Source organism: Phlebotomus papatasi, chromosome 3 (assembly GCF_024763615.1).
Source record: "Phlebotomus papatasi isolate M1 chromosome 3, Ppap_2.1, whole genome shotgun sequence".
Lineage (NCBI taxonomy): Eukaryota > Metazoa > Arthropoda > Insecta > Diptera > Psychodidae > Phlebotomus > Phlebotomus papatasi.
In genome coordinates, this window is record NC_077224.1 from 9,889,841 (window position 1) to 9,961,602 (window position 71,762).

The 71,762-nt window shown below is 34.7% G+C and overlaps 3 protein-coding genes across 10 annotated transcripts; all 3 read left to right on the forward strand.

Annotated features, from left to right (window-relative positions):
* The first annotated feature begins 977 nt into the window (after window positions 1-977).
* On the forward strand, window positions 978-15,044 carry LOC129806645 (proton channel OtopLc-like). Its single transcript, XM_055855378.1, has 6 exons — window positions 978-1,597; window positions 1,747-2,025; window positions 7,015-7,143; window positions 7,356-7,573; window positions 7,661-7,816; window positions 13,637-15,044. Exons 1-6 carry the CDS (start codon window positions 1,560-1,562, stop codon window positions 14,872-14,874), a joined length of 2,058 nt encoding a protein of 685 aa, XP_055711353.1. The 5' UTR covers window positions 978-1,559; the 3' UTR covers window positions 14,875-15,044.
* An 11,757-nt stretch (window positions 15,045-26,801) lies between these two features.
* On the forward strand, window positions 26,802-52,579 carry LOC129806646 (proton channel OtopLc). Of its 7 annotated transcripts, none has more exons than XM_055855383.1 (6): window positions 26,802-26,951; window positions 33,593-33,784; window positions 43,810-44,184; window positions 44,254-44,471; window positions 48,747-49,691; window positions 52,042-52,579. In XM_055855383.1, exons 2-6 carry the CDS (start codon window positions 33,747-33,749, stop codon window positions 52,521-52,523), a joined length of 2,058 nt encoding a protein of 685 aa, XP_055711358.1. In that variant the 5' UTR covers window positions 26,802-26,951; window positions 33,593-33,746; the 3' UTR covers window positions 52,524-52,579. The 7 variants fall into 7 exon arrangements, with proteins under 7 accessions (XP_055711358.1, XP_055711360.1, XP_055711359.1 ...); XM_055855385.1 differs by lacking the exon at window positions 26,802-26,951 and adding an exon at window positions 27,109-27,246; XM_055855384.1 differs by lacking the exon at window positions 26,802-26,951 and adding an exon at window positions 27,155-27,225.
* Window positions 52,580-58,235: 5,656 nt separating this feature from the next.
* LOC129806647 (RING-box protein 1A) lies at window positions 58,236-60,619 on the forward strand. Of its 2 annotated transcripts, XM_055855388.1 has the most exons (4): window positions 58,236-58,439; window positions 58,557-58,584; window positions 58,683-58,804; window positions 58,872-60,619. In XM_055855388.1, the coding sequence occupies exons 1-4, from the start codon at window positions 58,359-58,361 to the stop codon at window positions 58,968-58,970; spliced, it is 330 nt and encodes a 109-aa protein (XP_055711363.1). In that variant the 5' UTR covers window positions 58,236-58,358; the 3' UTR covers window positions 58,971-60,619. The 2 variants fall into 2 exon arrangements, with proteins under 2 accessions (XP_055711363.1, XP_055711362.1); XM_055855387.1 differs by having other exon boundaries at window positions 58,683-60,619.
* Window positions 60,620-71,762: the final 11,143 nt, after the last annotated feature.

A 71,762-nucleotide genomic window follows, 5' to 3' on the forward strand; every position in this document is an offset into this window, starting at 1 on the left:
AGATCTCTTTCACAATTTAGCTTAGCACATCTCTCTCCTCTCAAGGAAACTCTAATTTTCCTTGCAATTTTATTATTTTTTATTATTATTTTAAAATCACAAAGGTATTATGGGGTATTGTGGGACATCCCGAAATTGCTTGCGATATTACGAGAATGCCATCAAGGGCAATCCTACGTGATCAGGAAGAGGAGGATCTTCTTCTAAAAAAAAATTTAAAAATACATTAAAAATGCTCAACTTATGAAAATATACTTAAAAACCTAGTTTTAGAAGCATTAAAACGACTATCAGTATCCAAAACACAAGGGAAAGACGATTATGATCCATGTTTATTGAAGTTACAAGACAAAACTTGAGGAAAAATGAGTGAAAGTACTCTTTTATACATTGAATTTTAACGGAAAATTTACGGTTTTGCTTTTAAAGTTTGCAAAACCAAATGGCAACAACCTGTTATCTTAATTGATTAAGCAGCAAAGTGCATCGAAACGTATAATTAAAGTTGAAATTCACAATTTCTGTTTGTAAATCAAGTGTATTTAGTCGGAGTAAACAAATTAAAGTTTGGAATATGAAATAGAATGTCTACAAAATCTGCTGACTAATCCCAAAAAAACAGAATCGGGTTAAACTTGGTTCTAACTGGATCATTGAATATCACGCGCTTAATAAATAGAAAATGCTAATTAAACAGGCAAAATAAATAGCTTTCAAAGAGCACTAAATGGGAAATATATCGAAGAAAATTTAGCAAGTTTTATATAAAAAAAATTCTCTATATATTATATATTGTTTATCTCCATATAATACTGGGAAATTATTCTTCAATTGACACTCTATGAAAATGTTCTTTTTATAGAAATCATTTCCACTCTGCAAAAGAATATTTTATTTTTGGTTCTCTGTTAATTGATTGACATATTTGATGGTGATATTAGTGACTATACTGCGTTATTTTTTTTTTTTGATATTTTCTCTGCTAACACATAAATATATTTGCACAAGTTTTTTTTTTCCTCTGCAAATTGAAATCACTTGTATAATCTGTTAAAATTCACCATCACACCTTTATACTTTTGCTATATTGACAGAGAAAATATGTATTAAAATCACACATAACAGGGATGAATTGGATAAAATTTTGCGTAGGAGAGCAAAGCCAAAAGTATTTCAGGTGACCACCTTGTGAGTATATAACGCTTCATTCAAATATCCACGAGATATTTTGACCCATTCTGATCTTTGATCATCAAATAGACATTAAAATTGATCCAATTGACGCCAAGAATCACTAAAAAATTTGTGCTAATTCTCAGCAAATTAGCACATTACCACAGTCTCTTGGAGGATTCTGGTCTGTTACCCAAACTAGAATCTCATAAATTCACTTTAGTTACCTCAAAACAGCCGAGAGAACCTGACTGGAAAATTATTTCTAAGAATTTTTCGAAGATTTTGCACAAGTAAAAAATAATATTCACTTTCATTTTCAAGTGAATTTTAGTGGAGTTTCGTTTGTGAAGACAGAAAAAAAGCATTAGAAAAACATTTATTGAATGGATACAGTTGTTGAAGAAACGCACAGGTACAAGAAGTAAGAGAAAAAAAAAAGAAAACATCCCCAAGTTTTCAAAAAGAAAAATTGCAAAAGAGATAGAATTTCACTGGATTAATTGGCTTGTAGTTTTATTAATTTGGTATTGTATTGAAAATTTTGCGAAAAAAAAATCAAAACGAAATTAGTGAATCGCTTCCAATGAGAGCTGATCAGATGAGAACAGGGGAAGCTGCGGTGCTCTTAGCACCATCAGCAAACCCAGCAACAATTCAGCCTCCAGCTCCACCGCTACTTCCTGACCATCAGAGTCTCGTGTCCTATTCCCAGCCTGGAAGTCGCAGGATGACTGGAGAAAATGCCACTCTGCAGGAAATGGTGGCCTTCTCCAGACGACCATCAGCAGTTTTGGCTGCCCTGAGACGAAACTCAACGGCCATGGTCGCTCACAGAAGACTATTTCTGGAGTAAGTTGGAATAGTTAACCCTTATTTGATTTCTTGCGTATTTTTTACCCTCACACACTGAGAAAAAAGTTGAGTTAAGTTCGTCATACACACAGAAAAATTTTGACTCTAAATTTAAGAATATATAAGATCCTGGGAACTTAAATTGGACGTGAATCCCCGAGGCGCTTAAGTTTAGAAGCTCTGAGCGAAAGAAATGAGCTAGAATCCCTAGCTCTTTCAAATTAAGAGATCGGGAACTTAAGTTCTGCATTAGCTGGAAAATGAAAAATGTCTACGGAGTTCCAAATTGCAACTAAAACTAAATTTTCAAGGATTTAGAATTAGGGCATTGGCATTCATTCGATGGGATTTGAAATTAAATCCCTGGGTGTTTCTGTTTAAGAATTTTCCATTTTTCTGTGTGTAACTTTAACACTTTTTCGATGTAAAAATATATCAACATTTTTTAATGTTAATTTTACACCTTTTAAGAGTAAAATCAACGTGAAATAAGGGCAACTTTAACCCATAATACACCTAAAATGGGTAATATTTACACCGATTTCGGATCAATACTGCAGGGTAAAATTAACATTTCCGGAATGTTATTTTGACTTTTTCGGACTTCTCTCAAGTGCAGGTCAAGATGGGGTAATTTGGAACTATGTCTATTTTGGAAATTTGAGATTGTCTCACTGTTTCAAATTTCAAATGGTTAAAGAAAAAATAAAAACTACGCAGAAGTACAAGATTTTACATTACAGTGTACTTCAACTTTATATTTTCCTTTTGCTATCTAAAACTGTTATGAGCCCTCCAAGTTGCAAATTATACGTGACTCCAAATTACCCTGTCTTACCCTACTAAGCTCTTCAAGATGTGTAATTCTAACACCAAACCCTTTTTTAGTGAAAAAAAAAGTGCAAAATAAATTGAAGAAAGGCCGTTTAATGATAGAATAATTTTTTATGATAAAAAGTATTTTCACATTCACTGTGCCAATACAGTACCTACTCTCAATCGTAGGACATTTAGGGTAGAGTCAGCCCTTTTGGCCATGTAAGCACTTTTGGACACCTAAAGTAAAATCACATTATAAGGCAATTATGAGTTTATTTGGAACAGGAAAATGGGTCTTATTTCGTGACCTCTAATCTAACGAATCAGAAAATCATATTTGATTTTGTATCGACTTGATTGATTATAAGTTATTGAAAGAAATTCTCGTCAAGGTAAACAATAAACTAAAAAAAACATGGGATTCTTAAGAAACTTGTTAATGTTAAGAGAAATTGTTTTGCATTATTTAATATTTTTGATAAAAATATTTGATGTTATTCAATGAAAGTCCATTTCTTAATTAACTAAATTTTATTGTGATATCATCCTTAATAAGATTTTCTAACAAATGAAATGAAAATCGGATGTGGCTCAAAGAGCTCACTTTTTTCGGCTGTGTAAGTACTTCTGGCCATTCATTTTCCCATACATTTTACACGTGGAACACCTTGCGGATTTCAGTAAAAACAATCGTGACTTTTGACTGATTTTTACATCAAATAGAAAATGTGCAAAAAAGTCGTTTAAAATACTATAATAAAATCACATAAAATTGGTGTTAAATAAAAATAGGACTTATGCTGTGTATTTGTGAAAGTTTTCGAAAGCTATTTCTTCTGTTATTTTATTAAAATTCTATTAGAAGCTAGTGGCCAAAAGGGCTTACAAAGTGGCCAAAAGTACTGAAACATACATAGTTGCATAAAATACATTTTTTACTAAAATATCCAAAAAATTTTGGGAATCTCTTGGATTATTAGGAAGAAACGGCTTTAAAGTATCTTTGTACAAAATTTCATTTTATTTAAATAAAGATTACAAAAATTACAAGCACATGAATCCTTAAAGTGGTCAAAAGTACTTACTCCATCCTACAGTTAATTATGTTAATCCGGGTACTTCGCTATCTGTATCGTTTATAACTAATCCACTTAAAATAATATTTTTATTTTTATTTCCGTAATATAGTTGCTACAGTAACATAATATAACTATTCGAGTTTGAGGAGAAGCAAAAATAATATTTTTATCCATTAAATAAGTGAATGTAGTCGACTCATTTCAATCTTGTGCCAGCTGGGTTATTCACTAAAAATTTTCTATCAGTGATATTTTTGCTGATGACAGCTGGTTTATTGAAAACATTTATTGTTTTTTCCTTGTGAAAAAAAGGATTTTAAACCCAAAAGTTTAATTAAAAGTGAATTAGCGAAAAGGTGACCCAGTTAGTGCATGCTGACTTATTTCAGTATTATCATTATTTTATAAATTTTCTTTAATATTTTTGATAATTTTTTTTTATATTATGTTTCTGAATAAAACATTGAATAATTCTATGAATTTAGAAGAAGTAAAAAAGAATTTCTTCAGTCCAAAAACAAGCGTTTGAGTAGCACTCTTCGGAAAACGATCCAGTTACCCCACCTTACTATAGTATTTCTTCTAAGCAAAAAATCATCCCATTCATTACACGTAAACTGGATAAAACATGATAAAGGATAATTTTTCCATGATGTTATCCCAAAATCCTGAAATCGAAAAATGAGATAAATTGTTTCTTAAAGATCACATATCAGTTCTAAAAGATATATTGATCGCCAAATGAGTCCTTTAAAAGTACCAAACTTACAAACTGGCCAAGGTAAAATGTTAAAAAGATTCTAAAGAGGGTTTTTCTTAACTTAAAGTAGGGTATACACATTTTTTGGAACATAATACGAATTGTACTGTAAATATTTAGATAGCCCATACCCAAGAGAAACTAACAAGACATAATTTGAATATAGTTCGTATTTGTTTAGCTAATCACTTTAAAAAAAAAGTTTAGCTGCGTTAAATAATCGCAATATTTCGTTTGCGAAAATTACAATTATTTTGAGGCCTCTGTAATCCTAACACTAAGTCGTTAAGGCATCTACACATTGGAAACAATCCTGTCAAAAACTGAATTTTTGACAGAATTTTGAAGTTTTATCTACAGCATTGCAGGCAGTATCCTTCAGAAAAGCAATTTTTTAAGGAAAGTTGTACCCGATGTATTGAAGCCTTTAGTCGTTAGACGATTTGTTGCAATAATGTTGGTAAAAAAATATTGTGATTAATTCGGTTATAATTGCATAAAACTTTTTCCTTCAGCTAACCCTGAGGTCTATACACTGAGAAAAAAAGGGGGTGCGATTAACTTTTTTTCCTCATAACTTTAACACTTTTTAGATGTAAAAATATATCAACATTTTTTAATGTTAATTTTACACCTTTTTAAGGGTAAAATTAACATGAAAAAGGGTAACTTTAACCCCTAATCCACCTAAAATGCATAATATTTACACAGATTTTGGATCAATACTGTAGAGTAAAAATAACATTTCAGGAATGTTATTTTAACTTTTTCGGATTTCTCTCAGTGTAGAAACCCTACTGTATGAGCAGTAAAGTAAATCGAATAATTCAGTCCACGTAATTTTATCAAATCGCAAGCCTTCAACCAAAGCATAAGTTCTTAATTAACCCTGTATTAAAGTAGAATAATCCCAAAATTAAAACGATGCAAGTATTAAAATTCATGATGTAGGGGAGACTGGGCAAAATTTGTCGAAACGAAAATTTCAGTATTCACTATTGTCTAAAATAAAAGAGACTGAAGCTTACTTACAAAGTTTCAAAGGATTCGGGGAAGGATTATGTAAATAAAAAAATAATGAAATTTTGAGCCCTATTTTTGGAATATTTGGCTTACAGAAAATATCAATACTGATTAGCTCAATTTAAGCACATTTCTCGTTAAGATAAAGAAAAATTATCTTCGACAAAGTTGTAGAGGAATAAATTTCCTATAGAAATATGTCTATTTGATATTTTTAACATTTGCGAGAGTAAAACGTCACAAATTATCCGAAGACTGACAAAATTTGCCCCAGCTATTTTGAGAATCTCCACAAAATCGACTTTTATGGCTCCGGCACACCTTTTAGATCAGGAAAATTTCATGAAGTCGAAATTCGCATTCCTTTCTTTATCACATGTTTTGCACATGACTATCTCATTCTTTCGCATACCAAATTCGATTGAGCTAAATTAAATTTGATGTGATGTTTAAAAGAAGAAGAAGAGTACGAGATAATGAGATAGACATATGCAAAGCATGTGAGAAAGAAAGGGATTTGAATTTCGACTTCATGAAATTTTCCTGATCTAAAAGGTGTGCCGGAGCCATTAGAAAATGATTCAAAAATCACATTTCTTTCGAGATAGAGGAAAATAGTCTTCTGCAATGTCGTAGAGCAGTAAATTTCTTATAAGAATATGCTCATTATGAAACGTTTAAGTTTTCTCAGAGCTCGTGAAGGAATTAAATATGCGTTTTGACAAGTTTTGCCCCAGCCTCCCCTATATTCGTTAAATTTTGAATTTGAATATTTCAATCTTTCAACGGTATTTGTAGTCTTTAATCGAAAGTGTTCAAACCTGAATTATTAATAAATAAATTAATTTATCAGTTAATTAATTTGTTGCATAATTTATCAATTTAGTTATTTATCGCCAAATATTTTCCCATCTAATAGCCTTTAAAAAATTGTATTGATTTTATTTTAAATTTCAAACATGTATCAATAAGAATTATTAAGTTTGATCTATGTTTTGAGAAAATACATTATAGCATATATCCTATCCATATCTTTAAAATATTTATATTTAAAGGAATTAATGATAAACCGAAGAACAATATTTGATATTACATAAGCTTTACTTTAACCATGAAATTTTCAATATTCTTTTTTTTATTTTCTTAAGAAATATACAAATTTTCAATATTATTATACCCCTGTAATATAAAAGGAGCGATACGTTTATACCTAAACTTTTTTTTTTCAATGAGATCATTCAAACATAATGATATTCTCTACGTAACGTCAGTTTCTTACTCACTTGTTTTTTTGGACTTTTGCAGCCTCCTCCAGACATCACAGAACTCCCCAACTGCCACAGGGAGCAAGCAATCCCTCAACAATGGTGGAGTATCCATTCAGAATGGCGCAATGGCTCGCGAAGCTCGCATGAAAAATCGACGAATTGGAGAGTATGTGCTAATTATATCACTAAATATCGACGCATAAATGCTTTAGAAACAACCAACCACAATTTTCATTCAATTTAGCTTCATTATAGTATTGTGAACTCATATTCACGTGGCCAAGTGATAGGGGGAACAAAAAAGCCCAGCACGGGCCATCCATCATGCCACAGCACATTAAACCCAATCTAAAATGATGTGATAATTTATTTAAATAGGGACGCAATTAGCACAGCACTATCTGCCCTGTATGCCAAATTAATTGTCGTCCTCGGCATCGCACTGCCCGTCACGGATATTCTGAGTGTACGTGGACCAGCCTCATTCTACCAGGGCTTCTACCTCTACCTTTACCTAGTCAGTGTGGCATTTGTGGCCTACATGTATGTCGCTCACGTGAGATCACGCACCCTCTTCACCCTTCTCAACACATATCGTAAGTCCGGAGGGTTCTTAAAAAACTTTCCAAGTCTCACTTAGAGCAATTTCTTCTGGAAACTGATGCATTTCTTTGGGTTTGCAGATGAAAAGACTGGAGAAAGTCTCAATAGATTGGCGTTCAAGCAAGAAAAACTCATGAGATATGGGAGCTTTTATCTCAGAGTTGGAGCTGTGGCCTTTGGAATTGGGAGTATGGTGTACTCTGGTCTTGAATTTGGACAGTACTTTGAACTTAAGGGTAAAATGCCAAAATATTTCTCACCTGTTGATTTAAACTAGAATATTCAAGTTAATAAGCATTTGACAATAACTATCTTGGAAAACTACTAAAAGTCTCGTAACGCAATGAAGGTTAAAATATTAATAGAACTCAAGACATTAATCAGAAATGACCATAACTATTCAGTTCAGAGATAGCAAAATTCATAAAATTCACTATAATCCGTTTTATCAACAATAAATATCAGTTTAGTTTATTCATTTTTCCCAACTATAATTTCCTAGACAGTTTTTAAAGCTGAAGATCTTCATTTTCACATACGCACTCACAATACTTTCCTCCGCGTGAGGGCACTGTTGTTTACCACAAATGGCGCTGCGGTCTTCAATTTGCAATCCTCAAGCTCTTGACGAAAAGCCTTAGCCATATTAACCCTTTAACGACGAGACAGTTTTCGCTGACCGAAAATCAGCAATAAAAATGAAACCGATAAACAGAACTTGTAAAACGTCTTACTTCTAAACTTCGAAAAGCAAATACAGTTATATTTGGTATATTTTTTGTCTCTATGAACGATAGGGACAAAAATAGCCCAAAAATTTAAGTAATTTTTCTGACGATACCAATGACTGATAATTTTCACTCTGATGAAAAATTTTATGTTTGAGTATTATAGTTTCCTTTTCCAAAACGGTTTTGCTTAAAAAAAACTGGAAGTATAAAATATAATTAAAATTAATTTTCAATATGAGAATTTAAAAATTCGTCATATTTTAGCTTAAATATTTATCATATAGTAAATAGGTGGAGACTTGCAAAAAATATCCTAGATTCCTTCAACCTTCTACTTTGCAATTACATATAAATACAAGAAAAAAATAACTTTAGGTAGTCAGGAAAAATTATTTTCTTTATGGGACACCGGTGTTTCAATCGTCCTTAAAGGGTTAAACAACATTTTCGCTCAATTTCTTAAACAATTGCTTTAAATCTCAATGGGACGTAAAAACTACTTTACTTATTAACAAAATCGGGCGTAGAGTAAATTGAACAAAAATTTTTAATATACAAATTTATGATCAAAATACTACAATATTTTTGATAAAAATCATCTTAATTGATAAATTATAACTTATTATAGTAAGTACTTTAGTTTGCTAAAATGTCGAAAATTTTAAAATATTATACTGCTGTTATGGACATTTAATGCACCTAGTTAAAAAAAAAACAATTTTTTAATGAAAACAAAATATTTTAAGTATAAGTTTATTTTTTTTCCAAAATTGTAAAATCAACAATAACCCATAGTTTTCCCAGAAAGTGTCTAAAAACCTATTCAAAAAACACACTTTTGAAAGTTATAGTCTTTAAATTTATTATACAGATAAGAAAAAAACTTAAAATAAATTATATTAATAATAAATAAATAAATAAATAAATAATAAATAATAAATAATTAATAATATTTCTTTATTATTTTAAAAAGAAATCATTAGGGGAAAGTGTACTGTTTTTAAAATATATTGCGGAATCACATTTACAGTAGAGCCCCGCTATAGGCCATCGCTCTATAGTCCACAATTTACCGACCGTTGATTTCAAAACACTGATTTTAAGTTAGGTTATGTTTTTTAGTACCCGATATGCAATGTTATAATAATTATTTTATTAACAAACTTTATTATTTCGTTGTGATAATTGTGATCCATAATGAAGAGAGCGAGGACAAGTACCACAATCGCAAAGAAAGTGGAAGCCGTCGAGCAATTTCAATACTAAAAGTCGTTGATAATTTTAAAAAATGACATCGACTATAGTGCGACCCAAGTGTCAAATCTGGAAGCAAATATGGCCTATAGCGGGGCTCTACTGTATTCAGAAACATAGGAAAATTTAGTCGTTACGAAGCTTGGAATAGTACAAAGCATGGGCACTTTGCCCTATTTACTCTTAGCTCTAAATGGTAACCCTCTTTGTGTTAATCTTAAAACCTTCCCATGTTGAGAGAAATTGTAGATACTTCACTTTAAATAATAATATTTCTTGAAAAAAAAAGTTTATTAGTTTTTCAAAAGAATTACAATCAAGCACCAAAAATGTAAAACACATATTTCAGAAGATAACAATTATTATTGCTTTAAGCAATAAAAATTAGAGGTATTAAACATTATTTACAGAAAACGAAACAGAATATAAGGTGCTGTCTAGGGTAGAACATTTGAGTAGTGCTACAGAACCGACTGGATTTAATAATTCTTTCATTTATTTATACAAACCGTTTTGTGAACTTTTAAAGAGAGAAAATTATGCACACCTGAACTATTACATAGGGATAATTCGAAGTTCGAACTGGATATTTCCTACAAGATCATTTTTGTGTAATTCTGTTAAAATAAATAATAAAGACGATTCCTTTACCTTCCATATAAATCAGAATCTCAGAATTTAGAATAACCTAGTTTTAAGAACAATTAAAATTACGATAAAAGAACTTATGTACAGCCTAATATCACTTAAACAAGATTTAACCCTTTAAGGACGATTGGGTCACCGGTGACCCAAAAAATGAAATTTTTCCTATGGTCATCCAAAGTTGTGTTTTACCCTAAAAAGTCAGAAAAAGTGATTTATTCTTACGCTCGATTTTTGACCCTCTCGTCCTTAAAGGGTTGTTAAACCCAGAACAACTTTATATATCGAAATTCCTTTTTTTCCTTAATTGCCTTTTTTTTACTTTTTTTTGCAAATGAAAACAAAATTGATAAATGTACAGCCCGCTGTACATCTTCATCTACCGGATGCCCAATTGCCTTATCCTTGCACTTTCTTATAATCTTTGTAGATTTTTGTGGGTAATATAGTAATAGTCACACTAGAGTGACTTAAAATTAAGGGGTTATATCTACCTGAAATATTTTTAGTTAACTTTTTTTCATTTCAATAATGTAGCAATATTTTAAGAATATTGTAGGATATAAAATCTATTGCTGAAAATATTTTTAAGTGTCCAAAACTGACAAATTTTTGAAGCACGAAGTGGGATTGGCACTCCTTGTACATCTTTGCCAGGCAGTGCGATTCTGGGTCGTCTCATCATCGAGATCTTCCGACCTCATGTCCTTTTTCACGGTGGAAAGCCATATGGTAGGGTGGCGGCCAGGACCTCTCTTTTGATTTTTTCAAGCAGTGCGAACGAAAACACATTTGTTTTTACCGGAGACAGTCAAAATCACGAAAACCAAGATTCAAAAAAGCCCAAAATTCCAAAAAGACAAAATCTTAAAGTTAAAAACCCTAACGCAAAAATCCCGAATGAGTCGCAATCTCGAATAACCAATGTTCCGAAAAGGTCATAAACCTGAAAGGAACGAAATTATACGGAACATAATGTGTGGAAAATTTCCCAAAACACAGAAAATGTCCATTTGTCACCAGCAAGCGCAGGTGAAATCGTGCACGTAGCTATGACAGAGATGTGCAAGAAACCGTTGAAACCGAATTAACGTCAAATGAAGCATGTACGTCAATGGTCAAAACGCTACCGTCGTTGCGGGTGACTTTGCACTCGGGGGGTGACTTTGCACTCTGTTGTTCGTGAGAGTTTGAATAATTCTAGCACTTATTGATAGTCTTCGCCGATCCGGTCTACCATGTCAAAGTATATAGGGATATGTTAAGTACCAAGTAAGGTACAATGATCCTTAAAAGGATTCTTGTAGTTTCAGTAATAGTCAATGAAATCCTAGTATAGGTATTTTGTCAAAAAACGACTTCGCGAAAAAGTTATCTGAAGATGCAATTCCAAAATCGATTTCAGAGAAGTAAATTGCCCAAATCTATTCTAAATTTATCTGGCTAGAATAATCCACTTCGATTTTGTTCATTATTTTTAGTAAATTCCTTTTTTTCACTATAGTCTTCCTAAGAACGCATGATTTATATTATAATATTGCATATAATGGACTTTCTTAAGCTTTATTATAGAAGTATTTGGCCAAAAATTATCCAATTTTTTTATAACTTAATATAAAATGACCGAGATCTACAAGATGGTGTGGTCGCCATCTTGATTTGACGATTCTGTCCGCCATTTTGAATAACTGTCAAAACAAAAAACTTATCCGATTGAGCTGAAATTTTAGTATGTTCTGGCTGATGTCAAGACCTTTTCAGAACATATATAAAATCCGACCTAGGTCAAGCGATTGTCTGGGTACTGGGGCTCTAAGTTCAAAATTTTGACATTTTCATTAATACAGAACTACGGAGAGCTTCTTTTATGGAGACCATCACAAAAAAGGCAGTATTATCGTTAGGCGATGAGATCTAAATAACAAACAAAAAGAAAAGTCATGTATTTTTTATAACTGCATATTATTTAAAGATCTGAAAAACTTTTGCAAAGATGAAAAAATAAAAAAAAATAAGTAAATGCACTTTTCATTTATTTTTTTTAATTATGTAAGAGTAAATAAATATATAAAATAAAAGCCTCAACCATTTCTAATGGTTAATGAGACATTTCGTTTAGGTTTTAAAATTCAGGATTAGAAAATAAAGATTGCCAAAATATGAATATTTCAAATTTTTAAACTTTGAGCCTCTGTATCAAGGTAAATACTTGACGTAGACTAGAACATAGATACGTTTTGAAAAGGCCTTGACATCAGCTACAACATACTAAAATTTCAACCCAATCGGACCAGTTTTAGGGTTTGACAGTTATTCAAAATGGCGGACAGAAACGTCAAATAAAGATGGCGACCACGTCATCTTGTAGATCTCGTGCATCTTACCCTTAGATATGAAGATCTTCATTGTCGTTTATTATCAGAAATTGTTGATTTTTTAGTATTTATTAAAAAGTGCAAAGTCACCCGCACCTTATCCCAAGTGCAAGCCTTTTTTCTTGATTTTTTTAAACATAGTAAAATTTTATAAAATTAATGCTAGTGGCACAAAATCCATTCATTAATAACTGAATACAAATAATTTTACTCAAAAACCCCCCTCCCTTCACTTTATCTATCCACTTTTAGAGGGTAAAGTTGAAAAACAGCGAAAAAACGTGCAAAGTCACCCGCAACGACGGTACTATACAAACTTATTTTGACGTTAATTCGGTTTCAACTGGTTTCAACGGTTTCTTGCACACCTCTGAGCTATGAGATGGTTTTAAGAGTTCGAAATTTTAACTTTTCCGAATTTGGCCCTTTCAGGATTATGACCCATTCGGAATCACGACCTCTTCGGTATTTTGTCTTTGCGAACTTTGTCGTTTGCGATTTTGACCTTCCGCTATTTTGGCATTTGTGTTTTTGGCTTTTAGGATTTGGACCGGAACCCAAAATAATCTCCTGACAATGTCATATTGATTAGTTCAATAGCAGTATTACAAAAATTCGTAAAAAGATTTTGGGCGTTCAACTAGATACCCTTAAGAAACAATACTCTTTTATAAAAATATATTTTTATTAAAAAACTGTTTTCTAAATTTTTATTACTTTAGGTTGTGCAATTATTATCACAATAAAAATTTGAATTAAACTATAAGATCCAAAAACTGAATTAATTACTTAATTGATTAAGGTAATTGATTAGAGAACAGTGAGGCAGATCCATACAGCTTTTTTACAGCTCTTTATATCCTGTTCATTGCGCTTGCATTTTGACGGTGTAGAAATAAAAAGCCCATTTTTAAATATTACTGTATTAACCTAATAATGTTTTCTAAAGTCATCATTATATGAACTGCCCCAACCTCACCTACAATTATTTTTATCATATTTTGAGTTTATTTTAACAAAAATAATTTCTTTTCCTGCTCTTCTTCTGCAGGTGAATCAAAATGCCAGAATGTCTTGATAGCTTTAACACCGGCTACGAGGATGATCCTCTCAATTGTCCAGATGCAGTTCATCTTCCTTAATACGAAGGAATTCGAGATGGGACGTCACAAAGTAATTGCTCGCTTTGGGCTAATGCACATGGTGGCGACAAATCTGTGCGAGTGGCTGTATGTGCTCATTGAGGAGACAAAGCACGAAATTGTCCACATAGTTCACAAGCACCTTCACCAGGCATCCACGGACAACATTTTCCCGCAAAATGTCACGTTACCTCATCATCTGATGAAGCGTGCCACCTCATGGGAGATTGTGGTGGAGTGTCGCCGAACAAACATCATGGGGAGCCTGGTACAGAATGCCTCGCCATTCCTCTTTCCCTGCACCATTGAGTACTCCCTGATTTGTGCTGTGATTCTATTTGAGATGTGGAAGAAAATTAAATCCCAATCGGACATCAATCGAAGCCGACGAAATTCCCGAAAGCCCCAAACCCCAGAAAATGCCCATCACTTCTCTGTGGACTGTGCCAGGGCTCATCGGGGGATGTTTGGGGGAATTTTAATCATTGTGCTAACCATCATCTGCCTGATTATGTACTTTGTATTGACTGAACAGCAGCATCCCTACAAGGCAATGGCCATCCTCGAGGTGACCATCTCTGAAATTATTCTGTACGTAGTCACAGGGTCAGCTGTGGTCTTTGCTTTTCTTCGGATGCGAGATCTCAAGTACTCGAAGAAGCAGGAACACAGCGGAATTGGTCTGGATTGTACACTACTCCTCCTGGCACAGAGCGGAGTCTACATCTACGTAATCTTCAGCATCATTGGGAACTTCTTCGCCATGGCAGAGGAATCTGGTGAAGGAGGCCTCGAAGGACTCATTGCAGAAGCACTCTGTTTAGTTGAGACCAGCCTACAAACCATTTTTATCCTAAATGCTTGGTGGAGAAGATGCAAAGGTGCCCAGCAGAATAGAACAAAGCCCGGTCGGGAGATCGTTACCTTCCTCCTGGTAGCCAACATGGCCATGTGGTTCCTCAATACTTTAGTCAAAAATCGAGCTTCTTTTAGACCTACCCATCTGAGTTTCTTCGGAGTCTGGGCCTGGACAATCATCACACACGTCTCAATGCCCCTGGCCATTTTCTACCGATTCCACTCAACGATTTGCTTATTTGAAATCTGGAAGACGACATTTAAAATCAAAATAGAACATAATAATTAACCTCAAATATTTCTAGTACGAAATTATTTGAAGAACAATTAAAAATTATTGCTTAGGTTACGTTGTAGGCCTTCAATTTTAAGATTAGCTTTGTATAATTTTGTAAAAAAAAAGCCAATAAATAATTTGCTGCGATTATGAAATCAAGATCAAGATCAAAACCCATAAAATTTATATTCAATCAATATAAATTCAAAAGAGATGAGGTAAATTCGTAATATAAGTAAAACCCGTACGAAGACGAATTTATCTTATCAGCTGTTTCGGTTTAAACACTTGTTCAAGTTGGCAGTGTATTTCTAGTTTAAATAATTCAGAAGCCAAATTAACATGCCTAAACATGTAAAGTTTAATCTGGTTGAAATGAAAGAAAAGTATCTCGGCTAGGGCGAAAATGGTGCGTTGTACGAGGTAACTGACTTGACCAAAAATCGTTTCGGTTATGTACGTGAATTTCACTTCTGAATTACGTAAATTGGAAGTGCCATTAATAAGGGAAAAATAAAATATCTCATACAATACACTACTTCGATTTAAGTCGAGGCACTTTTCTTTTAATTAGTCAAAATTAGTTCGGATAATTTTGACTAATTTAAAGAAAAGTGTCTCGGCTAAAGCGAAAATAGTGCGTTGTACGAGGTAACTGGCTTGACTAAAAATTGTTATGATTATGTACGTAGATTTCACTTCTGAATTACGTAAATTGAAAATGCCATTAATAAGGGTAAAAACAATATCTCGTACAACACACCACTACGATTTAAGCCGAGGCACTTTTCTTTTAATTAGTCAAAATTAGTTCGGATAATTTTGACTATTTTAAATAAAAGTGTCTCGGCTAAAGCGAAAATGGTGCGTTGTGCGAGGTAACTGGCTTGACTAAAAATTGTTTTCGTTGTGTACGTAGATTTCATTTCTGAATTACGTAAATCGGAAATGCCATTAATAAGGGTAAAAAATATATCTCGTACAACACACCACTTAGATTTAAGCCGAGGCACTTATCTTTAAATCAGTCATAATTAGTTCGCGCTATGTACGTAAATTTCATTACTGAATTACTTAAAACAGAAATACCTTTAAAATAAGTTTAAAAAAAAAATAAGACAAACCTTATCTCGTAAAACACGCCATTTCAATTCAAGCCGAGACACTTTTCCTTAAATAAGTCATAATTAGTTCGGGCTATGTACGTAAATTTCATTTCTGAATTACTTTTGAAACAGAAATATCTTTAAAATAGATTAAAAAATAAGACAAACGTTATCTCGTACAACACGCCATTTCAATTCAAGCCGAGACACTTTTCCTTAAACCAACCAAGAACTTGTTTCGGTTATGTACGTAAATTTCACTTCTGAATTAGTTCAACGCGAAATATACCATTAAAAGAGGTTAGAAAGAATTATGAGAAAAACCTATCTCACACAACACATCACTTTAATTCAAGCCGAGACACTTTCCTCACTTTCCTTAAAACTAGCTAAAATTATTATTGGTTATGTACAAAACTTTCGCTTTTGAATTAGTTCAATCATAAATGACCTTAAAATATTGTTTAATAAATTAAATATTAGAAAAACATTAATTCTTGGTTTTGATCTTAATTTTGATTTTAAAGTTAAAGCTACGGAAGTTGTTAATTGAAATAATACGAATTAGAATCTTAGAAAAAGAAATATTGAAGCAACGTTAAAGTTATGAAAAAAAGAAAATATGAAAAATATTGTAAGTAATGTTTTATACTGAGCAACGCCCTCTAGTTATAAGTAGGTGCATTCCAAGAACTATCAGTCATAAGCTTCAGCGAGATTGCGTTTTAACCTCAGATCTGTAAATAGCTTAAGATAATTGTAGCATGATAAACCAGTTAATGTGAAAAATAATAGTTACGTAAATGACCGATTGCGAGATTAATACCCCGAGTTTATTGATATTTTATTGTAAGACTATCTTAAATATGCATCAACATTAAATTGAAAAGTCATTCAAAAAAGAAAATCATGGTCTTTTGGTCATTGTCACGACAATTTTTCACCCAGACTGGGGAGAGATACTCGTCACAAGAGTAACACGTTTCCATTTAAATTTTTTCTCTATAGTCAAACATTTTTGGTCGGACATAAATCATTTGATATCAATCGTCCAATAAACCTATTGTTGAGTTGTTTTCTTGTCTCAAAAATATTTTCCCGATATTGCCGGAATAGACCCAAGTCACTCAGCACTATCCTCCTGAAATCTCCTGGTAAAACAAAAATTACTTTCGGCAAATTTAAATCGCGAAATAAATCATCGAGAACAGAAAAATAAGTGCAAAGAAAATAGATCGATTGACCATTACACTCCCCCTAATGCATCGTTTTTTAATTACACTCCATCAATGGAAAGAAAAATGACATCCAGCAGATTCTTCGAGACGATAATTGTTGAACTCATTAGAGACCAATTACTGTAACTCTTATAATCTCCCACCATCGTCAGAATTGGGAGTCACATATCAAACATTTAACAAGAACAAAAAAAAACTGTAAGCTTTGCACGAGTGAATTAGTCAAGAAAAAAATCTTCCGTCACCGATTGAGAGGCAATTCATCAAGGTATCACCCATGAAAATACCATAAATCATTCCAACAACATGCTGTCCCCGTGTAAATGTTTTCTGCACGTGAAATTCAGACACACAGTTTCGAATTTCGTAGGTGTTGATGTTGGAGAGCAGAAATATGGGACTTACGAAGTTATATTTTGAGGCAAAAGACCTTTTGAAAAATTATCTTTTCAAGTACTCAAATTACCAATCTTGATAGATTTCAATGAATAATTAGTCTATAAAGCATGATTAGATGAGATATTTGAATTTTAGATTTTCTCTAGACCAAAATTTAGGGCACTTTATCAATGTACTCTTCAGTCTATGAGGGCCAGGTGATCTCTTAAACTAAGGGTTTTCAGCTTTGGAGATATGGACTTAAAGACTGTAGGGCAGTTTAGTGCAATTCAACTTTTAGCACAACTGTTTGGTCAAGTTAATATAAAAACTATTCTAACTATCTATTTCTGGTTTTTTCCCTTTGGATAAGGGAGAATGGGGAACTCTCACAAAGCTCAAGTTTTTTCTTAAAACTTACTTACTAAACGTTTATGAATATGAACTATACGTAAACTAACGCAACTCAGACAGTTTCACTTGGATATTCGCTACTTTGTGGTGGTCTGATACTTCAGCGTTGAAACAGAATCCAGAAGGTCGGAAATACTTCTGGTTCATTCAGGAATATAGTCCATTGTTGGTTGAACCATTGCAACTTAATGGCCCAGCAATTGTGAACTATGCCAAGTCCTACACTTGTGTGAGAGAAATCCGAAAAAGTTGAAATAACATTCCGGGAATGTTTATTTTACCCTGCAGTATTGATCCGAAATTGGTGTAAATATTATGCTTTTTAGGTATATTATGGATTAAAATTACACTTTTACCCTTAAAAGGGTGTAATATTAACATTAAAAAATGTTAATATATTTTTACACCAAAAAATTTTAAAGTTACTAGGAAAAAAGTTAATCGCACCTCCGTCTTTTTCTCAGTGTAGAAGCCAAGATAAAATAATGTTAAATTAAGTTAAACAGTTTTGAAAATGTACAGCATATGTTCCGTAAATTAATTTAGGATAAGTGTGTCAAATTTCGACCAGCTTTCAATTTCGGACGCTTTGAGTGTAACTTCGGCCAAGCAACTAATTTAATTTAAATTATGGTTTTTATTCTTCGAATAATCAATGATATTTTTCTTTTAAATATTTATTCTTTTTAGAATGTGACAACACTAAAACCGTAAAATTATGCGTATATTTTGGTTAAAAATTGTGTTAAAGATACTTCGATGAAAGAGTCTTACAAAAAATGTGGCAGATCGTTTGTGTTGCTGGCACTAGGAGAAAGCGTGCTACCTTCGGACGACTCAAGCTTCGGACAATTCATTTTTTCTCTATGTTCCTTATAGATTTTATCTATTGTTCTTTTCTGAAAATTTGAGGCATTGAACTAACTATTAAAATATAATATTATAATGGGCCAAATTCATTTATGAAACATTGAAAATATTTGTGTGAAGCATAAATCGTCCGAAGGTAGCGCGCTTTCCCCTAGTAGTTTGTGGTGAAGTGCAAATATGTTTCCTTGGAGGTTTTTTCATTAAAATTGATTAGTCTTCATTAAAGATTCTTTTAGTTGACGTTAATAATTTCCCAGCTGGACCACGTATTTCGTGTCAAAAAAGGGACATTTTGTAAGCATCTCTCCAGTGAGATGATGTTTACTATTTCGGCCACATCTTTTGCTTCCCCAAAATTCTTATTTTTTTAGTTCTTGTTCAATTTCTAGGATGTAAAAGGTCCAAAGAAAGAAGAAATCAACGCCTCTGCGAAAAAGATGCTGTGGAAAAGATTTTGGAAAAGTTCATATTGGACAAATAGCTTTGGGAATCTGTTCGTTAATTTCAGGTGCGAAAGTCAACTCCTCAGGTTTTCAGAATATATTGCAGCGAAGATCTGAAGGCTTGTGAGTCATATAAATGTATTAAATTTTTAAAAAAAATCCTTATTTTGTACAAGGGGGTCAATTTAATTAATTAATTAATTAATTTTTCAATATTTTACGAATTGCTTTAAAGAAAACAAAAATGATAAACCACTTTTCAAGGTTTCAAACAACGCTTAAAGAAATTTAAATATAATATATTAAAAATATTGCATTTCTAACTTGGGACTTTGGTGCTTATTTATAATTATGCCGAAATTTGGCACACTTACCCTATTATCTCGAAATTTTATATTTTCGAAAGTCGTATATTTTTTCCTATATGAAATTGTTTCACCCTCTTCTAATGACTATCTGATCATTCAGTTACTTTTTCATTTTTCTCTTACTCTCATTAAAGGAATATTTTAACCAACTCTTAAGGAGAAAATAAATTAAAATATTTGCACCTGAACAACTTTTCTTTTGTCTGGAATTGTAGATTTCACGCAAATCTACAATTTTTCACTGCTCTTTTCCCCAATTAATAGCAAAGCTAGTCATGGTAACATGATTTTGTAATTTTACTTGAGATTTGGTTATCTGCAAAGGTGTAGTACAATTTCCATACATTAATTTATTTATTAATTTACCTTAAAATATTCTTTAAAAGTAACGTATATGCATGAAACTGCCTCAACTACAGCTAAGAAAAATTCAATTTTAAAATCAAAATTAATACAAATATTCTGTTGTTGGCTTAATTATGAGTTTTTAGTCGATTATCTAAAGTTAGTTAAATTAAATCTTCTACTTATGGTGTAAACCTTGTTGCGTGTGCAACATTTTATCGGAGTGTATTGGTGGTGATTTTATGACGAGGCGACGAGGTCGCCTAAAGCGGAGAGAATTGGAGGGCTTGCGGAGTGCTAAGAGAAAAATTTGCCCAGCTCCATCTCTTCCACCACGGACCTTCGAGGAGAAAACATCTCCGTCCGTGGGCTACTCCACCGCCAGCACCACAGCCACCCATTTGAGCCACCCAGGGGTCTCCCGATACACCAGAGCTGCCTGGATCATCCTTCAAACTTGGAAGCCTCCCCCAATCCCATGCACCCAACCACCGATGGAGTGCCCTCACCGGAGGGCACAGGGGAGCGTGGGACATAGTCCCTGCCCCCGACGGAAGGACCATGGAAGGAAGGAAGGATTGGGAATAGGGAGAGGAAATGAGAGACAGGAACGTAAGGATGTAATTGGACTTGGAAGAAGGGAAAAATAAATGATTTTCGTATCATTTTGGCGCCCGAGCAAATGAAATATGTGAGTATTTCTGTTTATCCCATGGAATATTTGTTGGCTCTTAATAGTGCATTTTTGGGCAATTTGGTGCGCAACTTTTTGAGGGATTAACGGTGGTCATTGATAAGCCCGTCCGTGGTGAAGAGCGTTGTATTTATTACGCCTTCTGCGTAATTAATTAGCGTAAAATATTCATACAATTTTTTAGTTAGATTTTTTTCCGTAAAGTTTTCTATTACAAGTAGTTTTTCTGGATTTTCTCTAAATTTTCTTTTTTTTTCTTTCGAATATGAGTAATTTTTATTTTTTCTTCTTAATTTTTTTTTGAGATCTTTTTTCGTTTTCTTTTGCTCCATTGAGGGAGACTTAAAGTTGAAGGATAGCCTTTCCCTACCTATTTTAGTTGGAAAAACAATTTAGCAACCTAAGGGTCGAAAGAATTTCCTGTTTTTGAATTTTTATGTTCAATGCAGAGGAACAAATTCATCAAAAATTCATACCCAATTTTTCCGTTGGAATTTAATTATTAGTTTCAATAAGAAACTGATTCACCGTCTTAGGATTTTTTTTTTTTGCCCGATCGTAAGAATATTTTTGGCATTCCAAATATTGGATTTATAGTGCCTAGGCTGATGTAAGCCATTGTTCGTTACGGTTAAGCAGTTTGTAGTCCAAAGTCAGGTGAACTCAGAGTAGAATATGGGACATTTTAAGAAAACTTGGGTGTATTTAGGACTTGGGAAATCGGCTGAAACTTTCTTTTCCTCTTCTAATATGGCTTGGCCAATTTTTACCCCCAAGTTTTACAAAAAAAAAAGCTCTCGTTTTCCATTAATTTTTAACTAGGATCTATTACCTAGGCCTCAGAGTAAAATGGAGAAAGTGGGGGGACATCATCCTCTACTTAGATTGGTCCTGGCGTTTCGAGAGTGGGTGGGGGGAGAGACTCCTTACCTCGTCGGTATAAGTTGGGGGGTACACATGCTAATGCATTTTTGTTTGATTGGGGTATAGTAGTTCTTAATTTCTAATTTTTTTTCTTTTGATTAAAGTTCAATTTTTTTTGCATTACCTCTAAAAATGATTTTTATTAATTATATATCAAGAATAGTTTACGGTTGAGTGTTTAATTAAATAATCGTACAGTCCAGAGTGCCCAAAACAAAATTCTTTAGGAAAATCAAGGGTATATTTGGGACTCGGTGGAAGGGCTGAGATTTTCTCGTTTTCCGGTGAACTTGGTTCTGCTGTGGCTTAGCAAATTTTAACCCCCAAATGTAAGTATTCCTAGCTCATTTCCCCATTAATGCATTAACCATTGGCCAAGATCTGCTATCAAGATCAAGCAGGTTGGGAAATATGGGGGGATGTCGTCCTCTATCTAGCCTAGATCAATTCTGGTCGTTTCGTAGGCGGGAGGAGGGAGAGATTTCTCGTCTTGGTGGTATGAGCTGGGGGGGGGGGTGTGCATGTCTTATAATTCGTTCTTAATGCAAGGGCCTAGTCGTCGGAAACGGGGAGAAATTCGTCTTTGGTGTTAAATCGTGTATAGAGGGTACTTTTCAATTTTTTAAAATTCTATAAATATTATAATTCTAAATCCAGAAGAAATACTTGCACTTATTACATATAAAGTAATGGTCAATAATTTAATTTTTCAACTCTTTTTCCAAAAATAATTTTCATAGTATTTTGTAATTAACGTAGTTTACAATTTGTAAGAGAGCATGGGCGAGCAAAGAACAGAGAAAATTTAATTTTTGTTTTTTTTTTAATTCTTTGTCATCACTTTCTTGTTCGTGAACGGAGGATTAGTTAGGTAGGCCACCGATCAATTTGGAAAGACTTTAATTAAAATAAAGTCCTCCACCTTTAGGGTGTTCATTTTGATCGTCGATAATCGACCTAAATGGATTCAGTTTTAAGCTGAACCGAACTTAGTTCGTCCATTTCGATTATTAAATCCTTTTATCCCTCTTAGGACATCTTCGCGCGCTAGTGTCTCTTATGGGAAATTAATTTGTAGTGACATTTTTTTTGTTACATGCAGATTTGATTAGGTATTTGCCAATAGAGCCATACCTATCACTTTTTTTTTCTCTGGCCAACATCTTATTCTTTTTCCTCCTATGTCATCTGACGTCACGTATATTTTGGACACCTCGAAACGATTATCAATTTTTAATTTGTTTTTGACTAGAATGAATTTAATGGTCGCGAATTTTTACCCACGTCTCCGCAGTTGCAGGCAGCCACATTCCTTGGAGCAGGTTGAAATTCTCGAATAGAACGTTTTTATTTATTGTTCGAGGCAGTTAGGGCAGTGTCGGTGGAAATAGGGGTTTTTTTCTTTGCCCTTCAGGCTTTCTTTTTCCCCAACACTGTAATTCGGCTGAGATTCCCCTTTCCGCTTCGAAGTCGGTACGCGGTGTGTTTCTCAGCGGAATAGCTGAGTACCTGTTCTAATTATAATGGTGCCGAGACGGGATGACTGGGGAATTAGGCCGCGACTATTTGTTCTATTAATTTTCTTGTGGATCGTATTAGATCCTTGGTGATCGGATTTTGAGGTGATCCATCTTTAAATTAATTTCTTAATGAATTCTTTCACTTTAAAAATAATTGTTGAGATAATTAGGAAATTTCGATGGCGCTAAAATTTTAGGACGGCCTTTATGTTCGAAATCTTTATTATCTTAGCACACAAAATAGCATATTTATCTTCAAGTTCTTTAATTTTTCTCCTTTAAAATGGATTTTCTGTTTTGGGTGATGCGATTGGAACATGCAGGTTTTATCGCTGGCGCTAAATTATTAGGACGGCCACTTAAGGCGGAATCCTTGATGTCTTCTAGTCGCTTACTTGGAATCAGGAGTCTGTTTTCCCTTTCTTTCCCTTAATTAAATATTAAGTCTGGTTGAATGCGCCTTTTCTGTCTGAAATTGGACGATTGGAATAATGGAATTCTTTCGCGGGCGCTAAAGTTTTAGGTCGGCCATTAATCGCGAGATTCCTTATTGCCTAGTCGACTATTTAAGATTGAGATCGCTAAGTCGCTAGTTTATTTGTTTTTACTCATTTTCTCTGGAACAAATTGCTCACCAATGCTACTCCCTTTATTTTCTTTTCCTTGTTCTTTATCTATCAAGATCTTTAATTATATAACCTTTAAAATTGTTAACCAAGAAACTTGAGTTATTTGTATATGGACAAGGTCCCCTTAGGGGTTTGAAAATCTTTTTTTTTCTTTTTTTTTGGTAACTCCGGGGTGTGTGTTGCGTGTGCAACATTTTATCGGAGTGTATTGGTGGTGATTTTATGACGAGGCGACGAGGTCGCCTAAAGCGGAGAGAATTGGAGGGCTTGCGGAGTGCTAAGAGAAAAATTTGCCCAGCTCCATCTCTTCCACCACGGACCTTCGAGGAGAAAACATCTCCGTCCGTGGGCTACTCCACCGCCAGCACCACAGCCACCCATTTGAGCCACCCAGGGGTCTCCCGATACACCAGAGCTGCCTGGATCATCCTTCAAACTTGGAAGCCTCCCCCAATCCCATGCACCCAACCACCGATGGAGTGCCCTCACCGGAGGGCACAGGGGAGCGTGGGACATAGTCCCTGCCCCCGACGGAAGGACCATGGAAGGAAGGAAGGATTGGGAATAGGGAGAGGAAATGAGAGACAGGAACGTAAGGATGTAATTGGACTTGGAAGAAGGGAAAAATAAATGATTTTCGTATCAACCTGAGTCCTAAGTTTAAGCTTACGCCATGTTTATTAACCCTTTACGGACTATACCAGTACGTTCGTTCTCCGAAGAAAATTAAAATTCAATTAGAGATCTCCTACCTGTTTTCAAAAACCTGATGTACAAGATTAGGGGAAACTGGGGCACCTCCAAACACGGGGTAGCACCAAACAGTGCAATTTCTTAATCGAATATTCGACTTCAGAGACCAAGACTTATAGAAATTTATAGTCATGGGGATGCTTGTCCACTGTAGAAATGGTTAAGATAGTCCAAGTAGTTTAGAAACAAAAATTAGTGTTTGGTGCTACGCCGTGTTTGGTGGTGTCCCAGTTTCCCCTATAGACAAATTGGTAATAAAATCGTAAAGAAAAAGTAACCAAGTATCACTCAGGAAGATTCTATAAATGTCAAAAGTTATGTTGAAATTACGTTTGATTCATAGCATTTTATCAACAAATTTTGACGCTCACCGGAAGGACAATTCGCTCTAAAAAAAAAAGCAGTTTACGCACAATATAAAATCTAGAAAATCGTCAATTAGTAAAAAACACGCTTTATCTTTTTTAAAACAAAATAAATTATATCAATTTTCATATTTTTGGCGTTCTAAAATTTTATCAAACTAGCTATGTTTTACGATGAATATTTTACAATAAAAATAAGGTTTTCGAACTATTTATTTTTTTAATTCCTAATAAAACTTCTTACATTAAGTACTTACAAAGCATAATATCGATTTTCAACGATTTATTAAAATTTTTGATTTTAAAATTAAAACATTGAAAGCCTTTAAAAAATTGAATACCTAAATTTCTTTTAAAAAGGATTTGTGTACTACAACTCCTGTACTACAACTTTTTTAATTACAGATATTTACAAAACTGAAAAACTTTTCGATTTCTTCTTCATTGTTTGACAGAGAAAATTTTTGATTAGGACAGGGAGTGCACAAGTATAGCCAGCGAGTGAACCGTGAGTGGCAGATCGGCAGATCGTGCCGATTATTCTGCAGGAGGGGAATTCCGTAACGCTCTGACAATGCCATATGACATATTGGATTCGAATCTTAGGAGAACTTTTTCGGAAATGCGATTCTGTAGCCGTGACATTGCCATTTGAGCTCACGTGGCATTATCACAAGTCACATATTTGAGATTTCTGGCAATTCAAATGACAACGAATTTTGTTAAACAAATCAAACAAAACGTACTGTATTTTCATAAAATTATTAAGTAAAGGGATTTCATTAAAAGATCAATGAATTGCATTTTCGAACTCATATGATATGACAAAAAAAGCTCGATTGGCAGTGACACGTTTCGAACTCAGGCGTGACAATGCCACGAAAATTACAGAATTCCCCTACAGGATCACGCTGATGGCGCGATCAGTCTACAACAACAAGACTTGTTTCCCCCTGGATTAGGATTATTTTTTTCTATTATTTTCCTCAGGCATCAGAATGCTTATAGGGGAAAATGGGGCACCTCTGAATTGGAGCATTAAATTGGAACAGAAAATTTAAGAAACAAAACTCTTTTGGGTTAAAAAAGATACACTCGTCCTTAAAGGGTTAATGCAGACTTGTCTCACTTTACATGATCCCAAGATCAGTCTATTACAAATTAGCTAATGAGCAATTTGTCACGCGATTTATTCAACATCTTTCAAGTCAATCTATTGAGTCGTTAAGATAGAATGGAAATAAATACCTTTATCGAAGACAGTAAATTTTAAATGTGCTGTTGGAATTCAAGTGGAATACTTCTAAAATGCTGCTCAAATAAGCATTTAACATATTTGTGCACTATAGCTGTTGACTTGGTGAAGCTGATAGCTATAAATTATATCCTCCACTATGACCAAAACGTTCTCGTGCTATTCGCATACAAATTATCCAAAACATAATTAAATGCACATTTGCAGCTCATAAATCGACTTATTGAGAGTTGAGAGAATTTACATTCCCCTCCTTTTGATGTCAATTTGTTCTTTAGCCGTACGCTCGATTTTTTTCTTTCTCTCTCTCACGCACTTTGTGTCTTTGGTAGCAATTTTCTAAATAAATATGGCACGCGCCCCGCCATCGGCATTAAATCCATAAATGAATTCGAATAATAAATGGCTTTGCAGTTGGAAAATCCTACACTGACTTTAGTCTCAAACTTATAACTCTCTGACAACTCTGTGGAAATCAGTTAAAATACTCAAGAGTACTTCAACATTGTGCATCTGATACAATTGAGACAACAATATCGGCAGAATTTACACAATTGAGGCTTATTTATTGGGTGAAAAATAATTACCTTATCGAAGTGGACAAAGGTGTATTAGATCCGATGGTATCGGGGAGTTAACAACAATTATTTATCACTCCATTGGATTATCTCCGTCTGCAATGATTTCAGTTTGTAGAAACTTTGGGAAAAATCCAATAAATAGTGAGAAATAATATTTTTTTTAGTGATCCTACTTTGAAGTCAGCACTAATTGTTCAAATGATCAGGTAATTATACCACTTAGTATGCAATATTTGCTGTCGCCACATGAGAAAACAGAACTAATTTTTTATACATCGCAAATGCGATAATTGTTACTTTAAATAATACCTGTATACATTGCAAATTGACCTTCTTGTGTTCTTCCACAATCTTCTATTTTCCACAAACTCACAGCATCTCGAGACTAAAACGCGATTGTTGTCAATTGCCTTTAGAAATTCTTAGTGAAATGTCTTTACGTCAGTGATAAAAAATTCTTGGAAAAAAAATTATTATTAAGTGGGTAAAAAGTTAATCAAGGTGATTGGTGTAAATTTTGAAAATTACCACGAGCGTATCATGAATAAACACAATTTTGGTCACTATTTTTAGATCATCAGACTCTTAATATTAAATATTTAAATTTTGCGTAACCAGTTGTGTAATCAATAATGTTCTCTTTCATTGTGATAATATAATTCTTTATTGAAGTTCTATATTATTTTCCATTCAATATTGTTTAAAATACTGCGTTGAAATAAACGTTATCTTTGTGAAAGCGTATAGGGGAAAGCTTTCAGGCTTCGCACACACTTTGGTTTCGAACGCTTCATATTTTTTTTCAAGTTCCTTTAATTAATATGACCCATTTATGACAATATATTTTAAGAGCTAGTCTTAAGTCACACATTTCGAAGACAATGTGTTCAAAGCCTGATAGCTTTCCCCTACCAGACCTTAAGGTTTTCGCATAATTGTTTTTATTTTAAAAACATGTTTTTGAACCTGAACAACTAACTAAATAAAATAACCAATACGAATGAAATAGAACATTTTTTAATTTTTGAAAACACAAAAATTCAAACATTTATGTTCATCTATTCCCAAAAGCTTGTCAAAAGTTCACTTTATAATACTTCAATTAACTCACTGACATTTGAACATTTTGTTTTAGATTTGTGATAAATTTATTCTTTTTAATTTTTTTTCTTCATTTTACTATTTATACCTCGAAAGAGTTGATTTCTCTATTTTTACGGAAAATATTCTCCGCAAGAGGGCACAGTATTCTGCTATGAGTGGCGCTGGCAACTGTTCTTACATTTTACTTCTCATGTCTCTCGTGAGAAACAATTCAACCGAAGTGAAGAAAATTAAAGAAAATTTTAACGTTTTTAAATAACGAACCATTAGTTCTAACAAATGATTTGTGTTGTTACTGACGAATTTATTTTATGTGTCCAAAAGTGCATATATAACCAAAACGAATTACTAATAATCCAAATAATGGCCTCAATTCTGAGATCGAGATCAAGCTCAACAAAATTTCAAGATTTTGATGTTCTGAAATAAAAAAAAATCAAGATCAAGATGTAAAATTCTGTCAAAAGTCTTGGAATCTTGAAATCCAAGACACAAACCATTTTAATATCAAGATTTCCAATTCTGGAAGCAATATAGGGAGAGGTGGGGCTACTTTGAGCTGTGGGGCTACATTCTTATACGATTTCTTCGCCAATTTCTAAATAAAGCTAGGCCTTACAATTATTTTATTTAGATCCACAATTGTTTTGTCTATCCAAATTACATCATATTAAAATCCAGTGGGCCTATTCTGCTGTTGAAACGGAGCTTATCACGCCTAAAAATCACGATTTTGCGTGATGCAAATACACATCATACACAGAGCTTTGGCTCTGTGTGCGTGGAGATTTGGCGCTTTCAGCGACATAGCATGTGTAGTAGTGAGCAAAAATCGTGAAAATGTCTGTTATTTTAAAAATCACGCAAATTTTATCTCGCGAGCTCCTGGAGGTCCCGAGATGAAAAATTAAATGCATTTGAGGTAGAAAATTGCTGTTTAACGCAAAGAAATAGTTATTAATATTCTTTCTATTAATTTTAAGAAATATATAATTCCCAAGTTTTCCAATTTTCCATATAAGTTCCCTATTAGTAGTTATGTTTCGATTTCAACGTTAATGTATGTTCAAAGAAAAGTCCTAATTTGTGACAATATGTTTTGTAAACAACATTGTTGTTTTATAAATAAAGGAGAAGGAGTCAAAGGTCAAATCCGTGTTCATTTTTTATCTAAAATATAAACTATGAAAATCATGGTTAATTTCACCAAGTTGATAAATAATTTCAAAGAAAATAAGCCAAGCTTATTTTAACAGAACAATACCTTGTGGAAAGTGGCAAAAATTTATAATATTGTATTTTCATACAATGCAATGATCGGAACCATCTTAGAGTAAATTCTACAGAATTCAACAAAATTTGCCGGATGGGTGACTTTGTAATTAACTTTTGCGATGGTGGCGACGGTAGATGCTTCGATCTGACTACTTACTCCGGGAAAACAAATTTTCTTTCACAAAATTTACGAAATTTCAGACCAATCACTCATAAACAATACCCATCAAAACTTCGTTCTACAATTCCGTGTTTTTTCTTCTTTTTTTCCAGCGACATACTCAAGAGCATAAGTTTCATGCTGTGAAAAAATTACTGCTAAATTTATGAATACCAATTCTGACACATCCGTCTAAAATATTTGCGACAATTCATAATTTATATGAATTAATTTCAAAATTTTTACGCACCATTTCCAACTTAATATTTCCCCCTTGCCTGTGATTTCTCGAGGTTTTACAGAAACACATAGTGAAAACTATAGATTAAAAGAGAAAATCATTGAAAATTTTAATTTTCTTGCTTGGCACAGTAGTTGCAAGAAAACTTATTAAAATTGACTAAATTTATGAAATAGAATGTCCAACGGTAATTATTTTGAAATTTCATCACGCAGCCAAAGAGCGAATGAGAGAGTGCGAGCGAAAGCAAGAGTGTGCTCAAGATTGACAACTGCAGTGGAGTTAAATGTAGTTGACGGATTTTTCCAGAGTTTATCGCGAATTTTCTTAGTTGGTAAGTCAAAGGATAACAATTTTAGTCTCGTGAAAGGTGTTTGTGTGCTTTACAGTGATTATTTTGTTCACAATTTCATTTAATGTGGGCCGAAGCCAGCCTCACACACACAAGCACTATCACGAAATTAGTGATAAATCTGCGTTTCACAGCAGAATAAGGGCCCTGATTTTAGGCCTATTAGTCTGCTTTCTGTTCTTTCAAAAGCGTTTGAATTCCTCCTTCATGAACAAATCTCTCAACATTTGGATGACAATGGACTGCTATGTGACTTTCAGTCGGGGTTTCGTAAGGGTCACAGCACTACGACTGCCCTTCTTAGGGTAAATCAAGATATCTCTTCAGCTCTTAATCGAGGTCATTTTGTTATTCTGGTCCTTCTAGATTTCACTAAGGCCTTTGATAGCCTTCCCCACAACCTTCTTTGCTACAAGTTATGCACTCTTTTTAAATTCTCGTCTTCAGCAGTAGCCCTTGTTCGGTCTTACTTTACAGGTAGATCGCAATTTATCAGATTTGGTCAGGACGTCTCACCACCAACCTTCTTAAGTAAAGGCATTGGGCAGGGTTCAATTTGCTGTTTTCTCTCTTTATTATTGATTTACCCTCAGTTTTACGTAACTGCTTGTTTCATCTATATGTTGATGACCTCCAAATTTATGTGGAAGGAGATTCCTCTAATCCTCTTTAAGCTTTCGATCTTATGAATGCAAATCTCTCTTATATCGAGCAGTGGGCTTCATTAAATGGATTAGTTTTGAATCCTAAAAAGTCTGAAGCTATTGTTATCTCCAAAAAGACTGCTTTCCCTGATCTTTATCCTTTACACCTACTCCTACACGGTGAAATTATCCCTTTCGTTGATCAGGTCAAAAATCTAGGTGTAATCTTCAACACAACTCTCTCCTGGTCTGATCAGGCCACTTCTATTTGCCGTAAGGTCAATTATTCTCTTTATACCCTTCGACGCTTCCGGGACATCACACCCTATGATACTCGCTTGATCCTCGCGCGAGCGCTTCTTCTTCTTTTCTTCAACTATGGAGCAGAGCTCTTCTTTGCGGCGGATAGTGACACAATCCGTCGTCTTTCAGTTTCGTTTAATGATTGTGTTAGGTATATCTGCGTCTTAAGTCGTCGAGACCATATCTCCCCCTTCAGTCACATATTTGTTGGCTGCGATTTACCATCTCATCTGAGAATGAGAGCAGTGCTATTTCTGTTCCATTTGCTGATTTCTGGATGTCCTGGGTACCTGTCGTGTCTTCTGGTTAGGGGGAGTTCTGCCAGGGTTCGAGGACTCATAGTGCCTAAAGTTCAAGATGACTGCCTCTATCGGTCGCTTTTTGTAAAAGGCGTCATTTTGTTTAATTCTCTTCCGAGTGATTGCCGTATTTCTGCGGCAGCTATTCGTAATTTCTATCTTCAGGCTGGATCCTAGAAGCAATTAATTTGTTTCTTGAACACTCTTAATTCTGAATTCTTGTCATTCTATATTTTTTTATGTTCCTCTTTTTTCTGATTTTTTTAATTATCACAATCGTAAAAGGGATGACCCATGACCCTATTCTTGTGATTAAATAAAGTAATAATAATAATAATAATAATAATGTAGCCCCATAGCTCAAACTAGCCCCATCTTCCCCTAACATGAGATCAATACATCAAATTTCTTGTTTTCTTGAAATAATTCCAAGAACTTCTCGGTGGTGATTGGAATTCTCAAGATACTAACAATTTGAAGAGTTTGAGTCAGAAATCATTCTTGATGAGGAATATTTTTATAATATATGATACAAAAGAAAGAATTCCCTAGCACCTTTACCATCTTAGAATGAATTTACGTTGCCTTTAAAAATATTTAAAATTCAGCCGTTGAGACCTGGGGTGGAATGATAACTTTTCGACACTTTCGAAGCGATAGTATCGATAACTCTATATCTGTTAGATTAAGTGAATGTCGACTTCTTACGCATTGTTGGTCCATTCATTGTGACATTCTTAAAAGAATGTGACTGTTCATAAATATCTATATTATAGAAAGAGTAACTATCGTTTAAATTTTTCAGAATCGACAGTCGGCAGTATCGAAAATAAGTTATCAAAAAAATCATATTCTCTGAAATAGATAGAATAGATCGCATTCTCTAACAGTATGACAATGTCATATGACAAAGTCTAATTTTTATGGGATTAATTCGTATCGTTATATAATATATGGCAAAACCACTTCACATACCTTCAAAATAGTAATCATTTGATGCTCAATGGCCTGCGAGTTTATTCTGTTCATGAGTTTTCCATGAAAATCATCATATGACTTTGTCAGATTGATACAGAATTCACTTTCTGAGGGCATATTTACGAGTGTCTCACGTGAGTACAAAAATCGAGAAACGCACCATTATTTTAGTGTAATTGACTCGATTTTTCCTTAGAGCACCTAGTGACTTTCTCAATGAAAAACTCACGTGAGAAACTCGCAAATAGCAGAATATGTCCCCTGATCTACTCTACTTTTCATTTTAAAAGCTTTAAGCAAATGAAAAGCCGTTACATGAAAATTATCATAAATTTTTCAAAATGTCCTTAATTGAGTATACACTGAAAAAAAAGAGGCTACGATTAACTTTTTTTCGTTGTAACTTTAACACTTTTCGGGTGTAAAAATATATCAACAGTTTTTAATGTTAATTTTACTCCTTTTGAGGGTAAAATCAACATGAAAAAAGGGCAACTTTAACCCATAATACACCTACAAAGGGTAATATTTACACCGATTTCGGATAAATACTGCAGGGTAAAATTAACATTTCCGGAATGTTATTTTAACTTTTTCGGATTTCTCTCACAGTGTAGTCACTTTAAGCGATAGAGCGCTATCTACGAGGCAGGTATATCCCAGGTTCAAATCCCTTTTAGGTCATTAGGATTTTTCTAGCGTTGAGATCTCACTTGGGAGAGAACTTAGTTTCTCTCGCATTGATGATAAATTGTAATGATTCGCAATATCATTACAATTATTCTTTGTGGTCAATTTATTTCAATTTATCAATGAAATTTTTGTGCTACTTAAATTTCCTTGAGGTGTTATACTTGGAAAAAATCTCTTCAGAAAATTCCTGCCACTCATAGATAAAATGTTATAGACTTTCAATTGCATGTGTGACTATCTGACGTCTCAATGTTGTAAATTCTCTTGGACACTATCATAATCTTGTCACATCATCTCATCGTATCTAATTTTTTAGGGTGAATGTGTCTGAGTTATCAGGCCAAACATGAGAAGCAAAATTGAGAAGAATATGTGCTAGAGTGAGGTAGACAAAGTTGGGAAAAGGTGAGAAAATTTACATGAACACTCAATAGACTTTTATTGTATTGAGTAATACAAGTTTTTCACGGGACTTATTTCGCTATAGCGAAAAAGGTAATTCACTGTCATACTTCTCCTTTCAGTCTCGACAAGATCATCTATCGAATTGTGTGGCTTTTCACGCTTCTTCAAAGTCATTGTATTCTTGTAAAAGCTCTTTATTGAGACATTTTTCTCACCATCATCGATCTTTCTTAGCTCTGAGCCATTTTTTTTCTTGATACAAAAATTCTCAAGTATGTGCAATTGATATCTCCTGAGACTCCTTTATCTATCTTTCTTGATCCAAATGGTTTAAGCCGCTATTAATTCTAATCTGTTATCTTATAATGTCGTTTTTTTCTCCATACTCCTCAGCCCTCCCACTCCAAGCGAGATCTTCGCAAATCACCTGTTAGGCCTCCAACTTGAGAGATAAAAATAACACCTTAACACGCTACAACTTATACGAGCGGCAATCAGTGCTCCACGCAAATTTTCACATCAAGCACCAACGCTACTGATATCAAGTATGAGGTATCCACACAATAAGATGACTGTAACATTTCGGTGAGTAAGACAAATTTTAATTTTTCTACTTATTTTTGAAAGGAAAAAAAAGATCGCTGCCGTACTTAGCACAATCAGTACCCGGTAAAAATTGGCTGAGAAGGAGGAATAAAGAAGTCACCAGTTTGAAGAGTTTAAATAGTCGCACAGTTGAAAAGTCCATCGACGTGATAGAATAATTTAGCATTATTTATCCCAGTCATGCTAATCACACTCCCTCCCATTTTTTTTTTATCATCTCTCATCTTCGCGATCTCTGGACGTTTTCTCATCTCTTTATCGCCTAAACTTTGATCACCAAAAGATCAGCATCATCGTTGTGAGAATGAGCGAGAGATTAACAGACGTTTAGTGTGGATTGAAGAGTAAACAGGTGATAAAATTCCATCACATCCAGTATCATCCTCAGCTTAATCAACTGCACTTGATCCACAAATTTTCCTCACAAGTGATAAGTTTCACTCTCTTTTTTTTTTTGCTGTCAGTTCGTAAAAATTTCCCAAAAAGCGGTGAGTGCTGGATTATCAATTACCCCCCAATTAATTATATTGTTCTTGTGACGATGGAGTTGTGATAATTGCTGCTAAAAATACGTTCACGTGACTCCTTTCGATATCTGTAATCAGGCTTGTTCATTTACGTCGTTAAAAGCACTGACATGCGACTTTGCAATGAATAAATATTGACTATAGTTATCACTAATTACTTAAATTAATAACAAAATCAGACATTTGAATTTACAAAAGACAATATTCATTGAAAGTTAATGGAAATTATTTTTAGTGAACTCTTCAAGTCAACAGAAGTCTGTTTCATAGAATAGATAGCATCACTTAGCTCGAAGATTTTGAGTTATACACATTTGTATAATAATGACCCCACACCATACACTGAAGGTATTATGTTGATTATTTTGTGCGGATATGAACTTTTGATCATTATAATGAATCCGGCACACGTTTTAGATCAGGAAAATTTCATGAAGTCGAAATTCGAATCCCTTTCTATCTCTCACGCTTTGCATATGTCTATCTCATTCTTTCGTATTCTTCTTCTTCTTCTTTTAACACTAAACCTACCGACCGTTTTTGGTCGTTTTTCGGTTAGGGCCACTGAGAAAAAAAACGGGGGTGCGATTAACTTTTTTTCCTCGTAACTTTAACACTTTTTAAGTGTAAAAAATATATCAACATTTTTCAAAGTTAATTTTACACCTTTTTTAAGGGTAAAATTAACATGAAAAAGGGTAACTTTAACCCCTAATACACCTTTAAAGCATAATATTTACACCGATTTCCTATCAATACTGCAGGGTAAAATTAACATTTCCGGAATGTTATTTTAACTTTTTCGGATTTCAGTGGTAGGATATTCAACCAATTTGCCTTGAAAAAGAGCAAAAAAATAAAATGTATGCATATATTAAAAAATTCATAAAATTTGATAGTGACATTGTACCGTTTAAATATGTGTTAATTTTACACCGGTCAATTTGACCGGATTTTGGTAGGTTTTGTGTTAAACATCACAACTAATTCATTTTAGCTCAATCGAATTTAGAGTGCGAAAAAATGAGATAGACATATGCAAATCGTGTCAGAAAGAATGGGATATAAATTTTAATTTCATAAAATTTTTCTGATCTAAAAGGTGTGCCGGAGCCATGAAAATCAAATTTGATCAGAACTAAATCGAAATTCACATCACATCCTTACTTGAAAGTTTTCCACTTTCTCGCATTTAATATTGAATTGAAATTCAGTTTATCGTGATGTTAAAAAAAGGAAGAAGAGTGCGAAAGAATGGGGTAGAAATACAGTGCTGTCTCGCTGTATGCACAGTTTGGGTACTTTTTTTGACAGTTCTCTCTCTGAATATGCACAACTTTTTTTGAAATTCCCAACGGTTTTTTTTTCTTTCTTTTAAAACATTATTATTTTTTTATTGTTCTAGAATTCCCCGTGTTATTTTAACTATAATATGAGACAGAAAAAATAAAATTAAGATAATTAAAAACGAGAAAAATTAGTTACCAAGAAAATAATTTTCTTTATTACTTTGTCAAAATGTAAACAAATTGATTTTGAATGCAACCGACACAAAAGCTGTGCATATAGAGAGTGTGCATATAAAGAGACAGAACTGTACGCGGAACGTTTGGAAAAAAACAGATGTGAATTTTGGTTTCAATAAATTTCTAAAGAATGCGATAGGGAATACGTTTGACAAGTTTTCTCTGTCTCTATTTTTGTCTATCCAACTCTTTCGCACTCTTCTTCTTCTTTTGAACGTCACAACAAATTTTATTTAACTCAATCGGAATTTGAGTGCCAAAAATTAGAGCCGATTTTGTGAAAAACATTTGACAAAGAAAAAGATATGAATTTTGATTTCATGAATTGCCTGACCTAATTGCTTAATGTATAAAAGAAGACACATTTCTGTAAAAGTTATTAAGTTAGGGAGAGCCAAAAAGTCATTTCTACAAACAGTTAGATATTTCACTAATCAAATTTTAATATTCTCAAAACAAATTTTAGTTATCTGGATCAAATTTTATGTTTAATGGATTTGATGTTTAACAAACTAAATTCATTCTTTAATCGGGAAAAATTGACTTTTATTTCTCAAACACGCTCCAACTTTTAGATCAGGAGAATTTCATGAAATCAAAATTCACATCTCATTCTTTCTCAAACGATTTGAATATGTCTCTTCCACGTTTTTTGCATTCAAAATTGAATTTGAACTAAATTAAATTTGTTGTGATGTTCAGAGGATGAAGAAGAAGAAGAGGGCAAACGAATTGAATAGACATATATGAAATGTTTAAGAAAAAAACTATGTGAATTTTAATTTCATGAATATTCCCTGATTTAAAATCGTTGACGAAATTAAACTTTCCTGCTAATCAAATTTAATGTTCAACTGTCCGAGTTTAATGTTTAAATTCTCTGGAACATTCTTTCGTGTAATCAAAATTCATAAGGTTCATACCGAACTTTTCGATATTTGAGTGACAGCTGACAGCTGTCAAACACACAGTAAAGTCAAAAAAACAAACCCCTCCTTGCACCGGTTTTTATCTGTCGTTTTCGGTCAGAATTAACCAAATATCGTAGACCACAGTGTATATCCCATTCTGACCAAATTTAATTTTCCTACTAATCAAATTTATTATTCAACTGTCAGAATTTAATGTTTAAGTTCTCTGGTACAATTTTTTGGTTAAAAAAAATCATGTAATCAAAATTCATAACTCTTCTCAAACATTTTGCATATTATGCATATTTAATTCTTACGCACACAAAATTGGATTAAACTAAATTGAATTAGTTGTGACGTTTAAAGGAAGAAGAATTTGAAGAGTGAGATAGACATATGCAAAACGCCTGAGAAAGAAAGGCGAGTGAATTTTGATTTTATGAAATTTTACTGATCAAAAGAATGAGCCAACCAAATTGACTAAGTTATTTATATTTAACCAATGAAACTTAATGGTCAATTGATGTAATTTAAAGTATTATGGCTCTGGCACACCTTTTCATTTGAGTGAAATTCAATCGCTTGAAATTATACCTCTTACTCTTTCAAACTGAAATCAGATATAGCTGTCGATTTCTGTCAAATGAAAGTTGAAATTGAAATTGAAAATGAAATTCAAATGTCAATTTTCTTTTGACAGAAGAAGACGAAAATATCTTAGTTCAGTTTGAAAGAGTAAGAGGTAAAATTTCAATCGATTGAATTTCACTCAATTGAAAAGGTCTGCCAGCGCCATTACTGTCCAAATTCGATATTTTCCGAATAAATTTAGATTTTGTTTATCAATTTCTATAACCAAAATTAATTCTTTTGACACAATGGAAATATTTCTTTAACCGATTTTAATTGTATCAACCGACGATTCACTGATCCAATTTGATTTTTTATTGATCAAGTTAGTAAAAGAGTAAGTTTGATTTCAATTACAAAATTTTATTGACCTAATTTCAGTTTCTTCTGACCATTTTTTATGTTTTAGTGATCACATTTAATTTTTCTAACCAAATTTTAGATTTCATTGACTAGCTACAGGAACAAAATTTAATTTTTCTGCTTTATTGACAAAAAAGAATACCCTTTAATATTTTTAATATAGGTAATTTTTGACTTTTTAATTAGAGAAACCCCCTTAATGTGAAATTTACTTTAGATCAACCGTACTTTACATTTTATTCTTATATTCTTCTCATATTTCACTCTTAATGGTGCTATTCCATTAATAAACAATTTTTAGCACCTTACTGTTCTGAAGTGTTTCTACATAATCAACTTTTCTTTGTGTTGGTTGCTACCACGACTGTTTGGCGATCTTGGAACACGACGAGAACTAGAGAAAACAGTCAAGACAGGAATCAAAACAGAAAAAAAGTCGATAATGCAGAGGCATTTGAAAACAGTGGCGTACCAAAAATTATTCAAGAGAAGGTTTCACCTTTTCATGTTTCTTTTTTAAGATATTTTTTTTATCAGTTATGACAGGAGCCAACAAAAAGAAAAGTCGATAATGTAGAAACACTTGAGAACAGTAAAGCGCTAAAAAATGTACAGAAATATTGCCCATTTTTCATTTTTCATTGGAATAGCACTATTATTCATCTACTCGTCTGACGTCTTCAGATGTATCACTAACGAAATTGATCAAATTAATCAATAAAATTAATTATTCCAATTGGTATTTTTCGTCGGTAAAAAAACAGCACTAACACTAAAAGTTCTCCTTTTACGTATATAATTATATGACATAAAATCTGACAGTGACGTCAAAGATAAATATTTATGTTTTAAAACCAATAAACAATTGTCTCCACCCATTTTGCACATTGCCCCACTTTAGTGTGCAATTTTTTGGCAATACTTTTAGCAAACTCCAATATTAATCATCTTATCGATCATACGTGTATTGGTGATTGAAGCCACTATCGCATTTCGCGATTCAATTCATCAAATTCGCTTTTTCATCAGATGCAATCGCGATTTTTTTTTTCAAGAAAGAATTGTGGTAAACAATTGCTATTGTAAACTGATTTTTTTCGATCAATTTATATTTATATAGCACTTCATTTAACTTTTGCTAAATTTATACACAAACCTCGTGCTTCTAATGAGAGTCTGTAAATTCTCATCATTTGTGAATAGGATTGTAAAGATATCCCTAATCAACTGATTCAAGATTTTTTTCTTTTTCGTCATCTGACCAATTGGCATAAAAAAAATCATTGAGAAGATTGTAATGCGAAGTATCAATGTGTTATTCACACTCTCTACAACATGTTTCATTGTGAAGAAATAATAACAATGATTGAGATAAATATTTGCATAAGAAATTCCTTCACTTTAATTGATATGACGTCATCAAAAAAGATTAGATGTTGAGCATTGTAGAGCACTTTGTGGTATTTCTTTTCTAGAAAAGGGGACACCTCATTTCAGGTATTTAAATATCTATAAATAGAAAACACAAAATTTAATGTCCCAAATTTTATTTATTTATTTGTAAATATACCTCGTTCAGTGAACCGACGTTAATTTAGAGCTTTGGATTCTTGAGCTACATTGTTATCTGCAAAAACTAATCTGAAAAATAGAGACGCCTTAAAAAAAGTTTTTGATAATGCTCTTAACAATCAGTAAAAAAAACTTTATTTTAGTGCTTCTGGCAGATCTTTTAGATCAGTAAAATTTCATAAAATCAAAATTCGCGTCGTTTTTTTTCTCAAAAGTTTTGCATAAGTCTATCCCACTCTTTAGCACTCCAAATTCGATTGAGCTAAATGGAATTTGGAGTCACTGTGTTCAGAATAATTTACAACTCGTATCGCCTTGTAAAATGAGTTGTAATAAAAAAAAATCATTCGTCTAATAAGTACCAGTTTCCCTATGTGAATCGTGAGTAATACAAAGTCAGTTTTTTTGTAAATATTTAGGCTTTTTAACTGTTCTAAAAATATTTGTCACTGACTGTTTCAAATTTTTTCTTAAGAATTTTAACAATTTACACTTATTATTTAAAATAATAATAACAATATTTTTAAATACGAATGGATGATAAATTTATCTTTCAATTACTTTTTTTTATACTCTGTATTTTTCTTTTCTCTTTTTATTCATTTTCCGTATTTTAATTGAACTATGTAAGAGGGATGGACACTTTAAAATTTTGGTTTTTAACAGATTAATATCTAATTGTTCAAAGTTTGAGGTATCCAAATTTTATTTCCTATTAGTCACAACCAAATAATAAATAAAGTGTTATCCAGTTTTCTTTTAACATTAAACCTTTCTGTTAACACTAAACCTACCGACCGTTTTTGGTCGTTTTTCGGTCAAAGGACAAACCGCAGTAGGGTATAATACTCAACAAATTTGTCTTGGAAAAGAGCAAAAAATTAAAATTTAAACACTAAAATATAAGTATATTACATGCATATTTTAAGAAATTCATAAAGTTTGATAATGACATTGTACCGTTTAAATACGTGTTAATTTTAAACCGGCCAATTTGACCGGGTCGTGGTAGATTTAGTGTTAAATCCCTTTTAAATTTACAAGTAAAATAAATAAATCAAAGATAAGCAGGACTTATTATAGAGTCAATCTATCTCAATCGAACCTTCATGGTTTTAGATGTTTTTGAATTGAACAAATCTTAAAATACAATTAAATAGTGTATATGTTTTTCTTTTTGCCAAGAAAGAGATGACAAAGCGTCTCAGCTTTGCGGTGTGCTCGAATTCACGAGAAAGAGCTATCCGTGTATTATCTTTCCGAATGCTTTTTGGGTACATACCGCTACCGGTTAAGTAGATTAATAAATTTAAAAACCATTTCAAAATAAGAAAGGTTATAAAAAATCAAATTTTTAAAATTTTAAATTTTTTTTAATTTTTTTATAATTAAAGAAAGGTTTTAGAATATTTTAGCATAAGTATCAAAAAGTAAATTTGAGAAAGGTGACTCATTTACGGGTACTAAACCGACTCATGACCGATTAAGTTCGATGTAGTCGGGTTGGAAATATTGAAATCTTTCAAAAAGATCTAAATTTGATATCCGAAAATTCAATATCGAAATGATTTTTGAACATAGGTGTCTAAGGACGAAATATTCTCCCTACTTTTAAAACATATTCGACAATGAAAGGAATCGTAGGAGACGTTTTTGAAATAAGCTAAAAAACTTAGTTTTGGAGGGGCAGGAGGGGGTGAGGGAAAAGAAAAACAGGCTGTCCTAGATGATGTTGACTTATGGGAGGGTCGTCGAAGACCGGAAGTCGAAAACTACTCCCAATGTGTACAGAGCTTTATTTGAAAGATATTTTTACTCATCTCAAAACTCAAAACTTATTTTGGTCGCACGGGGATGGGTTAAAAGAAGGATAAGAAAAAAATCTAATTCTAATTCTAATTATGCTCAATTAGGTGTAATTTTTTTTTGTATCAGCCTCATGATTTTTAAGAAAAATATGAAAAAAAACTCAAAGACGTACAATTTTCAACAATTTTAATATTTTTTACTATTGATCATTGAGGTTGAGTACTATATTCCTTGAAAAGGACAGCTTTCACTTATGCGTTTATTTTTTATAATTATTAAAATTTTACAATATTTTTAAAATTAAATATAACTAGTTATAAACTCTGTGAAGCTAGAATCCACTTTGAAAATTGAAAGTTCAGCTTATCAGAAAATATAATACACCATGGTGCTTAGAAACAAATAAAATATAAAATTTATTATCGCGTTTTAAAAAAAATCTTTTAATTAAAAAAAAATGTTTTTATTTATTGACAAAAATAAAACTTTAAAAAATATTTAGCACGTGTTAAATGTAATAGTTTTTTTCTTGTTTTTCAAAAGAATAGAAATTAACAGTTTAAAAGGATTTAAGAAGTTCAAAAAACCTGTCCAGTATGAAGGATACCCCCTTCTTTAGAGACGGATTGTACCTATAACATTTTTTACTATTTTCAAAATTATCCCAAATTTAATTTTTTTGTATATCGCAATGTCTATCCTTTCCTTTATTTAAAAAAAATTATGATTTGTATCTCCGCCTCAGAAAATTGTGCGCATTTAAAGTGAGACTAATACTTTTAAAAATCTTATCGTTTATGCAAACATCTTTACGCAAATTACTGCATAAATAGAGAATTTTATTTCGGAATATTAAACTATTTTTAGACTTGTGAAACATAATAATCTGACATAAAAATTTATCAAATAGAGCATCTTCTGAGACTCTTTGTGAACGTGTTACTAAAAGATTGCCCAACTCATTTGCAGTTTTGGTCAATAGAGAAAAGCGGGGTTGTAGGGTAGAGTCTACACTTATGGATGTTCTACACACTTATGGACAACGCAAAAATCTTAAGTTATTACATTAAACAGATTTCGAAAAATCAAAAAAATGGTTAATTACATCATAAACTAATAATGTTACAACTTTCTGGAATCTGTTTTTTGTAAGACCTTAAGATTTTTGCAAGCTGTCCATAAGTGTATAACATCCATAAGTGTAGACTCCACCCTAATGTATGTATTCAGGTTAAGATTGGACCGACTTTGATGCTAAGTATTATAGTATGCATGACTCAAAAATCCCTATTGTCCCCTATATCATGTACAGACGCCAATCTTTTTGGAATCCCGGTGAAAATCACGAGAGCAAATATTTAGAGAATGATTCAAAGAGTTATTCATCTTTTGTGGTACAATTGTAATCAAAATTTTTGCTTTTTCGAAATACTGCGCAACTTGAAAGGTATCTCGAATTTATCCAGAAAAAAACATTTTCCGCCTAAAACTAACGTGTTATCTCTGAATGAATTGAGATTGAGTGTTAAGACTGTCGGCCATTCAACAGTTCCAATCATCAATCCAAATGAGAGCCCTATAAAGAAATAAATTCATTAATTGTTAATTAATCCCGGTGAATTTTCTTAACGATGGCAATTTAATTCCACCCACAAAAATGATTGCCTATGTGATTCTTCTCGCTCCTCCATCCACTCAGTCATTTCTTTCCGTCAAATACATTATCATTGGAATATGTCATATGGTAACGTAATTCATTAATCACCTCTAGAGCATTATGAGGGCGAAAAGAGCAAGTCTATTAAGGTGGGTGTATGCTAGGTCTCCCCAGCTGAGAGTTATAGGTTTTTTCTGGGTGAGGGAATGAGAAGAAAAATTTGCCCGAATAAGACGATTGGCATCTTATCGAAATCCCTTGAGAGAGTGAATGTAATTCACACAAATAGAAAAAAAACTTGGGAAGATAAGACGTTGGTGGATGGCAAAAAGGTCTCACAGTGTTCAGTTGGGTTCAGTTCATATAAAAGGTATGTGCACATCTCTGGTAACTTCTTAGTTTCATCCAGACACGCTCAGGTGGATGGAAATTCAGTTAATTTCTTGTGTTCCTCAACCTTGTACAATTTCCTTTTTCCCAATATTTCGATTTTCTTTCAATTCGAATGCACGTGTAGTGGATAAACAAGCTTTTTTTCTCAGTTTTTTCCACGGAAGAACAAATAACGTCTCGAAAGCTCGTCATACAATTATTTAGCACCTCTTGTGTTTTTTTTTCCTGGCCCAACTTCCACCTTATCCGTCCTCCCACACTCATCAGCAAAAAAACAAAGTATCATCTCGAGTGATCAACAATTGTGTGCTAATTCTCGTTAAATATGATTGGCGCTCAAATGTGATAAAAAAGAATTTATTGAAATTCCCTCAACCCTCCTTCCAATTTAATATAACACGATAGTCCGTCGACTAAATCGTTCACATTTAATAACATGTGTGAAGCAGACAGACTGATCGTCAATCAAAATGTCGAGAGAGGGTAAAATTATTTTTTGAAAAAAATTGTCCAGTGTATGTCCAACAGCGACAGAGTTCTTATAGTGAATCACCTGTGTTCCCCGCAAGTGCTCAGAAAAGTTACTCAAAACCCTCCTTTCTGTGTGAATCCACAGTGAATCGTCGGAAGTGGAGAACGATCAACGATCTCTGGCTCAGTCCCAAGAAGCTATGACAGCTCTCGTGCCATCAGGATCAGCCTTGGCACTAAACCACCCAAGCACACAGAACCAGGAGCTTTCTCTATCCCGCAGACCGTCGGTCTTGCTCCAAGAGATCCTCTCCACAAGACGACCATCCGCAATTATGGCCGCCCTAACGCGTCCTCAGCGGCAGCGTCTCAATCAACTCGATGCCCTTCAAGAAAATCCAGACATGAGGAGAGGCAGTGTGCGAACCCTCAATGGATTCCTGCCAACACATCATGCTCCTGGAGGAGCTCATTCAGAATTAGCACAAGAATTCAAGAGGAAGAACCGACGGATCGGAGAGTGAGTGTTTTAAATTCAAAACAACTGCAGTTTTCCGTTAACGGTAATCCCTTTTTCTGAACCTTTTAGTGATGCTCTGAGCACGGCTCTTTCGGCTCTCTACTGCAAACTGCTCGTTGTGATGGGTATTGCAATGCCAGTCACTGAGATTCTTTCGGCAAGGATACCTCCGAATTTCTACCAAGGATTCTACGTCTATCTCTACGCAGTTAGCATTGCTTTCGTGGTATTTATCTACGCTACGCACTTGAGGACGAGAGCTGTATTTTCCCTCCTTAAAGATTACCGTAAGTATACCATTAACCTTATATTAACCCTTCAGTTACTCTTTTATTTTTAATCAGAAAATTAGACCGTTCTTGAACATTTCGATTATTAATTACCTCTAGATTGTATCGAATTTGTGTCAGTCCCGTCGGTACTATGAATAGTGCGGTGGCAGCCAAAATCCCGAAAGCGAAAATCCTGAATGCCAAAATCCCGAACGCCAAAATCCCGAAAGCAAAAATCCCGAATGTTCAAAATCCTGAAAGGGATGAAATTATGTGGAGGAAAATGTTAGGAATAATTTCCCAAGACACAGAAGATTTGGGAAGTTATGGGAGTAGCTATGACACTTTTAAGAATTCGAGATTTTGGCTTTCGGGATTTTGACCGGGACCCGAATAGTGATAATAACGATATTAAAGTTCTGATCGCACGTACGGTCTGCAAATGCAATGACGTTGTATAAGAATTCGTAGGCAGTGAACTTCTAAAGCAGACGTGAGCAAGAAACGTTTGAAACCGAACAATCGTGAAATGAAAATTGTACATCTATAATCAAAAGGCTACCTTGACAAACTTTTTTAACGTTTATTCGGTTTCAAACGGGTTTTCCTCACCTCTGTTCTAAACGATACGAATTTTTCCTCTTTGAAAATAGTTGGTTGAGGATTACTCATCGCATTTCATCAGGATTATGATTACCTATCTTATGGCTAAAGAAATTATGAATCAGATCTTTGCAAACAAAGAAAAAATTCGTATCGTTGGAAGGTTCATTGTGTGCGAACCATGCCTACACTCCCCTACCTACCTTAAAAAAATTGTTCCAAAACTTAGAAAACTTAAGTTTCTGACAACTCCTAGGAGCAGTTATCGATTTGGGTACAACTTGGCTGATTAGCCAAAACCTTAAAAGAAGAGATTAAGTATCTCATTTATGATTCACTTGAGGAGCACTTTGTTGATTTTTGTGCAAAAATCTGGTACGGTACGATCGCTGATCTTTGAACAAGGATCAACGCATATTGTCTAATTTGGCAGTCGGTAAGACACTGGAAAACTTAGGATTCACTAAAATACCTATACTCAATCATTCCTTGTCTAAAAGGTTTAAATCAAAAGTGAATACTAATGGCTCCGGCACACCTTTTAGATCAGGAAAATTTCATGAAGTCGAAATTCGGATCCCTTTCTTTCTCACATGTTTTGCATATGTCTATCTCATTCTTTCGCACTATTCTTCTTCTCTTAAACATCAGTCCAAATTCAATTTAGCTCAATCAAATTTGGTATGAGAAAGAATTAGATAGTCATATGCGAAACATGTGAGAAAGAAAGGGTTTCGAATTTCAACTTCATGAAATTTTCCTGATCTAAAAGGTGTGCCAGAGTCATAAAGATAAGTTTAGTAAGGGATTTCAATTTTTTCTTTGTTAAATTAAATTGAGCTATATTTTTGCTCAAAGAATTATCCTGAGGACCGGGGAAAATTAATTAGGGGTAGAAGTAGAATTAGAGCAGAGTGGGGTGGGGTGTTATAGTTTTTCTTAGAAAAGATATTAAGCAAACTACTATTTATTTAGAGTAAGTAATTTCTTCTCTTGAAATATTTAGTCTAATTTGGTCTGATTCAATTATGTTCTTCACGAAAAATTTCCTTTACTAGCTAATTATGTTCCGGTCTGTCCTAATTAAGTTGTACAAAAAGTGTAATTAACTGTTCGAATAACTCAAGCTACAATATATCGATCTTTGTGTAATTTCCGGCTGTCGATCTTTGAGCAAATAAATAGAATAGTATCGGTGCGATTTGCAAAATGCGCAGTCAGTGCTACCGTATTTTATCATGCACAAATTAACCTTTTTGAGGGTATCTATATAAGCCAAGAGTGCCAAAACTTTTTAGAGGGTAATTAATTTAAGGATCTAAAATGAAATCCGTTTGTCGCGGTCACGTCTAGGTTTTTACAGCTCGAACTCAGACAGAGCGGTTATATAATTCACTTTTTTTTTCAACTTATAACACTGCTAGAGACCCAAACGGTAATTCCGGTCTTCGGCGACCCCCCTAAAACAACATTATCTAGGACATTTTTTTTCTTTTATCTCAACCCCCCTCTATCCTCATCAAAACCATGTCTTTTGTTTATTTTGAAAACGGATTTTAGATTTTTTTTTCATTTTAAAATATGTTTTGGAGGCAGTCAAGTCGGATATTTCATCCTTAGACACGTATGTTCGAAAAACATTTCGATATCGAATTTTCGTAGGTCAAAGTTTAACCACTTTGGGGGAAATATGGTTTTCAACTGATTTGCTTAAATTTGGATTGTCTTAAAGATCTTGAAATTCCAACCCGACTGCATCGGACTTAATCGATAATGAATCGGTAATATATCCGTAAATGATTTACCTTACTCAGATTTACTTTTTATTTGTTCGTATTCTTGTTACTTAGTTCTAAAATATTCTAAAACCCACTTTTCTTAAGCAATTTCCTATTTAGAAAACAAAGTAATAAAGCGTTTGTGTACCCAAAAAGCATACGAAAGGATAATACACGGATAGCTCTTTCTCGTGAACTCCAGCACTCCGCAAAGCTGGGAGGCTTTGCCATCTCTTTATGCAGATTTAATATTTTGATATTTTCTAAAAATCAAAAATTTATATCTTCCGTTCTATTGGTTTTTATTAACGGGTTTTAAATATTTTTATACAAAAAGACGCTTAATTTCATCAAATACAACTCTTCTATCAAGGACTAAAATGTGATTTTTTTTCAAAAAAAAGACTTTAATATGTACTTTGATTTATCTGTAGGACTCCTTGATATGTTCAGAAGATTTGTAGGGAAGGGTGGGACTTTCTACCGCTCCGAAAAAAATATATTATTTTTCAGAGATGAGAATTCATGTTGATGCAATGTAGATAATGAAGAATATTCATTTAATAAAATACAAAAATCAGGTAAAAAATGGAATGACGGCATGGTACCATACTTCATGTAATGGTAATCAGAAAGAGAAAATCTTACCTTTCACTTACGTAAATTTTACCTCAAGAAAATACCATAAGTCCTCTAAAAAAATCGAGATATTTATCTTATTTTTCTTAGGCGTTTCTGAAGTAATAATCCGAGGTAAATATACGGTCATATACCGGTCAAGACTAAGGCTTCAAGACTCCCTGAAGCTGTTTTGGAGATCTGCGTATATTTTTTCTTGATCTAATTCCTACAAAACAGTAAAATTTTTGCTGCTGAGGTAATTTTTATGTATTTTGTGTGCTTTGTGACTTAAAAATATCAAAGATGGCGATAGTCAGATTTTTTTTATTATAAGATTATATTTTTATAATTGTATCGCTCAGGAGCTATTTTAATAGGGGAATGCATATACGATAGACCCTTTTTACTCCGAATGATCTGAATTAACGATTTATTGTATTAATAAAGTGGTTGATATGGGCGGTGCGGGTGGCGAATATATTAAAAATTATCTCAAAACCGAGCGATTACACGTATTAAGATAGCATTTGCTTTTAAAGCACTAATTGATAATTTTATGATAATAAGTTCGAATTATCGTATCTGGGAATCCACCTCTTGTATGAAATTTTATAAAATACTAGAAATATCAATAATATTTCAACTATATCTGAACAGATAAAATGTTAAACATAACCTCAAAATTAAAACCTTTTTTATTTACTTATTTCAAGTTCACTTGAAGAAGCAATGCCTGATTAATGTTAGTTATAATATTTTCTAAGGCATTTGATGAAAAATAAACACCAAAAACAAGTGACCAAATCGTTAGAATAACCCAAGACACACACCATTTAATCTAGTTTTATGCTTTATATAATTTTGTTATTTTTTCTGATTGTTTGGCGCTTTTCCTGCTGATAAAAGTTACACAATTAATTTAAGAATATGCAATAGCCAGTCTGCATAGGCTGATAGTATAATAGGGCTACTGGTATGTGTCTCCGCTTATTCATTTTGCTTATAACAGGCAATAAATTTTGATACTACCATTGAAGGGTTAAGTGATCTTTATCGTTCAATCTCGGTTTTAAATTGGATCGTTAATCAAGTTAAAAGCTTAAATCTTCTAGGAAATCAATAAATTTTTCTTCTTGAATAAATCAATCGGATTTCCTCATGGAATTCCAATGAAAGGCGGGAGAGAAAAATTGCATGGTTGCACGAGAAAAGTCACGCTGATGAAAAACATTGGAATTCCCATTGAGAAGTCATGCAAAGTAACAACTTTATTTCTTTCCATTCACAGATGAAAAAGCCAATAATACGCAACACATAAAGAAGCGAGCCGCGCACTTCGGGAGCTTCTATTTACGTGTGGGCGCTATTGCCTTTGCAATTGGTACAATGGTGTACTCAGGCCTTGAATTTGGCCAGTACTTTGAGCTCAATGGGAATCCAGGATGCTCAAATATCTACATGGCACTCACGCCAATCGCTCGGATGCTGCTGTGCATCATTCAGATGAAATTCATCTTCCTCAACACAACAGAACTCGACATGGCCAGGCACAAAGTCATAGCTAGATTTGGCTTGATGCATATGGTGGCCACTAATCTCTGCGAATGGCTCTATGTCCTTGTGGAGGAAACCAAGCATGAGATCTTCCATCTCTCACATGATCCACATGGAAATTCTATCGCAGCTATCCTTTCCACGACAGAAACTCCTTCGATTTCAGGAGATGCCGAAAGTATCCTCCTGAATTCAACTGCAACCTCTGTGCACAACATCACAAAGAGATCGGCATTTGAGGACTACAAAGCAGAATGCCACAGAACAAACATCATGGGAAGCCTGGTACAGAATGCCTCACCATTCCTCTTTCCCTGCACCATTGAGTACTCCCTGATTTGTGCTGTGATCCTCTATGAGATGTGGAAGCAAGTCAAGACCATTCCCAATATCGAGAAGAGCCGTAGGAACTCTCAGAAACCCCACACAAAGAGTGCTCATCACTTCTCTGTGGACTGCGCCAGGGCCCATCGAGGGATGTTTGCTGGAATTCTAGTCATTGTACTCACCATCATCTGCCTAATTATGTTCTTCGTCCTTCACGATGTCGACCAGTACAAATTGGTTGCCATTCAGGAGGTCACCATCTGTGAAATCCTTATGTACAGTGTCACCACAATGGCCGTCCTGGCAGCAATGTACAAAATGAGAGACTTACGATATCAGCAAAAGATCAAAGGTAAGACACTTTAAATAACGTTGAAAGTAAGTAGAAATAACCTACGAAGCCAATAGCAACAACCGTTGTTGTCTACAGCAGAAGCAGCTCGGTTAATACATTAAGTACTTAATAAGTACTTAACCTTATGAAATACGAATTCAGTAACACCGGTAACACCTTAACTTATATTGTTCATACGTTGAGGTTTGGACAGGGGCAATCGAAGTAATAAAATAATTATTAAGGGTATCAGTATTAAGTAGAACTGTCCGTTGTAGTCCTTGTAGTCCGTAGTAGTAGCTGTTGTCGTTAATTGCTAATAATCAGTAACAATCGGTAATGTAAATAAGAACGATCGCTGCAGCGAACTGGAAATCTGTAGAAACCAGAAGTTGTAACTGTTGACGTAGATAGAAGTAACTAGAGAAGATCAACAATAGTTCGGGAAGTCAATATAGGAAAACGTTGTAGTCCGTATTAGTAATAGCTGACGTAGAGATACGCAACCAAAAATGTTCTAGCTCGCAGGTAGCAGTAGTGTTCGGTAATGTAGGAAAGAAGGACCGTTGATGAAAAATAATTGTTCAGGACATCAGAAAATACCCGTAGTTCCGATCACGTAGGTTCATGCGACCGAAATCAATAGAACCGTTCTAACTCGCAATTCGAATTAGTAATCATTAAATAGATAAAAACCGTAGAAACCCGTAGTTGTAACCCTTGACGTAGGTAGAAGTAACTAAAGAAGTACAACAATAGATTGATTAGTCAGAAGAAGTGTCCATTGTAGTCCGTATTAGTAACAGCTGACGTAAAGATACGAAACAAAAATGTTCTAGCTCCTAGGTTGCAGTAGTGATCGGTAATGTAGGAAAGAACGATCGTTGATGCAAAATAATTGTTCAGGACATCAGCAAATATCCATAGTTCCGATCACGTATGTTGATGCGACTGAAATCAATAGAACCGTTCTAATTCGTAATTCGAATTAGTAATCATTAAAAACCGTAGAAATCCGTAGTTGTAACCGTTAACGTAGATAGAAGCAACTGAAGAAGTACAAAAATAGACCGATAAATCAGTACAAGTTACCATTGTAGTTCGTAGTAGTAACAACTGACGTAGATAGAAGCAACCAACTATAGTAGAACTGTTACAACCATAGCTCGTAATGAGCAGTAGTAATCAATAATGTAGAGAAGCACGATCGGTGATGCAAAATAATTCTCCAAGACATCAGTAAAGGCCCGCAGTTCCGTTAAGTAGGCTGAAGCTACTGAACAAGTACTGCAATAGCTCGAGAAATCAGAATAAGTAAACTTTGTAGACCTAGATACGAGCAACCAAAATTTTAGGGAGATCAGTATAACCGTTCTAACTCGCCATTCGAAGTAGTAATCGTTAAAGTAGATAAGAATGATTACTGAAGCAAAATAATTTTCAGGGAAATCAGTAAAAACACGTAATTGTATCCATTGACATAGATCAAAGCGACTGAAGAAGTACAATAGTTCGAGAAATCAGTAGAAGTAAATGTTGTAGTTCGTAGTAGTTACTGTTGATAAAAGTATGACTGACCAAAGAAATAAAATAATTTTCAGTAAATAACCCTTCAGAAATAACCCTTGACGGATTGTAGGTGCAACTGAAGAAGAACAGTCGAAAACCAATGGAATCGGTTGTTGTAGTCCATAGTAATAATCGTTAACAAAGGTAGAAGTAACCAATATCAATAGAATGCAATAATTGTTCAGGAAGTCACGAAAAGTAACAGTTGAACTGGTTGCAGTTAGAAACCGTTGACGTAGACTTAATGGTTGACTACGTCAATGAATAAGCAAATGTTGGAATCGGTAAAAGATATCAACATTTATTTCATTGGACGGACCTTACATCTTAACTAGCCCATTCTTAAAGGATTCAAGGACTTCTTACTTACGTAGTTAACAGACTGTTTGACCTAGTAACACACCACTGTTTTCCAGTTCTATACCCTAAGTAACCTGACGTTTGGTCTACGACGTCGGTCGTCTTCGTAACAGAGTGCGCACGTTCTGTACGTGAAATGTATTTAATTGTTATCCGTTTTTCTTTTGCTGGTTTGACGTTATTGGTTCAATCTTAAGAAGCCCCTTCTTTCTTTATGAACTATTTTGATTTTTCCGAGACGAGATCGTTAGACCTTCTCGCAACCCTTTCTCGGTGTATAACTTAAAATCGAGAAGAGTAACCATTGGTATCAGTAAAAGCAAACCTTGACATCATTCAAATCGGTAGGGTTCGTAGAAGCAAAGAAATGAACGATTTTCAACTGATTTTGTAGTAAATATTTTTCTGTACTGACCCGAATCTATCGTTATCTTTTCAGATAGTCACCATGCCAGCACAGTGAGCCTCGACTGTACCCTACTGGTCTTGGCCCAGAGCGGCGTCTACGTCTACGCCATGTTCAGCATAATGGGCTGTTACTTCGCAATGGAAGCCGATATTCCTGGCAGCAGGGATGGTTTCATTGCGGAAATCCTTTCTCTTCTGCAGACCTCCATGCAGACGCTCTTCGTGCTCAATGCCAGTTGGCGTCGCTGTCGAGGATCTCAGCAGAATCGAACGAAACCCGGTCGGGAGATTGTGACCTTCCTACTGGTGGCCAACATGTCCATGTGGTTCATCAACACCCTTATCAAAGGACATGCAGGTTTTCGACCTACTCACCTCAATTTCTTCGGGGTCTGGGCATGGACAGTCATTACACATGTCTCAATGCCTCTGGCCATCTTCTATCGCTTCCACTCCACGATATGCCTTTTTGAGATTTGGAAATCTGCGTACAAAGTCAAAAGTGACCACTAGCGAGTAGTTCTGGGGTGTTTTATATTGAAATTAAATAAATTATTTATTCAAAAGAATGATCTTTGTATTTTTGTAGAAGATTGTCAGCGATAATGACCTCAAATCCTCAATTCCCATTACAAATAAAGTTATGAAAAATTCCTAGATCCACCCTGAATAGAATTGAGGTCTTCTTGCTATTGAGGTAAGTGTTCTAGGTGTGCATTGTGCATACAACCTTACGAATTTTAGTTAGAAATCCGTTTATTCCGTTTATTATTAATTTTAATTAACTGTAACCACAGCGAACACACGCCATTTTTTGTAAAATTTATAGTCTAAGCTAGAACACTCTAAAATTTGATAAAAAAAAATCCCAATGGCGTTTTTAAGAAAAATGAGTTTTTGAGAAAAAAGGTGCTGACTTTTTGATCTTCGATCTGAAAGTGCTCATCGATACGAAACCATAAACCCAAAATTTAGATCAAAAAGTTAATTAGAACCGGAGATATAAGCCGGTCAATTTTAGAACTGTGACCCCTTATAGATCAGGTCAGGGGTTATATATCAACTTTAGTATTTTTTTGTTTGATAGATATAATCTGCGGCTACAACATACTAAAAATTCAGCCCGATGCACAAAGGAATTTTTGAATTTACCAAAATATCTCTGGTCTTTTGGGCTTCTATGTGTGCCTGATTCACTGCCACAAAATCTCTAATTTTTCCTGGACAGGAATATGAAAAAAGTATGACGATTTGTGCGAACCATGCCTGTGGAGCCAAGGCTCAATCTAGGTGGTATAGGTTCGTCATTTCATTTTTTCCTGGAATAGTTCTTCCTCCCAATTAAATATGTTTACCGATTGCTAGATTGAAGAGCCATTAATCTGTGAAAACCATCATTTCACTAAAAGAATGTCCCTAAAACAATTTTTTGCCATTTATCCGAAGCACTGTTTTTCTTGCATTTGAATGTCGACAAATTGACTAAAATGTGAGGATTTCTAATGCAACAACATAAGAAAGAACATTCGGCAAAACGGTCTAACCTTTCACCACGAATGAGACCTATACCATCGAATAAGTATTATAGGTATAGGCAAAGTTAACAACTTTTGTTGCGGGACCAACCCCAAAAGTATGTAAGAAGAGCACTAAAGCATAAAACATTATGTATAAGAATTGTAACGATATTTTTGACAAAACTGCTTTTATACAATAACAGTTAATCATATATTGGTCCTTTTTAAGATTAATTTGTAAAGAAAGATTCAAAGAAAATTTTCCTGGAACAAACTAGGGTAAGTGCTCATAATTTTGTCCAGTTTCTTATTTTGGACACTTTGAAGATAACATTGGACACTAAAAATAAATTGATTAAAATGATGGATTTTTATTCCAATATTTGATGAATAATGAATTCTATCTAAATATTTGTTCTTTTTGGAAGATTTTAACACTAAATACGTTAAATTTTGAATATGATTTGAGTTGAAATTGCTTTGTTGAAAATTCAGTGTGAGCAATTGCTTACGAGAAATATGACAGAACATCGTGGCTTACTTCAGTCTTATTTAGTTTTGGTGAAGTACTAACAAAGTTTGTTCGCTGTTTTTGAGTGATATTATTGAATATTTATTGAATATTGTGTTGATTCACGTTACTGATGATTTGTACATTTGACCTGAAGTGAGATTTGCCTTGTGAATTATATTTTTCGTGTGAAAAATGGGAAATTTTTTAAGACATTCACCAGTGAGGTGATGATTCTTATTTTGGACAGGTGTTTTTCTCACGAAATTTCGTGAAGTTTTGGCTTTTGTGATGACTAAGTTGGACAAATGCCTGGAGAAACAAAGGAGCATCATCTCTACGAAAGAGATGTAGCGAGAAATGCCTTGAAAGGCTCCCGGAAAGGGCAGGGAATGACCGAATCCGCACGTACTTGGAGTACCGAAGTCAACTCACTTTAATGAATGATATGGAAAGTTTCTGGGCTTCTGTGACATTCTACGTTTCCCTTACATGAACAGGAAGAGGACTTGGTAAGATTGGTTCATAAAATGAAGAACAATGGGCATCCTGTTGAGGCGGATTATCTGTCCAAATTTACAGACAAGTTGTAAAAATTAATAACCAAGTTGTCCAAAATAAGAGTCAAATTCACCTCTACATATCAATTTATTTTTAAACGTATTAAAACTAATTTGAGTAAAAATGAGATGATAAATAGCTTGCCAAGTTTCTAAACAATCCTTCTGAAAAGAGAGTAACAAAAAAAGTCAATTAGTATTGAAAAGGGACAGATAATCCTAACCGGCTTATGTAGGTGAGATTCTTAACGTGAGCTAACTCGGAGTGCATGCAAATTCGATTTGGAGCTGAAGTTGGGAGACGCCATTCAGTTATCTTGAATCAAATTCGTGAAATTATACAAATTTTGTATTTAAACCAAAATATCAAGGATTTGGATGAACTGACAGAAAAGTGTTATATGGGTGAAATGTAGACCAGAATGTTCTCTATAATTTTTCCATAGAACATGATCTCATCGATTACTCAGAAGCCAAGATAAGCGAGGTTTTTTGTTTCTTAACTCGTTTTTTCATCCAGAGTGCCCCAAGTAGTCATTTGTTGAACTTCAACTATATCAAAGAATTGTTGTATTTTGTGGGACTTTCCATTTAAAACCATATTTTAAGTGTCTTTGTGGAGTAGAGGCAGTCAAATTGGCATCTGTGTGATTTCAAAAGCGTTATTATTGGAAAAATCAATTTTTTTACACTTAAACGGCAAAATCGGAGTGATAGCGTAGTCTGATCGAAAAATGATGTATGGACGAAATGTAGAGACAAATGTGGTCTACAATTATGTTAAAGTAATCATCAAAATCGGTTCAGCGACAGTCGAGATAATTGAGGTTATGTAATATTGAAATTGGTTTTTCGACTGTGGCGCCCCTGGTGTTGGTCCCACGAAGTTCAAATATTCTAGAAAGTTGTAGCATTTGGTGAGATCTTTCGTTTAAGCCCTCATTCATCAAAATCGGTCACATAGAACCGGAGATATGATTTTTTGAATTTCGTGAACTTTGACCCCTCATATCTCCGGTTCTATTGAAACCACAGCGCACATACGCACCATTTTGGAAACGTCCTAGACTGGACTACAACATACTAAAATTTCATTAACTTGCACAATGCCGTTTTTGAGAAAAATGACTTTGAATTTCGATGAATTTTGACGCTATCACAGCGCCACCTGTGGTGACTTTTTGAACTTCCATCTGAAAGTGCTCATCGAGACGAAACCAAAAAGGTAAAATTTAGGTCGCTATGTTAATTAGAACCGGAGATAGAGGCCGGTCAATGTTCGAACTTTGACCCCTTATAGCTCGGGTCAGGGGTTTTAGATCGACTTAAGGTTTTTTTTGTTTGATAGGTATAATCAACGGCTATAACATACTAAAATTTCAGCCCGATGCACAATGGAATTTTTGAGTTATTTAACTTATAAGATTTAAAAATTTTCTTTTTAATAATAGCGCCCCTAGCGGTGGTTTTATGAACTTGCGATGTTAGAAGGGGAAGTGGCATTTCACGAGAGCTTTCCAAAAAGCCCTCACTTTTTAAATTCTGACAATTAGAACCGTAGTTATGGCCATTTTAATAAATTTTTTTTGGACCCTTATAGCTCGGGTCAGGGGGGTCGGGGGACCTTAAGTTTGGTATTGATGGAAAGCTCTAAGGCCCAGCTATAACATACTAAAATTTGAGCCCGCTCGATGCCATAGGGACGGAGCTATTGAGAAAACAAAAAAAGGGGGGTCTTCAAAATGGCGGAAGGAGGGGTGGGGGGTGGGGGGTCAATGCACCAAGTTGCAATTTTCACCCGATATATAACCTTTGCCGAAAACCGCAAGTCGATATCTTTTTTAGTTTAGGAGCTATTAAGCTCCAAAGAGCGGCCGGCCGGGAACGTAAAATAGCCACATATATATTCGTGATCAGGAAGTGCTGAAACACATTTTGGCCAAGTTTGAGGTCGATCGGACGACATGAAATTTTGTTAGGATTATAGTAGGTGAGATTGTTAAGAATCTCACCTAATATCGCACTTCAAACTTGGGATATCGATGCTTATATGCAGACTGTCCAAAATTATAAGCACTTCCCCTATATCTTTATCTATTCATTTTCCCTGCAATTTTTCTTATAAATCTTTTACGATCCTTTAAACTCATATAAAAAAGGATTGTATAGGGAAATGTCTCTTATGCAGTAATATTCTTCTTGAAAAAGAGTTTAAACCTCTAAAGATCGCAGGGTTCTAAATACTTTGAGTAATAAATTCAGAGAAAAAAATGTTTTAATTAATTACACTCAGAATCTTTTGTTAAAATTCTTCAGTAACAATACCTTTACAACCCTATGAACCTCAGCAATCCTAGCTCCTTTTTTAAGGAGAACATTTCTCTAAAGATGACAAAAGGATGCAATGGAGGCAATACTTTTAACGGAATTAACTCTTTCGCGTCACACTTTTATTCAGCAGATGAATTTATGTAAAATTGAGTTTTTCCTAATGCTTTATGATCAAATATAATAGTTCAGAGAGGAAAAAAATTTTCCATTGCGTGAAAACTCGGAAAAACCCCGGGTCATATATGACCCTATTGTCCTCAAGAGAAGTGTACATACCATTTTCAAAACCTATATCACGGGCTTTTTAAGAGTTTTTTCTGCTTGAAGTTATTAATTTGGCCAAAACCATGGCAAACTGGATTGTTTTGATGAACACTGTAATCCTGGTGTTCAAGGAATCTTCCTGGTAATCCCTTGAACAGTCACTGTCACAATATTTTGAGTGGTATTTGGCAAAAATGAGGAGCTCAGAGCAAAAAAACGCTATTTTAATAGGGAAATGCATACGACTTAAAGTTTTTTTTGCTCTGAGCGCCTCAAATAAACTTATCCACATATTTATTCACACACAATACAATTGCACAATATGAGACGCTTGCAGAACACTCTAAAATATTGCAAAATATGTTATAATTCATCAGATATAAGATGAAATGTTCAGGAGTAAGATGTCCCACCTGCATTTCACAAAGAAAAACAATGTCCCAACTACATTTCGCTATAGGTTTGGGACGAAAACACTGTTACCCTTGGGGACAATAGGGTCATATATGACCCGGAAAATTCTACACGCTTTTCTGGAAAATTGAGAGTAGTTTATTATATTAAAATATGCAATATACAATCTTTGGATATTCTATTTTGTGTTTCTAAAGAACTTTTTGCTGAAAAAAATAAATTAATTTAAAAAAAAATTAAAAAGAAGTCATTTCACAAAGTTCGAAATTAGTGATTTTTGATCTCAAATATTTTCTTTTCCTGAATATCTGGAGTCTTGAGAAAATTCGCCAAGAATCTTACATCCTTCTATTATGATATCGTGCACAAACCGATAGATTTCAATTAATACAAATAGTCAAAAAAAATTTCCCCGGGTCATATATGACCCTAAAGACGCGAAAGAGTTAAATGGAAAATGGATTTTTTCAATCACAAATTCAGATAGAAAATTTCCCATTACGATGCCAATTGATACAAGCGACATAGTCATATGAGAAGTCTGTTGATTTTTGAAATTTGAATTTGACTGTCCCGAACAGCGCCATCTATGATGAATTCATCCAATCAAGAAAAGACAACTCTGGGACGACTGGGACAAAACACTTTGGGACACCGAGAGCTACAAAATTATTTGTAAGGTTGTTTTGTGCGAAAAATTACTTTAGCGGCTAGTTTTCTGTAAAATTTAATAAATTCACAATTGAAAAGAATGGAAGTGGACGAGGATGAGTTTGAGCAGCCCACATCGAGCAGCAACAAGGGCGAGAAGAAGAGATTCGAAGTGAAAAAGGTGAGTGATGGAGATGAATTGGCAGAAATGAGAAAGCTCTCTCCTTTGTTTTGGAGGTTTTTCTGGCATTTTCCATGCATTTCCTTATCTAATTGATACCTCTTTGTCTCCTTGCAGTGGAATGCTGTGGCTCTGTGGGCTTGGGGTAAGGAAAATTTGTTTTAATTCAGCCTTGGGAATGCACCTGGTCAGACCTAACCTCAATGTTTTTTTTTTCTTTTTGCCCTTTCCGGGAACACGCAGATATCGTCGTGGACAATTGCGCTATTTGCCGGAATCACATCATGGATCTCTGCATTGAGTGTCAGGCCAATCAGGCCTCAGCCACCAGTGAAGAATGCACAGTAGCCTGGGGAGTGTGTAATGTGAGTAAAAGAAAAAACAACTGGGAATGTTTATCCTTTCCGGACTCTGAATTTTGTGTCCTTTCAGCACGCCTTCCACTTCCACTGCATCTCACGCTGGCTCAAAACACGCCAGGTCTGTCCGCTGGACAATCGGGAGTGGGAATTCCAAAAGTACGGTCACTAAACAATCCCCAAAAAAATGCGATTCTCAATAAAACATTAAAAAAAAATCCTTTGAAGACGTGAAAGGGCGTTTTTTTTTATCTCAAAAGACCTTGGCTTTTTTTTCTTAATCTCTGTCTCTCTCTCATTATTGAATTCCTAAAATTGCAGTAATTATACATTATTTTTTTATCACAAATCATTTGTTTGCAAAGTTGTTTGAAAATTCTTGTAGCTCATTCCGCGCTTTCATCTTTCGACTTTCCTCTTTTTTTTTTAAATCTCTTCCACTTTTTTTCTCAAGAAAAACAGGAAAAATCTCGCGCATTTATGAAAAAAAAAATTAAACTAGTTATACAAAAAAAAAAGGAAAACATTAGGGTAATAGTTCTTACAAGATAAAACTTACTACAAAAAAAAAGAAACAAAGAATAAAATCGGGTGGTAAAAATTACTCAAATTTTTCTTCTACACCTTAAAAAAAGAAATCCTTATCATCTAAAAATTCAACTACACGTGATTGATGCGAAAAACAAAAAAAATGGGGACGATAAGAGAACAATTTGACAATTTCTTTAGCAACTACAATGAATAATCTGGCTCCTACATTCTACTGCAACTTCTCAGAAATATCCATATTTTGCAGGAAGATTGCATTAACCTCCTGAATAAGCTCCGCCCATATAGGTCACGCCCCTTTTGAAATTTATTAAGAAAAAATATTTTTAGTGAAAAAACTCAAATTTAGTAAGGAAATATTACATTTTGGGCAAAATTTAACTCGGTATTGATCAGAAATTATTTTAAATTATAATTAGAAGGCCAAAATAGTTCATAGTGGCACCGGCCGGCACATCTTTTAGGTCAGGAATATTTCATGAAGTCAAAATTTAGATCCCTTTTCACACTTTTCCTTTATTTGAACATCGAGTTCGATAGACTTATGTAAATCTTTTGAGAAAGTGACGCGAATTTTAATTTTGTGAAATTTTACCGATCTAAAAAGTGTACCAGGGGCATAATGGCATCGGCAGATCTTTTAGATCAAGAAAATTTCATAAAGTCAAAATTTAAGTCCCTTTCTTAAAAGTTTTGCGTCTGTCTATTCTATTATTTCGCACACTTCTCCTTTATTTTAAAAGATCTGTCGGTGCAATTATGCCCTCGGTACACTTTTTAGATCGGTCAAAATTCATGAAATCAAAATTCGCGTAATTTTCTCAAAAGAATTACATAAATCTATCCCACTCTTTCGGATACAAAATTGGATTGAATTAAATTTATTCTTTTGAGAAAGTGACGCGAATTTTGTTTTCCTGAAATTTTACCGATCTAAAAACTGTACCGGAAGCATAATGGCACTGGTAGATCTTCTATATCAGGAAAATTTCATGAAGTCGAATTCACATCCTTTTCTTTCTCACACACTTTGCATAATGTCTATCTTATTCTTTCGCACTCTTCTTCTTCTTTTAAGCATCATAACAAATTCAATTTCAGCATGATTGAATTTGGAATGCGAAAGAATGAGATAGACATCTGCAAAACGTGTCGTGTCAGAAAGGGATTTGAAATTTGATTTCATGGAATTTTCCTGATCTAAAAGGTGTGCCGGACCCCCCTTTCAATATTTTCCTTCATTTCCAAGAATATTTTACGATTTTAATTTATTATGGCTCGGGCACACCTTTTAGATCAAGAAAATTTCATGAAGTCGAATTTAGGATCGCTTTCTTTTTCACATGTTTTGCATATGTCTAACTCAGTCTCTCGCACTCTTCTTTTTCTCTTAAACATCACTCCAAATTCAATTTAGCTCAATCGAATTTGGTATGCGAAAGAATGAGATAGTCATATGCAAAACATGTGAGAAAGAAACGGTTTCGAATTTCGATTTCATGAAATTTTCCTGATCAAAATGGTGTGCTGGAGCCATTAAAAATTATGATTTCCATTCCACTTTTGATTTTTACTGATCATAATGGCTCCGACACACCTTTTAGATCAGGAAAATTTCATAAAATCAAAATTCACATCCGTTTCTTTCTTAAAAGTTTTGCATATGACTCTAAATTTAGTTCTATCCAATTTTGAATCCGAAATGGTGGGATAGACTTACGTAAATCTTATGAAAGAGAAAGGGAGGCGAATTTTGATTTCATGAAATTTGACCGATCTAAAAGTTGTGCCGGAGCCAATGTATCATAATAAAAATAAAATGTTGTAGTCAATTATGAGCACATAGATAGCATTCCCACGGTTTCGATTATAAATGAGATCAAGAGACTTCATTCGAAATAAAAATTGGGCATAGCCAAAAGAAACCAGAATAAAACATTCTAGATTTTATCTGAAATTCCGAATCTGTAATCTAGTCCAAAATACTTTGTTTTTTAATCAAGAAAAGCTTTTACAAATCGCTCAAATTGCTTAATCCTTAGACACAGGACTCTATCATCGATTAGAGAAAACTCGATTCTCAACCTGATACTTTACAGGAAAATTTCACAGGCCAAATATTCTCGAAGATCAGTCTGAATCAATTAGAGCCCTAAAGCGATCTTCAGACTAGTAGCCCAATTTTCAAAGGTCTCAGATTCCTTTATATTTTTTTCAATTTTGAAAATCTTATCGATTATTTGCTCTAAAATCAGAATTTTCAAAAAAAAACTTGACAAATATTCAATTAGAAAATTAAGTCATTTGACAATTTAACGTAATTACAATTTAAAAAAATATTAGATTAAGTTCCCATCAGTTTCTGACTAAGCTGAGAAACGGTTTAATTAGTGGGAAACTGATAGGAATAGTCAAATCATTATTTTGATTATAATTACGTTAAGCCGTCTCTCGCCTTAAGTCGTAAGTATGTCCAGCGTGTCCAGCACATTAAGTCCGAAGTCCGTATAAGGTTTGTTTATTGGTTAGCCGAAAATCAATTCGGTTAAATGGCTATTGGATTTGGGATTGTGTCTTGGGTTGTATAGACCTTTACTTCCTCTGTGCTCTACTTTAGAACTTAAAATGATTCAAATTCGTATAGTTATTCTGAAAGAATCATTTTTGGATATGGAAAAAAAATGCTTTATAAACATAAATCGTCTGTTATAAACGATGCATCACTGTGTAACGTTTGTAACAAATGCAGATAGCCCAGTTACTGATACAACGAATTGCTTTAAAAACGTTTTTATCGCAGATTCACATTTAAGCAGAAACACAAACTACCAGACATTAACTATGTCTATTTGGCCAAATAGACTTTCATCTAGCCTTGGCACAACCCTTTGATTGAATACGACGAACTTCACGGAGGCCTATATATCGCAAGATTTTTGTTTTTTACTAATGATTAAACACGGCAAATTTTTCTTTATAAGCTTTTTTCTTATTAAATATCCACCGGTTTATAACAAATTAAATCAGTTGCCAAAAAACCCTAGTCAGTAACAATAAAAATCGAATTATTGGAATTGATTGAGGCAAGTTGGTAATTTAATGACTGTTAAATTAATCCAATCAATAGCTTTCGTTCGAAAATAAATTTTCGAAATAACAATTATTCAAACTGTTACCAAAAATCAACCGAAAAGATCAAGAAAAGTTTTCGTATTTCCCGCTTCAGCACTGTTATTCTATATTTTTGACATTTTTTCGAGTGATTAAACTTTTTTTTTAAATAAAATCTTCACGAAAAAAAGAACTAGCGAAACTTTGAATTCAGTTTCAAAAGGGGTTGGCCAGCGCTCACATGGCAAATATACCATTGAAATTATTGAATTTTCGTAAGATTTTCAAATAGAATGAGTTCTTTAACAGCAATTTTCCTAATTTGAGAGCTTTTCTTGGATTGAGTATTTTCGGAGTTTACATCCGTTGGGAGTTCGAAATTTTGAATTTGCAGTGTAAACAAACGCGCCAACATGATGAAAAAATGTTATCAATAATTTTATAGCAAAGTAAATGAGAAAACTCCTTGTAAGTTCGAATCATACTTTGGAAATCAATAACTTTAAATAGAACCACCACTTTTTTTTTACAAAGGCAATAATTTCGAATAGAAAATTTATGGGGCCGTGACCTAATCTACCGTGGAAAGGCTGTTTTTCGGCTCAGCCTCTGATTAAAACCATGAGAATGCTTCGTTCAATTAAAATCGGATCATATGAAGACTGTAAGTGCTCAATAATTGTACTTGCTTAAGGGGCGTGACCTAAAATAATTCGTAGGCGGAGCTTTCCCAGATGATCCAATACCACCTCCCTGGAACTAAGGATTTCTTTTAAATCCCAGTAAAATGTAGTTTTGCCAAATAATCTTAACACTTTCACACTAAACTCTCGCTCGCTAATGGATTTCTGATTTTTTTTTTATTATAAAATTAAAGGATGAAGATTTTTTTATACGTGAAAATTAGCCTTCTCTCCTATAAATTGTTCATAATTAATTACCAATTTTTTACAATTTTACATACGACAATGTATTGGCAGTACAGTAATTTTTTTTCATTTTCATCTTTTTTTTCTTTAAATATTCATTATCCTTCCACAATTAGAATTATCTAATCATTAATTATTACAGCTAATCATGGATTATTTCTGTGTTGATTTTTTTTATTCTGAAAATATTTTTTTTTTATTTACTTATGTGTTCTTCCTGCTCATTGACCCCAAGAATTTTGGGGCCCATATTTTTGTCCGGGAAGCCCTTCCGGGTGGCTCTCGGCGGAGATCCAATAGCGCAGAGGATCCTTGAATGCCACGCATTGAATAAATTTCTAAACATGCTCTAAAATAGTCCAAACTCAAACTGTTGGGAAGGTTTTTCTTCTTTCTCTTTTTCGGCTTTTTGATAATTTTTTGGATAGTTTGTCTTACATTTTCTTTATTTTTTTTAACTAGTAGCAGAATTTTGAATTAATTTAGCAGCAAGTTTCCCAGAGAAAATTGTTGAATCAACTTTTAAAACTCTTATGCAACTTGATCGTCTTCAATCTCAAGAATTATTAAAATATTTAAATGTTTCAAATTTTCATTCAATCTGAAATGTTTTTATTTCCGCCAATAAAAAGAAAAAATTAAATCAGTCATTATGACGACTTATTTACTACAGATTTACCTTTCTTTTCCTAATTTCAAATAAAACAAAAAAATACATACATTATTTAAAAAAACCAAAATATCAAGCCAGAAATTTTCAAACTTAAAATAAACATCATTTCAAAAATATTTTCATTAACTAAAATTAAATACCAAATAAATAATAAAACGATTTTCGAAAATAAAAAAAAAATACTCCGTAATTTTTTCGACAAAAATTATCTTTAAAATTATAAACAGTCCAAAACAGAAAAATGCTAAATAATTTAGAAAACAGAAATTATCAGAATTAATGCCAATAAACATTTATGTACACTTTGTAAGCTCCTTTCAAATTCAAACTTATTTAATTAGAATTTAGCAGCAGCTTAGGAAGCCCCCTATTCCAGAAAACCATTAGACTCAATTCTGTAACCCGGTCAATACTCTAGAAATGAATTGCTTTTTTTTAGAAAAGTATCGTAAGCCGAAAACTTTGTAATATTTCTAAATAACTGTGACAAAAAAAAACTTATTTAATTCTTTCCTTTAGAGGAATTTCCCTTAAAAAGATTAATTGCGGAGGGAATCCAAACTGAACCGTCAAATTTTTACCGTCTGCTTTATTCGCCTCTGGTGGGTTTCAAGCGCATCACAAAAATTCTCCGAAGATTTAAACGTCAAATTGTGTTTTTTCCGAATTTAATTACCGGAATGTTTATCTAAAAGATATTTCACGTACTTTATTATATTACAGTAGGTCAGTTAGAAGAAAAATCCATGAAATTTATCCTCAGTTTTTCCCCGTGAGCCCCTCCATGGAGAAAATTGCCATTTTGTAAGAAATTTTGCGGAATTATTTGTATCTTTCCGAATGGATTTTCTTGAAAAAATAAATTTGGAAAATTTTCTGCTACAGTAAACTCTCGCTAATTTGATTCTTTTAAGATTGGGCTACTTTTTAATTCAGGCGGCAGGTAATTTGAAAAAAGTTTTTTGACATTTTTCACGTTTGGTTACAATTTGTCGTGGTTTTCATTAATTATGTTGTGATTTTTCATTATTGAACGTTTTTAATGGAATCTACAATTGTAATGGTTAAGCCAATGTAGGGTCGCAGGAACACCTCTTCGACAGGGAACCCCTATTGACACTTGCCAAAATGTTGAAATTTATTTAACGGATCCAATAAAATCTAAGTAATATAACGTTTTTTCATTAATCTGCGTTTTTCGATAAGTGTTCGAATTTCGTGTTCCAAATGGTATAGAGTAGGGTGTCAATAAGTCCTGACACGAGTCCTTAAAGTGTCAATAGGTGTTCCTTTCACCCTAGTTGACCAACAAATCGTTACATTTGGGTCCCAAATGCCCAAACTTGAAAGAGTCTACTGTATCTTTTATTATGAGACGCGCCCTTTTAAAAGTTTTCACCATATCGCTATAATTCGAGCGAGCAACACATACTCTAATGGACGTTATGGTACTACTCTCAGAAGCAAGTGAGTGTTTTACACCCGGAGATGAACTGTTCACCATTCACGTGTCTCAAGGTTTTTCGTCTCCAATTACTCTCTGGATGTTTTTTGTAGACATTTTCCATGAAAATCCCACACAGTAAAAACAAGATGAAATTAGCAAGTTGAATTCTATTGGTTGAACCAAACTAGTTGAAATTTCGAATAATAATCACTGAAAAAATTACTTTCAATTGAAAAGGAATCAATAAAATTGCAGAATTAGTAAAATTTAATCATCAGTAATGGCCCAAATGCAATAAATAGTAATAATAATTACTGTAATAGTAATAAAATGATGCAACAAAATGGCATAGACTTCATTCAACTGACTGATTGAATATTGCTACCATTATCGTGTGTAATAGAATCAATTCGATCGTCGTAGTAATTTTTCAACTTTCAACTACTTTCTTTTGAACTCATTCTTCTTATATTTTGTGTAATTTCAGTGGAACTTTTGGAGAAAATTCAACTTACTTTGCTTTTCAATTACGGAAATTCAACTTGCTTGCTTTTTAACTTTACTTACTACGATAATCGCTGCAAAATTACTACAATTATCGATGCTCTCCTATTACACACGATAATCGTAGTAATTATTTTTTACTGTGCAGTTTTTAACAATTTTAGAGAATATTTTAATGAAAAATGAGACAGAAATTTTTCTTTTTTAATCCATGGAAGCTTTGAAAAGGTCATTGCACGGAAAATTCCGCGGAGATTAATGAAATTTTCCACGTTTTTAGAGGAAATAAGCGATTGGTGATATATTTGTAGTAGGACTGTTAAGCCTAGAAAGTCCCTCCTGACGGAAGACTCTTCTAAGCCAACGGTATGAATCACTGTTCAGCTGGGGTGGTAACTTCGAGGAGTGCTATAACAGCGGCTAACCTCAAGTAACGATATCGCTATAGTTCCGCTAGATAGGGTTGTGAATACTCGAAGGCACAATCGAATCTGTTCCTGTTAGTTCCGGACGCTAGCAATAAAGGGTGCTCCAGCAAGTTCTGGTATGGGACTTGTAGCATTCGTGCTACATATTATCGAATTGCATCGACCGTTGTCGTATTTGCATTTCTTTTCTGTCAGCATTTCACACAAGATGCGATGTCTGTATCGTAGCTTGCACTAAATCAGACACAAAACAAAAGCAGATACGACAACGGTCGATGTATAACTGACGATATCTTCAGCTTTCGCTTAGAGCTTACGACCGACTAACTTGTGATCAACCACGGTTCACACAGAAACCCCGTCTCCACTTCAGTCATCCAAGATCTCATTTGATCATTTGCTACTAGCACTAACTCTTACATCCAACACTTCAAAGCACACCATTGTACCCTCATGGCACTCATCTATTTTAATATTCATTGTAACGGCTACATCTAGCCGATTGGATCAATCTGAAATTCTGTAGTGTACGTATTGGCGCTGCAGTCGGTAGGGGGCTCAATGTGAACTTTGTTCTTGTAAAATCTTCAGTATTGTAATGGCTTCCTCCTTAAATAAACGTGTATAAACGTTTCAAGTCTAAATCACTTCAGTTCGTGTCTATATTCCATGCAAACGCCACGCAGCGATGCGTCACTTACAACGAATGCAGACACAAAGAAAATGCAATTAGCAGTTTCTGATGCAATCGATGATATAGCCAAACGACTTGATCGTCATTCATTTTAAGGGATAATTGTTTCGGTAGGTGAGTTGTTACACACTTCTTAGCGGTTTACAGCTTCCATGGCCACCGTCCAGTGATAACCCTTAGGAAAAAGCGTGAAATTATTCTTGAAAGAAATTCTATGGCTACTCGCGGACGTCCAGTATATAATCAGCGGTCGTGATAATCCAGTGGAATTACCACGGCCGTTGGCTACCGAGTAGGGTTGCTATAAGAACTCTTTTTTACATCCCAGCAACGATAGAGTTCCCTGTTCGAGATGGTGCGACTGTGGCGGCCTCCCAAATGTTCAGAAAGTGGTGGCCACCATGGAGAAGTATTGTTTGAACCGCGTTCGTTTTTCCCAGCCCGTAAGGATTTACATTGGACCGAACAGGGAACTTTCGATGCTGAGATTTTACTATCCAGCACGATCTTTACCGAGCTCGTCCCTGTTCCAAATTGCAAAATTGTTATTTATAACGAAAAATGGCATAACAAATCTATGATAGAAGCTTTACACCGTTTTCCTGATTAGGTCAGTTTTGGTAAGTCGGCGGGTATCTGCAACTACACAAAATCGATCAGTCTAATGGATATCATTGGGGGCGTGGCCAATATGGCTGCTGCTTTATTTGCAATTGAAATTAAATTGATAAACAAAGAAGAAATACCTTTTGCGTAGTTTATAAATTTGTCCTAAGTCCTTTCTGATCACTTTACTCTTTCTACACATTTGTCACTTTCCACTAGCGTTGATTCAACACTTTCTTTTTGTTTTACACATTTTAACGCTTAAAAAAATAAAATAAATCATGGGAAACTTGCCCAACAGTTTGAGTGCCATGTCGGCTGAGGATCACTGCCTCCTGGGATTGGGTCTATTGTGCCCAGCACCAGGGAGCCTTGCCCTCTGTCAGTTGACAGCTGTGGCAATGGGAGAAGTAGGTTCAGTGGCGACAGATGGCGCCTCAACGGGTGGCGGAATGTTGATGGTGTGAGATTCATTCCCAAAGATGAGTCGCAGTCGCTTCATTGGTGGCGATGTGGCTGGCATTTGGGGCACTTGGGGGCAGGTATGATGATGCCTCCGATGCTTATCCCTCCTCTTCTTAGTTTTGTGCCTCTTCTTCCGCTTTGCCGGTGGCGATGTATCCGTAAAGTCACTGTGTGTCTCCCCCGTTGTCTCTCCCTCCTCCTCTTCTTCCTCCTCCTCTTCATGCTCCTCATCCTCATCCAATAATCCCTCAACACGTAACACCTCATACTCCGGTGCCACAAATCCCGTTCCATTGGGCGTCTCCTCACTCAAACTCGTTCCCGATTCAATAACTTCATCCAGAATTGGACTCCGTTTCATCCTCAGTGTCAACTTGAGGCGTCGTTCGGGCGTTTTGAGGACCGTCGGGGTACTATCTCCACTCCGGGGAGCTTTATTCTCCAGCGATGACGTACTATCTGTCTCACTGACGCTCTTGGACACTTTCCTCTTGCGCAGTATCACATTGGTGTCCACTTCATCTTCCTCCTCCAGCAGACTGATCACAGTGTTGTCCTTCTCCTGGCGACAACGCCGTTTGGGGGCAAGCCCCTCGAAATGCGCCGATAGATTCAACCTGCATGGTGGATGTCCATTTTTGCCCCTCCCCCCTCGACGCTCCTCCTCCTCATCGACACTCCCAGAGCAGCTGCTGGCATCATCTACCGTCATCACTGAATTTCGCGTGTTGTACTTACTCATCTTCGGACTCTTGGGCGGAGCCTTACCACCCACCCCTCCACCACCACCTCCTCCACCTCCAACCCCTCCTCCTCCTCCTCCTCCTGCTGATTCCTGCAATCGCGTACTCTTTCGCGTATGCTTATGCCCATTAGCATCCTCCTGAAACACCTGCACTCCCGGATGCTGAGCCATTATCATCTCAGCATCGTACTTGGTCATGCCCTTCTGCCTCAACTCACTCAACGTCAACGGAGCCACAATCTTCCCATTCCCTCCTCCACCAGACGCATGCTCCTTCTCCCCACTCTGAAAACAACATTTTATTCATTTTTTTTTTGTGGCATTTTGTCCGGGCGACATAGACTGGATCGTCATGGACACTCCTCATTGCCACTGGTTTACTTCTTCTGCGGAAAAAGTCTCGCCCATTGACAAAAAAGCCACGCCCTTAGCACTTCAAAACAGGAAGTCCCACATTGAGTAACAACGGATTGAATGACATCCAAGAAACCATGACTCAGGCACCTAGACGGTTTTTAAGAGGAAGTGGAAAAAAATCGTTCGGGACCATGGAGAGACGGGTTTGCCTAGTCCTGAACGAAGGAAATTGAGATTAGATTACAGTGGGGGCGGTTCCTCGCGGTACCGCTGCATCCAGGGTTAATTAATCCCTGTTAAGGGCAAGATGATTCAAGCCAACCCGCTTTTCGGATAAACTCCATTACACAGGGCGGCTTCAATCTTGATAGGTCTTCATCAGACAGTACCGCTTTACCTAGCAGCATTCGTCAGATGTTGCATGAGCTGGAGCAGTCACACTCATTGTGAGGGCCCGTCTCCTCAGTTTGATTGCATCCTCTGCACATTATGTTACATTGCACACCCATCCTATTCAGATGTTTATTTAGACAGTGACCGGTTAGAACATTAGCAATCTTCCGGGCTCTCCAGCGACTGCCTCCCACCAGGTACGCTGTCCTTTTCTTATCCAAGTTGGTCATGAACAGTTTGGACACGCGACAATCTTTAGTCGCGGCCCATTCCGTTTGATGAAGTTTCAATAAATCCTCCTGTATAGTAAATTTCCTCATTTGCAAGGAAATCCCTATAGCAGGTTCGGGACCAATAAAGGCGGTCCTTGCCCCCGCTACCACGAGGCGGTCCGCTTCTTCATTTCCCGCTATGCCCCTGTGCCCAGGTACCCAATGTAGACCGACGTCACATTTCTGTGAGGCCGCTTCTAACATTTTCCCGCACTCAGTCACGATAGCAGAACACGACTCATATCCTGTTATAGACAGAATCGCAGCTCTACTATCTGAGAAAATTTGAACTTTTCTACCCTCGATGCCATATTCCACTAGATTCCGATCACCAAGCAGGATTATGACGACCTCAGCCTGAAACACAGTCGTGTACTGGCCGAGGGGCACTGATTCGCCAATTTGAATCTCCGAGCAATGGTAACCGGCGCCTGAGGATCTCTCAACTCGAGAACCGTCAGTGAATAGAGCGACCGCATCGGACTCGATGATCTCATCCGCGCGTTCAGTCGAGTCAGCCCTCGTATGAAGTGTTGCTTTAATTGATTTCTTGGGTATTCTTCCCTCAATGTGGAAGTCATCCCGCATTAGAAGGTGAGAATGTCTAGCAACAGGCTTATCGAGTATTCTCGTATGGCCTGCTGAGTGACAACTAACCTTCCAAGTTCCAGCTGAGCGTAACCTCAGAGCTTCCATGCTCGCTTCCGACTTTATGAAAATCGGTAGTGGCGGCAAGCTTAACATGACCTCCAGAGCAGCGGTTGGCGCTGTCCTTATGGCCCCTGTTATCGCAAGACAGGCCATTCTTTAAAGCCGCTGTAGTGCCCGCGCCGAATTTTTAAATTCGACTCTCGGCCACCATATTACAGCTCCGTAAGAAATTATTGGCCTAACGATTGCTTTGTACATCCATAATACGATTTTCGGTGATAGACCCCAAGTCTTACTGAAAAGTCGTCGACAACTGAAAAAGGATCTATTGGCCGCATTAATTCGGTTTTCCAGATGTCCCTTCCAGGATAGTCTGTGATCAAGTAAAATACCAAAGTATTTACCTTCCTTGTGAAGGACAAGTTCCTGCTCAAATAGCTTGGATGGTCTGAAACCTTCCAGTTTCGTTTTTCTCGTGAAAATGGTTAGTGCGGTCTTTGGAAATTGAGAAGTGGAGAATACAAGATTAATGACTCTCTTGGAGCAATAGGGCTAAAGTCCGAAAGGCTAGCGATCAGGAATGCTCCAGGATGTTCTGATATGGGGCATAAATCGCAACTCTCTGAACCGGTTACACGGAGACACGAAGGCAAAGTAGAAGATCCAGGAAATAGAAGATAGAGGAACAGTGGTAGACCTAGAACGGAGGCAGCGAAAGCAGAAACATGATCATATTTGCAGAGTTTGAAAACGTACACGACGAAAACGTTGCGAGTACGAAAACTAGCTTCAAACGGCAATGAAAAGTAACTCTGCTCCATGGCAACAAAATGGGGTTACAAGGCCCTAACAAGGAGAAGTCTGGTCTCCATTACAGTAAAGGTCTGAAAGGTGTCTCATTAAAGACGACTCCTGGAATCTTCACAAAATTTCTGCACCTGTAGGATGTCATTGATGAAAAGAAGAGGATTGAACCGAGAAGGAAGCCTTTAGGAACACCATCGGTAAGGTCAAGGGAAGATGAGATCAAGTCACCAGATCTGACAACTTGAGATCGAACCGCCAGACAAAAGGAAACCAAGCGAACAGAAACCTCTGAAAAACCAAACAGGTTATCTCTACCACTTAAGGATGGTCTTC

Excerpts from the sequence above, each read along its gene's own strand:
- LOC129806646 (XM_055855379.1), top strand. The coding sequence starts at position 43,007 with ATGAGAAGAAAAATTTGCCCGAATAAGACGATTGGCATCTTATCGAAA. Across the intron at positions 44,185-44,253 it reads AAGAACCGACGGATCGGAGA|TGATGCTCTGAGCACGGCTC; the intron begins GTGAGTGTTTTA and ends TGAACCTTTTAG. Across the intron at positions 44,472-48,746 it reads TTCCCTCCTTAAAGATTACC|ATGAAAAAGCCAATAATACG; the intron begins GTAAGTATACCA and ends TTCCATTCACAG.
- LOC129806645 (XM_055855378.1), top strand. The coding sequence starts at position 1,560 with ATGGATACAGTTGTTGAAGAAACGCACAGGTACAAGAA. Across the intron at positions 7,144-7,355 it reads AAAAATCGACGAATTGGAGA|GGACGCAATTAGCACAGCAC; the intron begins GTATGTGCTAAT and ends TTATTTAAATAG. Across the intron at positions 7,574-7,660 it reads CACCCTTCTCAACACATATC|ATGAAAAGACTGGAGAAAGT; the intron begins GTAAGTCCGGAG and ends TTGGGTTTGCAG.
- LOC129806647 (XM_055855387.1), top strand. The coding sequence starts at position 58,359 with ATGGAAGTGGACGAGGATGAGTTTGAGCAGCCCACATCGAGCAGCAAC. Across the intron at positions 58,440-58,556 it reads AGAGATTCGAAGTGAAAAAG|TGGAATGCTGTGGCTCTGTG; the intron begins GTGAGTGATGGA and ends GTCTCCTTGCAG. Across the intron at positions 58,585-58,682 it reads TGTGGCTCTGTGGGCTTGGG|ATATCGTCGTGGACAATTGC; the intron begins GTAAGGAAAATT and ends GGGAACACGCAG.